This window comes from Durio zibethinus, chromosome 11, assembly GCF_047325235.1.
Source record: "Durio zibethinus cultivar Kanyao isolate XHJ-2024 chromosome 11, ASM4732523v1, whole genome shotgun sequence".
Lineage (NCBI taxonomy): Eukaryota > Viridiplantae > Streptophyta > Magnoliopsida > Malvales > Malvaceae > Durio > Durio zibethinus.
Window position 1 is genome coordinate 14,831,027 of NC_143172.1, and position 70,931 is coordinate 14,901,957.

General features: G+C 31.9%; 6 protein-coding genes, 2 long non-coding RNA genes and 1 other non-coding gene across 15 annotated transcripts; 4 read left to right on the forward strand and 5 right to left on the reverse strand.

Annotated features, from left to right (window-relative positions):
- Positions 1-482: 482 nt before the first annotated feature.
- On the forward strand, positions 483-5,573 carry LOC111289412 (UDP-Glycosyltransferase superfamily protein). Its single transcript, XM_022880438.2, has 5 exons — positions 483-873; positions 962-1,825; positions 3,140-3,248; positions 4,573-4,708; positions 5,021-5,573. Exons 1-5 carry the CDS (start codon positions 779-781, stop codon positions 5,146-5,148), a joined length of 1,332 nt encoding a protein of 443 aa, XP_022736173.2. The 5' UTR covers positions 483-778; the 3' UTR covers positions 5,149-5,573.
- Positions 5,574-6,440: 867 nt separating this feature from the next.
- On the forward strand, positions 6,441-11,736 carry LOC111289411 (uncharacterized). 5 transcript variants are annotated; one of them, XM_089768060.1, is made up of 8 exons: positions 6,451-6,986; positions 7,583-8,017; positions 8,164-8,266; positions 9,935-10,039; positions 10,151-10,321; positions 10,847-11,017; positions 11,117-11,217; positions 11,489-11,736. In XM_089768060.1, the coding sequence occupies exons 1-8, from the start codon at positions 6,639-6,641 to the stop codon at positions 11,633-11,635; spliced, it is 1,581 nt and encodes a 526-aa protein (XP_089624186.1). In that variant the 5' UTR covers positions 6,451-6,638; the 3' UTR covers positions 11,636-11,736. The 5 variants fall into 5 exon arrangements, with proteins under 5 accessions (XP_022736171.2, XP_089624186.1, XP_089624188.1 ...); XM_089768061.1 differs by having other exon boundaries at positions 6,472-6,986; positions 11,359-11,736; XM_089768063.1 differs by having other exon boundaries at positions 6,809-6,986; positions 7,642-8,017.
- A 51-nt stretch (positions 11,737-11,787) lies between these two features.
- On the reverse strand, positions 11,788-16,373 carry LOC111289413 (RING/U-box superfamily protein). 2 transcript variants are annotated; one of them, XM_022880442.2, is made up of 5 exons: positions 15,361-16,373; positions 13,621-13,773; positions 12,528-12,626; positions 12,234-12,389; positions 11,788-12,173 (listed from the first exon to the last, which is right to left on the reverse strand). In XM_022880442.2, the coding sequence occupies exons 1-5, from the start codon at positions 16,018-16,020 to the stop codon at positions 12,150-12,152; spliced, it is 1,092 nt and encodes a 363-aa protein (XP_022736177.2). In that variant the 5' UTR covers positions 16,021-16,373; the 3' UTR covers positions 11,788-12,149. The 2 variants fall into 2 exon arrangements, with proteins under 2 accessions (XP_022736177.2, XP_022736176.2); XM_022880441.2 differs by having other exon boundaries at positions 11,788-12,160; positions 15,361-16,356.
- Positions 16,374-19,079: 2,706 nt separating this feature from the next.
- Positions 19,080-23,151, forward strand: NFXL1 (NF-X-like 1). 2 transcript variants are annotated; one of them, XM_022882338.2, is made up of 2 exons: positions 19,080-19,193; positions 19,391-23,151. In XM_022882338.2, exon 2 carries the CDS (start codon positions 19,545-19,547, stop codon positions 22,791-22,793), a length of 3,249 nt encoding a protein of 1,082 aa, XP_022738073.2. In that variant the 5' UTR covers positions 19,080-19,193; positions 19,391-19,544; the 3' UTR covers positions 22,794-23,151. The 2 variants fall into 2 exon arrangements, with proteins under 2 accessions (XP_022738073.2, XP_022738072.2); XM_022882337.2 differs by having other exon boundaries at positions 19,442-23,151.
- Positions 23,152-30,836: 7,685 nt separating this feature from the next.
- Positions 30,837-33,174, reverse strand: LOC149516141 (uncharacterized). Its single transcript, XR_016346385.1, has 4 exons — positions 32,828-33,174; positions 32,428-32,731; positions 31,545-31,614; positions 30,837-31,423 (listed from the first exon to the last, which is right to left on the reverse strand). It is a non-coding gene; the product is annotated as an uncharacterized LOC149516141 (long non-coding RNA).
- Positions 33,175-58,206: 25,032 nt separating this feature from the next.
- On the forward strand, positions 58,207-59,523 carry LOC149516142 (uncharacterized). The gene is made up of 2 exons (XR_016346386.1): positions 58,207-59,017; positions 59,104-59,523. It is a non-coding gene; the product is annotated as an uncharacterized LOC149516142 (long non-coding RNA).
- A 795-nt stretch (positions 59,524-60,318) lies between these two features.
- On the reverse strand, positions 60,319-60,399 carry TRNAL-CAG (transfer RNA leucine (anticodon CAG)). The gene has a single exon. It is a non-coding gene; the product is annotated as a tRNA-Leu (tRNA).
- Positions 60,400-61,464: 1,065 nt separating this feature from the next.
- LOC111290839 (uncharacterized) lies at positions 61,465-62,124 on the reverse strand. Its single transcript, XM_089768064.1, has one exon. The coding sequence runs from the start codon at positions 62,054-62,056 to the stop codon at positions 61,736-61,738; it is 321 nt and encodes a 106-aa protein (XP_089624190.1). The 5' UTR covers positions 62,057-62,124; the 3' UTR covers positions 61,465-61,735.
- A 2,499-nt stretch (positions 62,125-64,623) lies between these two features.
- On the reverse strand, positions 64,624-66,407 carry LOC111291013 (reticulon-like protein B9). The gene is made up of 5 exons (XM_022882550.2): positions 66,255-66,407; positions 65,399-65,579; positions 65,156-65,297; positions 65,011-65,080; positions 64,624-64,936 (listed from the first exon to the last, which is right to left on the reverse strand). Exons 1-5 carry the CDS (start codon positions 66,355-66,357, stop codon positions 64,767-64,769), a joined length of 666 nt encoding a protein of 221 aa, XP_022738285.1. The 5' UTR covers positions 66,358-66,407; the 3' UTR covers positions 64,624-64,766.
- Positions 66,408-70,931: the final 4,524 nt, after the last annotated feature.

The window sequence follows — 70,931 nt, forward strand, 5'->3', positions numbered from 1 at the left end:
AAGTTAAAATGAAATTACTTTGACAAAAAAAGTCAATAAAAATAATTATTTTTAAATGAAAGAAATACAACTTTTAATTTAATATTTTTTATAATTATTTTTTATTATAATTCATTTTACCATATTATTATTTTTATATTTAAATATATAATTCATTATTAATTTTAATTTCTCAATTACGATAATCAATTTCAATTCTACTATTATTTTTCTCCTCCTCCGAACCAACTTCTCCATTGTCCAAATGAATCCTTGTTAATTTCAAAATTTTGCAGTAGATGAAGTACGTAAATCCTATTAAAAAAAAGTAAGTTTTTTCTTTTTCTTTTTTTTTTTTTTTCGTTCTTACAAGTTTGTATATACTTTGATTGGTTTGAAGTTTAAGGATTGAAATATAAATGGAATGAAATTAACTGAGGTAGTGTACCAAGAAAATTTCTGCTTTGCTCTGCTCTCTTTCTGCAAAAATAATTAAAAGATAAAAGAAAAAAAAAAAAAAAAAGAAGCAATTATAGCAAAAGGTACCCAAATCAGTCGCTTTCAAAAGTAATATATAAATATAATAGCTGGTCAGGCAGCCCAGCAGGACAACAGTTCCCTAACTTTGCTTCCTCGTCACCTGTTTGGAGCTGTCCGTTAACTGTCTACAAAAACTTCCTTGTTTCTTCGAAACTTTAAAACCCTGGAAGAAGAGAAAAGAATGCGAAGCTCTAAAATTTCCCACCTCTCAAATTAGTTTGAAACGTGGGCATCTGAAAAAAAAACAAATGCTTTAAAAATGGCTGCCAAAACCCACTTTCTCATCTCTCCCCCTCCTAAACCCTCTTTTTTACCGTTCTACCCTTCCCCCTATTCCTTCCCTTCAAAAACCAGGTAAACTCGATTTTGCTTTTTTGAATACCCACAAACTTCCATCAACTAAACTCTCTAAACATTCCTTCTTTTTGCTTTTTTTCTGCAGGTCTTTTAGCATCAGTTGCTGCTTCTCGATAAAGGAATCAAGAGATGATCAAACCACTAGCAGCACCACCACCAACAAGGCCCTGGAGAGCCTCCACGTGGCATTTGCTGCTGGTGGCACAGGGGGACACATCTATCCAGCTGTAGCGATAGCAGATGAGCTCAAACTCATCAACCCAACCTCCAAATTCCTCTTCTTAGGTTGCCCCAACAGCATGGAAAGCACAGCAATTCCGTCAGCTCATTTTGAGTTCAAATCAATCCCAGCCGTCCAATTAGCCTGGCCTTTCTTCTCTCTCCAGAATCTCGTCCTCCCTTACCGTCTGATCAAATCCATCATCAAATGCTACAGCCTTTTGTCAAAATTTGAACCCGATGTAGTCATTGGAACTGGTGGGTATGTTTCTTTTCCTGTCTGTTTAGCCGCTGTGCTGAAAAGGATCAAGCTTGTGATCCAAGAACAGAACTCTGTTCCGGGTATTGCAAATTGGCTTCTTTCTTTTTTTGCTGATTTGGTGTTTGTTGCCTTCAATTCAACGGTTGAGTGTTTCCCAAGAAAAGAAAAGTGTGTTGTTTGTGGGAATCCTGTGAGATTGACTTTGAAAGGTTTGGTTTCAAAGGCAGTGTCAAGGTTGCATTTTTTTCCTGGGTTAACGAAAATGGAGGGTTCTCCACAGGAGGTCAAAGTAATTTTGGTTCTTGGAGGGTCTTTAGGAGCTAATGCTGTTAACATTGCTTTGTTGAATGTGTACTCTCAGTTGCTGTTGGAACATAAGAATTGGTTCATTATATGGCAAACAGGCGTTGAGGCGTTTAATGAAATGGAAAGCTTGGTTAGGAGCCATCGGCAGCTAATTTTGACACCGTAAGTTGTCCTGCGTTTAATGAAACATATTTGTTGCTTGGTTCTGTCTGATGATCAATATTGTTTGTTTCACTAATTCATGACGTGAAACTAGGTTCCCTCCTAGTTCAGTGCATATATATGTTTGGCACTGTTTAAAGAGGAAATGATGATATGGCTTCAATTTCTTATGCCTCCTTTGCTGGTTAGTTTCATAATTTAAACATGTAGTACACTAAAAAGAAAGAATCATGTTCAACATTTTTGAAGAAATAATGCCTTTGATGGGAGTTTTGAATTCTATGAGGATTGCATTTATTTTCACCTTGTTATTGCTAATAATCTAGGAAAATTGACTACAAGGATGAAGTTGAGAAGATGGTGAGGGAAATAAGTGGTAATCTATGAAGTTTTATGTGTAGTTAGATTGGAACGAACTTTTCATAACCCAATATTGATAGAGAAAATGGAGAATGAATGAATTAGTCACAAAGTATATTAGTTTGATAGACGTTTGTGCATGTGTATGTATTGTTAGTTTGATAGAGACATACACAGACACTATATGTCTTCACATTGAGGATAAGACAAAGATGTAACAGCGCTGGACTTGTAGTATATTCCATGTCTGTATATCCAGGTCAAGGTGCATCTTCATTTTGTTTGCCCTTGTAAGGTTGTGATGCTTCTTATTTGATCTTAAGCTAGCTCGGCTGCTGGAATGTGCTTTTTGATCTGCAATCTGCTTTTTTTTTTTTCCTTCATGTATTGATAACTGTACGTTGTTTTGAGAGTCAACTTGCACATGGATGTGGTGATGCAGATAATACAAATCATTATCCTTTCTATAGGTTCTCCATTTTGTTACTGGAATTCAGAAGCTATAGGCATCGGTTAACATTATTATGACCTCCTCAAAAGGAAAATTTCTCATGTACAGTGCTGGCATCCATCCACTTGAATTAAGTTCTCCAAAAACTTTAAATGTTCTTTTCACATTATATATTTACACATTGGGCTTATGTTCCTCAGTGTTTGTTTGATCTAAATAACATTTCTTTAATTTTATTACTTGCATCCATCATAGCAATTGGCAGCTACAACCCAGACGCCAGAACCTTGATTATTATTCTCTGTCATTGTTCTAGAAGTCTGGCTCAAAATATGATGAGCTTATTGTTGCTAATCTTGTCTGATTTGTGGTTACTCAATGAAGCTCAGTTTTTTGAAATAATACTGTGCTTATCCAAGGTGTATATGTTTTTTTTTTTTTGGATAACTAAAGTGTCTGTGTTTTTAGTTTCCTAAGATCTGATGAATCTCTGAATTATGAAGGTTCTTGCATTCAATGGATTTGGCATATGCAGCAGCTGACCTCATCATTTCTCGAGCTGGTGCAATGACTTGTTCTGAGATCTTGGCTACTGGGAAACCTTCTATATTGGTAGATTGAAGACCATCAACCCTTTTATTTTTCTTTCTTTTTTTGTTTTTTTTTGGGTCTCTTTAGGCATCAATTAACATCAATGTCTAAGAATTAGCAAAACCATGAATGAGCTAACTAATTTACTAGTCTAACATTCTAGCTAGGATAGTATTTCTGCTATTTGACATATCTGGACAGATGATTATCTGTTCAGAGAACATATTATTCCAAATATTTGGTGAAGCAAAATCTTGAACTTTGTGCCATTCTATAATAATATTTGAATAAATGAAACATTAGGGCAGATTATATCTTGTAGCCAGAAGAACGGTTATTCCAAACTCTCAAAGACTTGGCAAATATTTTCTGCTTCCTGTTGCAGTGGTGACTGCTTTAAACATTTACACGAGGAAAGGGAGTGGAAGGGAACTAACTTTAAAGATTTATCCTCAAGGAAATTGCCTCAACCATGATGATATGAGACCACTCTGAATTTCACTATAATGAAAACAAAAGGTCATGGAAACCATGATACTGTATGTAGTAGTGATGATTTGATGAGGCACTGGTGATAATTGCTAAAATTATTCCTTATTAACTCTATCATCTTTTTTTTTTTTCCTGGATAATATTAAAACTGGTAGTCATGTGCATTTAGGATATATGGGAAGTTTTCTTTTTCAAGGCTCTGGAATCACGACTTTGGAAAATGTTCCATAATGAAGAGGTTTGACATTGTTGTTGATGATACATGTACCTGTGTAAGATCTAAAACTTTTACTTGTTTTTTTCTTGATATGGATTAGATTATTGCTAATACAGAATGTGACAAAATAAATAATCTATGAAACTAGGTTTTTGTAGCTACCTCATGTGCATTGTATAGAAACCAACACACTGCGCTTAATTATCGATAGATATCACTGCATGGTGGATGTTGATTTTGGATTAATTTATTCAAATTGCTAACACATGCAATGATATCCTGTTTGAGTCCTAAATCAAAAAGTCTAATATGTAGTTGTGGATTGATGTGTACAAGTTACGTCATTCTAGCTTGTCCAGTTTATTGCTATTTGTTGATATCCTTCTAATATAGTGTCAAAACAATTTTATTTTTATTTTTTTCTATCACGTCTAGCAGAGGCAAAGTTTCAGATTACATTAATACTTTTTTCTTTTCTGTTGTGACATTATTGCTTGATTTTGTAAAAATTAGTTTCGAATTAATTAAGTCATTTTTCTTATGAGCGTACCTACAATTCCTATCCAAAATACTACCTCTTTTGCATCATTTTTTTTACTAGTTGTCTACTACTTATTTGTCTCTTGGATGCTGTAGATACCATCACCAAATGTTGCAGAAGGACATCAATGCAGAAATGCTTCTCTAATGGCAGATGTAGCAGGTTCAAGGGTTATAACTGAGGATGAACTTGATTCAACCACCCTTGGGACTGCTATATCAGAAATATTAGGTAATTACAACTGTTGCTTGTATTTGTGATTAGTGTTTTGATTGGAAATTGGGAATCTGATAAATGTGATTGATGATGAGAACACGGATTACTAAACATGCCTAATGGACCTATGTATTGGGACATATTCATTTCATGTCATGCAAGTGTTATGGTTGAAACATTCCAAAGTCCTTTTTACAAGTATAAATAGATAATTGATTCCTGACATTCTATGAAATTCTATGAAACAGGAGACTCTGTTTTGCCCTAAAAGTTGGCACATGCTTGAATTTTGTTTTATCTTCTATTTCTTGTGTGGCCATTATGCAGGGGACGAGAGCTTGCTGGCAGAGATGTCTGAGAGGGCTCTGAAAGCAGCAAAGCCTGATGCTTCTGCAGAGATTGCAAAACACGTTCTTTCCCTAGTAAACATATCAACAGTGGAGGAGAATCAGTAAGGAAGTTGATAGATAATAAGTTTTCATGCATGATAACCTAGGCAGTTCATTGTTCTTGTGGGATGTGATATTTCTTGTTCATGGATATCAATCAATAAATTTCACAAAAAAAAGCATGATTGTAATAAAAAAAATCAAGTGCACAGAATTCTGCAGGAGAGTGAGGATCATATGATTACTCTCTTATGTAAGTCTTACCCTAGATGCCTTACAAAAAGTTGTCTCCTATGGTAGAGTTCACTCATCCTTACTAGTTAGATAAGGAGGAAAGTGTCCAATGGATAGTTAGAATTTAGAGTTAACACATTTTTTACTTGATCCTTTGGTACAAGGAGAAATGAGATGGTAGATAGAGAAAACTCGAAGGAGATGTATTTCATTCGAACTTTTCTTATCTGAAATTTAGTTGCAAACATTGACAACTACTTGATGAAGTTGTTTTTATGCATGTATTTGCATCTAAGACCGGTTTCCTGACCAATTGCATAGCAAAGAATTGATGGGTGTTATTAGGTGTTGATTATGCTTGATCCGATAGTATTGTACAATAACATTAGCATTGTTAGAAAAGAGTAAGATTAGTATAAGTTGATCCAAAAGCATGAAAGGGGAAGGTGGAAAGCAGCATGGTTAATTGGAGGCATGAAGCAGATTCAGATATTTGTAAGTTGGGATGAAAATCTGGAAGGAATGGATATAATTCAGAATGAGAAGGAAACAAAGGAGAGCTAATTTGGATGGTTCTATCCTAGCTAGCATTCACAAAGCAGCAATCATTTTCAACGGACTTGTAATTCAAATTGAATTGATTAGAAATTGCTGTTTTCAGAAAGCAAAGCCAAAGGCTCCATACATAACAGAAATGTTCCCAAATGAATTATGAAGCAGATTCTTGCACGTATCTTATCCAACAAAATCCATCAATGCCTCCCCTCATTATTAATTATCTTCAACATATCGTTGTAATGAGTGACTTACCAGAGAAGAAGTGTCTTAAGTGAAATCCCAAAATTTGCCCGAAAACAAAAACAAAATGTTTTTTTTTTTTTTTTATTATTTGCAATAATCTTAATATGTTCTTTTGAGTTAAGATAAAATGGAAAAGAAAAGTAAAAATTGGACGAATAAATTTTTTTATACGAGATTGATCACGTAAGTTATTAAAATTATAACAAATTTAACGCGAAATTCTATATAACTACATTAACGCTTCCTACTTTGCATACAAAATTATATTGACTTATTTTTTTTTTTTTTATCAAAGACAAAAGTTATTTTTAAAAAATAATATATTTTGAATTCTTGAAAAAATCATTTTTTGTACTTACCAGATAAGTTCCAAATCGGCAAAGCAACTGGTTTGGTATTAATGCAATCAAGCGCTATAAATAGTAGGTAAGGTAAGTAGCTATTTTTCCCGCAACATTCAAAAGACCAAAATAGAAACAGACAAGCAAAAAGAAAGAAAAATCAATACAACAAAACACAAAATGGTGCTTCTCCAATTCCAATCGAATCTTCATTTCCTTCCCACTTTCTATTCCTTTAATCCTTCCCGCTCCAACCCGATACGCCAATCCCCATCTTCATTTCGTCGCAGGACCTGGTCGCCCCTGACGGAAGCCGCTTTGAAGAGAAATGTAGAGAAAAAGAATGACAAGAAGAAGACAAATATCTGTACAGCTGACGAGCTTCACTACGTGCAAGTAGAGAAATCGGAATGGAGGGTGGCTCTTTGGAGGTACCTTCCTTCTCCAAAGGCGCCGTCCAGGAATCATCCGTTGATGCTTTTGTCAGGCGTTGGGACCAATGCTATTGGTTATGATCTCTCCCCTGAGGTTAGCTTTTTCTTTCTTGTGAATTGCATTGCATGCAACTAATTTAGAAGATCATGAGTTTTTTTAGGATTACGATGCCTAAAGCTTCTTGTTTTTATGGGTTTGTTTTTTGTTTCTTTCATTGAATTGTAAATTTTAAGCTTCTAGCCTTCTGGGTTTTTTTTTTTTTTTTTGCCTATTGTTTCGGTCATTAGATTCTGATTTCTAAGCGTCTAGTTTTGTGTATTTATGCTTGTTTCTGACGATGGATTAATGCAATTTCTAGGCTTCTAGCCTTCATGGGTTTGTTCTTGTTTCTGTCTTCAAATTATAGCTTTTGAAGTTTGTAGGCTCTCGCTTTTCTGAGTGTTTAATTCTGGATGCCGTTTGGATTGTAATTTTCATGGTTTCTTCATGTGATTAATTTTAAAGCTTTTAGTGTTCTCGGTTTTTTTATCCTTCATTTGATTGTGGTTTCGTAGCTTATGGCTTTTTGGGATTATGCTTTATTATTATTATTTTTTATGTAGTTTCTTCCATTGGATTGTAGTTTTTAGGCTTTTAGCTTTTATGGTTTCTTGTTTTTAAGTCGATTGATGATTTATATTCCTATTCAGTCCTCGTTTGCACGCTTCATGTCTGGTCAAGGATATGATACATGGATTCTTGAACTCAGAGGTGCTGGCTTGAGTGCACAAGGAGTGGACATTGGACAAGTTAAAGACCCTTTAGATGCTATGTCCCAGAGGAAGGATTTTTATGTTAAGGATGGAAAATGTGGTACTCATGCCTATACAAATTATAAGAGTTTTTCAATCAAAGGAAGCTTTTCAGAAACAGAAAAAGGATTTGATTTTGCTGGTCAAGTTAAGGATTTTATCCAAAAGCTTGTAAATATAATTGAAGAAGCTGAAAGATCATCTCCAGCACGGCTTTTTGATATGCAAAGCCACATTTCTACAGCACTAAAAGATGTGCAGAAACAACTTGATCTTGTTGCGAAGTATGACTGGGATTTTGATCACTACCTAGAAGAAGATGTCCCTGCTGCGGTAAGGTGCCATCCCTTATGCATAAAAGGCTTTCATTTGAGAAGTTCTGTAGCATTATCTCTAATAATCTTATATATACACCAGCTGGCTACTTATAAGTCATAAAAACTAACTTAACTATTATTGAAATAAAATTTTCATCGTAGATGGAATACATAAAGGCTAAGAGCAAACCAAAGGATGACAAGTTGCTTGCAGTTGGTCATTCGATGGGGGGTATCCTGCTTTATGCGATGCTATCACGATGTTGTAAGATTCCGTACAAACTTGCATGTGTTGTCTACATTTATGACCTATGTTTGTAGAAACCTATTATTGCATAGAGAATCTTTTTGGCATTACCTTTAGCTATTGCAAAATAATTTGCTGTTGATATTGGCTTCAATTTTAATATATAACTTGCATGTTTAATTTCTCTGTTCTCTTACCATTAGAATTTCTTTAGCAGGCTTGAAACTTTATTCTCCTACTGGATTTCGCTTATTAAGACCAGTTTGAATTTCATTTCCTTTAGAAAAATCACCAGCTAAATTAGACTTGTGAACAGTTTATATTGATTTCTTAGGCTAGTTAAAACTTTTTAACAGCAAATTTATTTAAAGAAAACTTTGTGCACAACTTATGTTGATCTAGGTACTGATAACATTGGTTAAACTCATAAAAAATTCTGAGCTTGGTTCAACATAGATCTGATGCTTGAATTTGTTGATTTTGGTTCATTGAGGCCGATGTAAGATTTCAAACTGTTGGCATTTTAATTAACATGGCTAAAGCATGTCAACCATGACGAAATCTTTTGATGAATTTTAGTCATTTATGAGGAGAGTCAATTTTTTAGATGCATTGGTTAGAGGGCTTGTAGATGCTGTAGGCTCGTTAAATATAGATGTTCACAATCTTGTTCCTTGTCCTCCTTGTGAAGAACTCCTTTGCCAGCGTTACTTAGATCCCAGTGCAAATGATTAGTAGCAAGCATGTCTCAGACTTGTAGTTAATTTCTCATCAGCACATAGTTGGTCCTTTAGTGAATGGTTGCTTCTATATTCTCCTAAAATAATTGTGACACATTCACCAAGAACAAACAAAATGGATTGTATTTAGGACTACAAAATGCTGGTTTCATTTGTAATACACATTCAATCTGCTTCTTCTCTCCAAGCAGAAATGAGAAAGAGTTTCCGTTAAGCATTGGCAGTTATTGAAAATTGCTTCATTTTTCTTTAATATATCTATGTAGAGAGAGAGAGAGAGAGAGAGAGAGAGAGAGAGGAGAGATCCACATACATCAGTGTAAGTGTTACAACCTTTTTTTTTTCCCTTCTGGATCAAAATGGTTAGGTGCAGGTGTTATGGATTTAATTTTGATCCAAAGGTCAAAAAAGCTGTAATAAAAAAAAGGTGTAACACTTACATTGGTGTAAGTGGATCCCTTTTCATATATCTATCTATATATAGATAGATATATAGATAGATTGATATTATATAGATATATATCCCTCCTCATATATCTATCTATCTATATTAGGGGTTGTTTGGTGTTAGGGTTGCTTGATAATGGATGGCAGACATTTTTAAGCAAATATAAAAGAAAAAGTTGCTTACATAGTCACAACTTCAGAAAATCATGTAATGTAGGTACTCAATTCAGGTAATGTCATGAAGAATATTTTCATAGTAAAAGTTATGTCTGGGAGCTTTTCTTTTCCTTTTTTTTATTAGCTGGGGTTTTAATAGGGATTGAACCCTAAAACTGGAACTAAGAGTCCAGCACTCTACCAATTGACCACACTGCTGTTGGCAAAAAGTGAGATCTGCTGTAGCTCTTGGCAATTCCCCCTGAGCCTGGGAGCTTTTCATTTGAGTTACATTGTTCCTTGAACAATAAATAAGAGTGCTAAAATGTGTTATTTTTATAAGGTTTTGAAGGTAAGGATTCTGGATTGGCATCGGTCACTACTTTGGCATCATCATTGGACTATATGTCTTCTAAATCATCACTCAAACTGCTTTTACCCCTGGCAAGTGTTATTAAAGTGAATTGCTTAAGCTCTTCCTTGTTTCTCGGACTTGCTTGTATACAGAATACAGATAATGACAATAAGCTGATGTTATCTCTCTGTGCTGAGTAGGCAGACCCTGCACAAGTCCTGAATGTTCCTGTCATTCCAATCGGGACATTGCTTGCTGCTGCCCATCCTTTTGCAACTCGCCCTCCCTACATCCTATCTTGGTTGAATTCTCAAATTTCTGCCCCAGACATGATGCCGCCAAAGTTGTTTGACAAACTTGTTATGGAAAACTTTGGTAAGAAAAAATGCTTCACCTTTTGCTTTCATTATAATGCATAAATGCTAAATGTAGGCTATGAAATTGATGCTTTGAAGTGTTGTTTTATATGGATGCTTCAGAATGCTTCAAAAGTACCACAAGACACAAAAAGCCTTTTCCTACCATGTTGGGTCTGTTATATGGGTCATATTGGCACTACTGCTGGTTTTAGTTGTAATAAGTTACAGGAAAAATCAGAAGGCAATATTCGAACCGTGTAGATGATTCCTATGCTGTAGTTTTCATTTGCTTGCCAGCTTGTGGTAGATCCTACTTCCCTAATTTTGTCCTGATTTCTTAGTTATTTTTTGCCTTCAACCTAGCCAAGTTGCTCTTTGATGTCTTTCTTGTTGATACATACGTCCTTGACGAGTCCAGAATCATATCAATGAGTCTCCAAATCTCCCTTCTGACACAGTTAAATTTTATTGGTGCTTATGTTAGAATAATTGTTTTATTTTTGGGCCATTTTGTTAATGACAATGAAAACATAATTTGCAGAGACAGTGCCTGCCAAGCTTCTATTGCAGCTAACAACAGCCTTTCAGGAGGGTGGATTGCGTGACAGGAGTGGAATGTTCTTCTACAAGGATCATCTCAGTAAAAGCAACGTCCCTGTCTTAGCAATTGCTGGAGACCAAGATTTGATCTGCCCGCCTGAAGCGGTATATGGTATGATGCAATTCATCCAACCTGTCTAGATTGGATCTATTTTATTGTTTAGCTTTGCTTCCTTTTCTCATTTAGTTTGTAATGATATCAATGGAGCAGAAACAGTGAAGCTCATTCCTAAGCCATTGGTTGCTTACAAAGTTTTCGGAGAACCAGGTGGTCCACATTATGCTCACTATGATATAGTGGGTGGCCGACTGGTAAGATTTAATCATAGGATTCTCTAAAGTTAATAATTTTAGTACTCTATAATATTTGATGCAACTTAACCAGTGGAATTCATTCCAAATTTCAGTAGCATAATAGCTTCTCCTAAAGGTTTACGCTTCCTTTTGATGCAGGCCATGGATCTGGTGTATCCATGTATAATAGAATTTCTCAGTCATCATGATGCGGCTTAAATTCCTTGAGACTATTTTTCTTTACCTGCATTTAAGCTTCATTACTTCATTCTTTTTTTTTCCTATGAAGAAAGGAGCTGATAGAAAGAATCTTCGAGGCAGTCTAGATCAAGTACATACATTAAGGAGGTACACGAAGCATTTATATTGTTGTATTCAAGGGTATTCCCAGTCAACAAAGGCAGCTTTTGACTCAAGGAAAGCGTGGGTTGCGTGAGGAGACTTGCAGTTGTATATTTAAGCAAAGCACAACCCACATGTACATTCAAAAATGAATTATTTTAGGTACATTTCTTCAGGATTTAACTTACTTTTCCTAACACGGCACATAACAAAATCAAGTATTGAAAGGAGATCGGGCAAGGCAAGTGCTAGCAACACAGTCACAATAGTATTTGATTTCAAGAGAGGTAGGCAAAGTTGCAACAGTTCTCATTCATATAACAATAATTGCCCATCATTTTTAAAGCAAATAGAAGTTGAACCATTAAGGCTTCACACATTTTCAGAAAAAGGAAAGAAAAAAAATGAATCCTTGCTTTTGTACTTGGAGCAAAATCTATACACCAACAAGAGGGTTAAAATGAATCCATGACTGCTGCTGCTGCTAGCATCAAGCTGTTGCTTCAGTCTTACAAACAGGGCAAGTGTTTTTCTGCACCAGCCACTGCTTTATACATTGGATGTGAAAGCTGTGTCCACAACATAGCTTCCCCATCTCTTCATCTGCTTCATATTCCTCCTATATCCAAAGACTAAATTAAATAAGGATGAGTGAAAGGGAAAGAAGAAAATAATTCACTTGAAAAGCTCACCTGACAAATGCTGCACTTCTTATCCACATGCATGGGCACGTTTGGTGGTAAATCATTCGTAATCGAGCCCTTAATTTTTCTGAGGCATCTGCTTATCTCATCTTCTTTCAATCCAGTATTTACATAACCAATTTTATCACCAAGCTCCAGTAATTGCTGTTTTACAGCAGTAAAAACAGAATGTTTATTGTTTAAACAAGGATTATTACTTTTGTACCGAATCAAGAGTTGATCAAGGATCGATTGAACCATACCAAATAACTAAGCTTCCTTTTATAAAGAAACATAACAAACCTCGTATGACATGTCGTCAATATCAAGCCTCCAGTCGCTAAATCGATCACGTGAATCTAATCTTCCCCCCATTAGAAAGTTGTTCTGTAGCATCATTATCTGCACCATCAACCACCGACAATTTGAAATGCACATTAAACAAAGATCCTACCTCAACTTAATGATGAGAAAAATGAAACTTTTCTGAAGTTTGTTCACTTCCCCAAAATGAGTATCTAACAAGAGATAATACCCACACATTAAAATGAATATTGCCATACTTTTGTTGTTATTTGATGTTCCTTTTACATTTAACTTCTAGAAAATAAAGTTCATGGTAGTAGCACAAGGCTTACATCATGTAAAAAACATAATAATCAACTCAGTTGGAGTATTTCAGAAGCAAAGTTCCAATTAAAATCTCCGATAAATCAAGTCATATGCTAACACCCCACCATTGAAAATAATATCCCAGAACCTCGGAATGTACACTATTTTGCTGAAGCCAAAGTTTCAGTTATTGCATCAGAGAGCGCTTATGATCTTACAACTAGTTCATCAGGAATCACAACTCTAATGACCAAAACAAAAATATTCTGGTTTAACCGCAATGAATCCTTTTTGAATAGTCAACATTACTACCAGAAAAAGCCTTACCCGACCCACTTTCATTTCTTTTCAGAAAAGCAGTAAAATTTAAAAAAGAAAAATAAACTGAGATTATTCAATAAAATGTCTTTTCCCCCCACCAACACAGTTTAAGACAACAAAAAGATTGAACTCTAAAAAAATAAGGAAAAAGGAATATATGTTATATTTGCATTTGATAAAAAAAAAAAAAAGAAAAAAACCTAAAACAATCAAACTCACAAAGAGCTAAATGCATTTTCTACTAGGACCATAAGGAATACATTGAACAATATTCATTGTATTGCGCTAGTGAGAATCCTCGGGATCTTATATTCTTGTAGAATGAAAAGCTGTCACTTTACATGCCAAAATTGAATCTTTAAAAGCTATAATCAGAAAGAATTTTCCAAATTAACAATGTTTGATTGCCCAAATGAGATATTACTTGAATTTTGTACAGAAGCCCACGGAAGTATAGACATACCTCAGCAAGCCCCTCAGGAGAAGGATGTCGAACATGACGATGGTATCTAGCTCCAAAGAATTCGGGTGCCGGACGTGTTGGGATGAAGGCTGAATCAGAATCAAAAAACGAGAGAGTTTCAGGATTTATAGTCCGCCTTGCTATACAAAAACGCTGTCAACATAGATGAAGCAAAATCAGCCAACATAAAAACAAAGTGTATGTGTTTTTATGTCAGAAATTATGAGATAAAGCAACAACTATCACGCTGAAAGGAGAAAACTGAATCAGTTCAACAAACTTTTGCTCAGGATGGACAATGATGGAAAAAACTCTATTTATATAGAGAGAAAAGAAGAGAGAGTCCTCATATGATTCAAACACTGAAGTGCTTATCAAAAGCTCCGTATAACTATCTCCTAATTTGATGGGGTCCATGATAGGCCTTTTATCCTAACATATTGTCTTTCTTTAGTAACCAAGCTAAATTATACGTGCACGGTTTTTCTGTTAATTATTAAAAGAAGTGAAGTGACAAAACTGCTTAACTCACCAAACACCAATGAAAATCTATATTAGAGAAAGAACTAAATAAATAAGAGTATCCAATCCAAGGAAAAGAAATTTATCAATGTAACACCATTTGATAAAAAAATAATAATAATAAATTAAAACCAAAATGACACCCCAAGAATTTAAGTGTTCTGTCACTAAAAGTTTTTATTTCTTTTTGGTGAATTAAAACATGAGTACGTGATAAAGATATTCTGAAATAGGAAAAAACACAATCAAAATTTACATGGTTCTTCCAATTACACTTAGAACAGCAGGGATATATTCTCTAGTCAAAACAAGGGGAAATAAATAAACTTTTCCACGACACTCTATTTTCAACAAATAGATTACACATAAAAATAAATTAACAGGGATGGTTAATGACAAGGCCAATGCTTCGGAATTGGGTTTGAAAGAAATACTGTTAGATGCACCCTTTAAAAGAAAAGGCCAAAAAAAATATAAAAACAAAAACAAAGCAAATTCAGACATAAAAGCATGAAACATGATATAATTATGTAAATATCCTATCAAAAGGAGGACTATTAAATACTTGATTACCGATATGCTTGCTTCAAATGCAAAGAATAACCAACTTAAGGCACTAAAAACTTTAAGTGAAATTTGTTCATTCAAAAAGAGCAAATATGGGGGTCAGTCTAAACTATTGAAAACTTAAAGTGTTTCCTAAAGAAGTTTTATTGACTGTTTTTTTTCCTGGAAAATGAACAAAGAAATGAGATTTGCTAAGGAAAAAAATTTAGGCACGGATTAATTAACCATTTCATAATGAATTTATCAATGCCCAAAAAGTCATGAATATCAAATGGTAAATGAAAAGTCATCTAATTAAGCATTGTCATAAATAAATACATTGGCATGCCAAAGATGAGTGCATCCACCAAACAAAAAATCAAATCGACTAAGCAAGAAAAATGGGAAAAAGATAAGAATAAAAGAGTGCCTAAGCCTGGTTTCAAATCAATATCAAAGTACAAAACTGAAAGAGATTAACATGAAAAAGTACAGCACTATAATGCAACATTAACTCACAACACTAATAAAAAAAAAATCCAAATTGTACCAAAAAAACAAATTTACCCCACCCCACCTCTCAAAGCTCATAGAACTCATCCGATGACCTGGAATTTAAACCCCAAAAGAAATACATATAACATGAAAAGATGATAGGAAATAAAAATATACCTCCCTATGGTTGACCTTTTCAACATCAATCTTGCCTCTGGCAGGCACATTTCTCCTTGCCACAACGCAATCCACAGAGCCAACAGCATCAGCTGAAAACCCAATTCCAGGTCCACACCAAACATCCTGAATTACCCCACAACTTATGTTATTGCCACTCCCTTCATTCAAAACCACACCTTGCTGATGATGCACCTTATTACTGTTATTATTATCATTGCCAACAAGTTTAATGCTTTTCTTCTTTTTCTTCTTCTTTTCTTGTTCTTGTGTTTTCTTTTTCTTCTTCACTTTCTTAGCTTCCCAATCAGCTGATGTACGTATCATGGCAGGCACCGACACCTGCTGTGATGCAGATGCTGTGCAGCCAAGTCCTCTGAGAGTGGACTGGCTAAAAGGGTTAGGTTTTTTTTTGGTGTTTGTTGTTGTTGTTGTTGTTGTTGTTTCATAATTGGTGGAGGCGAAAGTGGAGAGGAAAAGAGAGGAAATGCTGGATTTACAACGAGTGGATTGGATTACAGATGGGATTTCTGGCACTGGGTTTGGATCTGTTTCTGTTATGTTGATTTGGTTTCTGGTTGGTCTTCTTAGTTTTAGATGTTCTGCTATTGTTGAAGACGAAGAAGAAGCTGAAGCCGAGGTTTCTGTAACAAATGGCATGGCTTTTTTTGTTTTTGGTTTGGTCCGGTTGTTTTACAAGAGAGAAAGAAAGAGAAATGTTAATGAAGAATAACAGAACGTGGAATTGATTAAAGGTTAGAGAGAGAGAGGGAAGATGGAGTGACTCTGAGTTTTTTACTGGGGAGAATTTTGATTGGTTTTGAACTTTTGATGAGGAACATTTCTGTGCAGTTCCATGTTTACTTATTTAATTTTTTCCAAAAAAATTATTAATAATTTTCTTTTCTTTAATACTAAGAGCTTGTTAGGTGGACTAAACTTTGTCTTGTTGTTGGAATTTGTGGGGATTTTGCTTTCAAACAGCTGACTTACCGTGTCCTCTGAAACTGTAAAATATGAATACACTTTTGCTTTTCCTCTTTGAAATTGCAACTGATGCTTTCTTTTCTTTTTCATTAAGCTTAAAATTGATGCTCACTTACCAAATGTGCAAAAAAGAAAAGGACAAAAAAAAAGGGAAATGGGTCTTAAATCTCACCCTATTTGGTCTTTTTCTATACCAAAGTTTCTCGAGGGCTGAGAATTTTGTGGGTATTTTCTTTTGGGCAGCATCGGCCGGAATAGAGGCTTCAAAAAGTCAGATTTGTGGGTTAGTGTGGATGCCATTTCAAAGGGCCCTACAAAAGAAAATCACATTCACAAGGTCAACAAAATCAAAGGAGTATTGAAAATTGAGGATTACATAAATTTCAGGCTAATGGCTACCATTAATTTTTGCTGGAATTTCTGTATTAGGCCAAATAGTAGCAATCATGTGAGAAGGTCTTATTTTGACTCAAGTGATGTCTTAAGTGGAAAGCATCCAATTCTGTGGTGTGGGGGTCCATTCTGGGTCACATTTTTGTTTTTTCTACACACCCTAAGCATTATTTTTAGCAGAATCCTGGATGCTGTTCTGTATCATACTTTATTTTAAATTCTAACCCTGAATACAACGCTTGTTTATTACAATAATTTGAAGGAGAATACACCGAGTCAATGAGACTTTGGCCTGACAGCCAAGCAATTTGACCAACAAGCCAACATAAAAAAAAGAAAGGGCAAATTCCATTTTCACACATCTTAGGTTCCATGGCATAGGTTTACCATATTGGTGAGAAAAGAACTCGTGAACTTGTTTCTGAATAGGATTCTCCAACCAAATGTTGTGTTTTGAAAATGGGTTTTATCTTTTTTTTTTTTTTTTTTTTTTTCTTGAAAAGTAAAAAGAAATCTATAGGGCATTTCTCATTTTATGTCAAATCCTTTGAAATCTAGTTCTGACTGTGCACCTGTGCCGATGCTCGCTGATTATCCATGGGCCATCAAAAAGGAACAAACATGCAAGGACAAAGAAAAAAAAGAGTTTTTCAATAATTCATTCTGACTAAATTGCTCATGTTATCAAAAGCCAGAAAAGTAAAGTGAGTTTACCGACCTATTTTTACTTTTTTTTTTCTTATTTTCTCGATTGTTGGCCCATTATACTGTATTATTTTGTTATTCAATGTTCGCTTATCCTTTTTTATGTACTTTTTTAGAGTATTATTTAGGGGCTTCAATTACCTTTTCCACACCAACTGACCAGAAGAAAAGTGCACTCACCTTTAATGGAGTGGTTAAGAGTAGTTGTAAAGGTTGTTGTATATCATCAAAAATCACTTCACAAGAACAAATTCCCAAAAACATAGCTGCAGAAAATACAAGTTTATACCTACTGTTAACTTACAACTATGTATGTAATCAATAAATAAACAGGAAAAACAAAGAGTTAGAGGACTACTTCAAGAAATTAGAAGTCATTGTGTAATTTTGGCAGCCAACAACTTATTGATATTAGATGCCATGCCATCAATCCAAAAATATTTACATCATCTAGTGGGAGAGATTCTAAGTGATTTTGTATTTGAATTTTATAAATCATAATTTATATTAACACTAATTTCGAATACTGAAAAACAAAAAGAAATATTAGTTCAATTGGTAAGTCAGATAATAAGTGATTTTGTGTCTGAACAAAAAAAAGGAAAAATTATTTATCCAAATTTCGTTATTTTTTTTTATTTTCAAAAGAAAGTAAAATTTTATTAAAAAAAAATTAATTCGAAACTAAATTTTTACTTTTTTTTTTTAAATTTTTATGATAACTAGATTAAGAAGTAAAAGACTTCAAATTTCGTTATTGAAAAAAGGTGAGGGGAGACCCAAAATTTAATCGTAAATGTTTCATTGTCGAGACATAAGATGAATACTTATTTATCAATTGCTGTAACATTTGGAGTAAATTGCAAGCTAGATCGTAGGAGGTAGAAGAGCACAACAGCCTACCAAATTGGAGTTGAAAGTAACAGGGGAGTGGTCATGGACAAGGAATGGCTGCAAAAGAGGTAACTGTCATAGACAGGTTTTTTTGCATGGAATCGAGTGACAAAGGGACAACTAGGGGTAGCTCTGATACAGTTGTCGGGACAAGCTAGAGGATTCAACAAACTTATCTTGGAGACAGGAGACTGATCTCGACCACATAGATGTCAGCCAATTTAATTCCAAAGTCCAAACTAACCACTCCTCCGAGTCTACGATTTGGACTGCAAATTCCAAAAGCCTGTTTGGGCCATTGAAAAATTTTCAACAACAGTGATTTGTTGGACAATTTTGGGTTAAGTTCTATTTTTATCACATAAACTGAAACAACTTAGTACATATTGGGCCTATTTTTTATCATTATGTGAAATTAGGTCTTCCCTCGTCCAATATACTCAATAGACCAGAAGTGATGGTCAGGCCTCAGGCCCACTTCATGCCCAACAGCCCTGGATTCTGCTTAGTTAAGGGGGTTGAGTTGAGACTTGTCATTTTGCACTTGAGTGGGCAGCAAGGACGCATGTGCACCGTATGCTTGCTTGATTGAGAAAAAAGTGTGGGCCTGAGACTTGGGAGTCATCTGGTCATGAGCACGGTTGTCGTAACGTTTATGGTGACGAGTTAATCTTCGTTTTCTTTAGCCCCAAGCCAATCTCTCCCCTATATATACGCTCCCTATCTCTGCCATCACCTCTGTCGGGTCGCTTTGGTTTTTCTCCCGAGAAAGGAAGAACCCCACTTATTAAACAATACTTTTACCCGCAGGAGAAAGAAAAGCTTTTGTTTTATTTTGTTGATCAGGTATTCAGGTGCGTTCTATTTCTGTCTTTTCTTTCTTCTCTTCCGCTTTCTTTTCGTTATTCCGGATCTGTGTTTTCTTTGTTTTGGATTTTCTAGTTGGCTTTGAGGTAAGTGACTGATGTTTCTCTGTTAATTGAAAATCAATTTTTGATTTTCATTTGATTCTCTTGTGTGTTTGTTTATCTGTCTGTCATTTGGAACCTAGGGATTGCTAGGATTATTGATAAATATTTTTGACTTGGTGGGGTCATCCCAGTTTTAGGAGGAGGATCAAAGCTAAAGCTAGTATTTGAATCTTTTGTTTCATCAAAAAAATTCAAGAGGATTTACAAAGTTTGTGGACTTCCAAGAACAAAAACATGAGCTTTCAGGGCCGAAATAGATCAAGAAACCCTTCTCAAAGCACTCGTCAAGAATGGGTTCCTAGAGGATCTTCGTCTATGACCACCACCGTTATAAGCAGCTCACCAACCGCCTCTAATTCAACCCCTGATGTTAACCACACCTCAACTCGAAATGATAATAGGTATGGACAAATTGGTCGGTCCACCAACCATAGAAGAGATAGGGAAAAGGAAAGGAATGAGAATCATGTGGTGGTGAGGAAGGAGATTGATCCAAATTTGCCACAGCTTGTGCAAGAAATTCAGGACAAGCTTATAAAGAGCACCATTGAGTGTATGATTTGTTATGATATGGTACGGAGGTCTGCCCCCATATGGTCATGCTCCAGTTGTTACTCCATTTTTCACCTCAATTGTATTAAGAAGTGGGCGAGGGCACCCACTTCTGTTGATTTAGTGGCAGAGAAGAATCAGGGTTTTAATTGGCGTTGTCCGGGCTGTCAATCTGTGCAATTGACATCCTCTAAGGAGATACGATATGTTTGCTTTTGTGGGAAGAGGACAGACCCGCCTTCAGATTTGTACTTGACACCACATTCATGTGGGGAGCTGTGTGGAAAACCACTTGAGAAGGAGCATGGAATAGGTGCTGGGGTGATGAAGGATGAACTTTGTCCTCATGTTTGTGTTTTGCAGTGTCACCCTGGTCCATGCCCTCCTTGTAAGGCCTTTGCTCCACCACGGTTGTGTCCTTGTGGGAAGAAAGTTATTACGACCAGATGCTCTGATAGAAAGTCGGTTCTTAGTTGTGGTCAGCGCTGTGATAAACTTCTTGAGTGTGGGCGTCATCTGTGTGAGCAGATTTGCCATGTGGGACCTTGTGATCCTTGCCAGGTTCTAATTAATGCCCCCTGTTTCTGCAAGAAAAGGGTTGAAGTTGTCATATGTGGAGACATGGTTGTGAAGGGAAAAGTGAAAGCAGAAGAAGGTATCTTTTCTTGTAATTCAACGTGTGGAAAGAAGCTTAGATGTTGTAATCATTACTGTGCTGAGATTTGCCATCCTGGACCTTGTGGGGATTGTGAGTTTATGCCAAGCAAGATCAAGTCTTGTTACTGTGGGAAAACAAGCTTGCAAGAGCAAAGGCAAAGTTGTTTGGACCCTATTCCAACTTGTTCAGAGATGTGTGCCAAGTTCCTTCCTTGTCAAGTGCACCAATGTGACCAAGTGTGTCATGCTGGGGATTGTCCGCCTTGTTCAGTTCTTGTCACCCAAAAATGCCGATGTGGATCAACTTCTAGGAAGGTGGAATGCTGCAGAACAACACTTGAAAATGAGAGATTTACATGTGACAAGCCTTGTGGGCATAAGAAGAATTGCGGTAGACATCGATGTAGTGAACGTTGTTGTCCTCTCTCAAACTCAAATAATCTTCCCTCTGGCGATTGGGATCCACACTTTTGCCAAATGGCATGTGGGAAAAAGCTGAGATGTGGGCAGCATTACTGTGAATCTCTTTGTCATAGTGGCCACTGCCCTCCATGCTTGGAAACAATCTTCACTGATTTGACATGTGCTTGTGGAAGAACTTCAATCCCTCCTCCATTGCCTTGTGGTACGCCACCTCCTTCATGTCAACTTCCATGCCCAGTTCCGCAGGCTTGTGGTCATTCGTCTTCTCACAGCTGCCATTTTGGAGATTGTCCACCTTGTTCTGTACCTGTGGCAAAGGAGTGCATTGGAGGACATGTTGTTCTCAGGAACGTTCCTTGTGGATCAAAAGATATCAGATGCAACAAGCTCTGCGGCAAGACCAGGCGGTGTGGGTTGCATGCATGTGGAAGAACATGTCACCCAGAGCCATGTGATGCCTCTTCTGGAGCTGAACCAGGTTTGAGGACCTCCTGTGGGCAGACATGCGGTGCCCCTCGGAGAGACTGCAGGCACACTTGTACTGCACCTTGTCATCCCTCTGCACCATGTCCTGATGTTAGGTGTGATTTTCGAGTCACAATCACGTGTTCTTGTGGCCGGATAACTGCTACTGTTCCTTGTGATGCTGGGGGCTGCACAGGTGGGTTCAATGCTGATACAGTTTTTGAAGCTTCTATTATCCAAAAATTGCCAGTGCCCCTTCAACCAGTGGAATCAACTGGCAAGAAGATTCCTCTTGGCCAAAGGAAGCTTATGTGTGATGATGAATGTGCCAAGTTGGAGCGCAAACGGGTTCTTGCAGATGCGTTTGACATTACTCCACCCAACTTGGATGGTCTTCATTTTGGTGAGAATTCAGTTACGTCTGAGTTACTTTCCGACCTATATAGGCGTGATCCGAAGTGGGTTCTAGCTATAGAGGAGAGATGCAAGGTTTTGGTACTTGGCAAGAACAGAGGAACAACAACTGGTCTGAAGGTTCATGTGTTCTGCCCAATGCTGAAGGATAAGAGAGATGCAGTCAGGATAATAGCTGAAAGATGGAAGCTTGCTATTAGTGCTGCTGGTTGGGAGCCCAAGCGTTTTATCGTGGTTCATGTTACTCCCAAATCCAAACCACCACCTCGTATCATTGGGTTTAAGGGGTCAACTGGTATTGGGGCACTACACCCTCTCATTTTTGATCCTCTGGTAGACATGGATCCAAGGCTTGTTGTTTCTTTCCTAGATTTGCCCCGAGAAGCAGATATAAGTGCATTGGTGTTGAGGTTTGGTGGGGAGTGTGAACTTGTTTGGTTGAATGACAAGAATGCATTGGCTGTATTTAGTGATCCTGCACGAGCTGCAACGGCAATGAGGAGATTGGATCATGGATCAGTTTATGTTGGGGCTGTTACTTTTGTTCAGAGTGGTGGAGCATCAGGTGCATCACCTGCTAGTAATGCATGGGGAGGAACAGGACCAAGTCCTGCTTTAAAGTCGAATCCATGGAAGAAGGCTGTAGTGCCGGAGCTTGGTTGGAGGGAAGATTCATGGGGTGGTGAAGAGTCTTTTGGTGGCAGTTCAGACCCAGGTTCTGTATGGAAAGGCAAGGAAGCTCCAATTGCTGCTTCAATTAACCGCTGGAGTGTTCTTCATTCTGAAACAGGTGTAGGCTCATCTTCTGGAGCAGTTCAAACTGAAGATCTTTCAAAGCAGGCTGGGGTGCTACCAAATTCAGGAATAGATTCAAATGCTGCCAATTCAAATTCAGCTGGGGTGTCTGGTGGGGATTTTAATGAAACAGAGCCATTGGAGGTTGTAGATGATTGGGAAAAGGCTTATGAATGAAAGAGAAAACAGAGAAATATTCCTATAACCTTTTGGTCAGGGAGATTGGGCTGCCCAATTTCATTTACAAATGGTTGGAAAAATTGTGGTTTCGTTTTGCTTGTCTAGTTTGCACCCAATATTCATGGGGTTTTAGTATGATCTTTCGTATTATTATTTTTTTTTCTCGCCACGGCCGTGCCTCTTTGGCTGTAAAGGTGAATTTTTGTTGCATTGGATAAGTAGCTAAATATACAACCTGCTTGCTACAAGCTGCTGTTATGCCAATTTTTTTTTTTAATTTCATAAAATAGTAGTTGCCACCTACAAAAGACAGTTTTTAGGCATATTTATTATCATGTCTTCTGGAATTGTTGCATGTGCTTCCGCTAGATGGATGATTGCATTAAATTGATAGCAGATGGAGAGATCCTTTTACAGAGTTTGTGTTATTTGGGTACCTACAAATGGCAATAATTTTCTGCAGACATGAGGGGTGCTAAATACTTGTGGGACAAATTGAAAAGGGGGCATCTGAAACTGGGTAGGTAAGCTTTCATCTTTATTCTAACCGTAAAGCACCAATTGCCTTTTGCCAACTGCCCTGTTGCTTTCATTCTCGCGTGTGCACTACTTATATGAAGGCTTCCTCATCCTTCCTATTACTGTTACTGATAGATGTTCCTTCTTCTGTATTACATCGTGTATGCACTTTGGTTGGTTGGTTTTGCTTGTAAAGATGACCGTGTTTTTTTTTTTTTTTTGATCAAAAGAGGACCTGTTAGATATTATGGATATACCTGTTATTTGTATACCAACTTGTTTATAGTGTACTTTTTTCAAAATAATCTAAAAATTTTAGAAAAAAAAAAGTTTTAAGGTAAAAATATATTTACAAAATAATTCGTAAATGTTGTCTTAGTTTAATTTTTCTGGTCAAAATTATTTAAATTTAACTTTAATTATTTAAAATATTAAATTAAATTTTGAAATATATAATTTAGTATCTACATTAAATTAACTTAACTTGGACGATGTCAAAATACTTTCCAATTTAATTAATCTTTCAACTCTATTTGTATTATATTTATATAATTTTTATCTTAGTAATTATTCAAAAATATTTTATGTATCTAGGCAAAAAAGAAAAAAGCAAAAATGTTTGTTTAGATTTCTAGAAATTTTAGGTTTTATACTAATTGAAGTAAAATTAATCATGACATGGATGAATTAAAGTTTAAAATAATAGTACTAAAAACATGGTATATTCTAGAAGATTAACCACTTAACTATGTTTCTAAACTAGTGTGTATGTTTGGGAAAAAAATTGAAGGTATTCAACCTTTGCCAAAGTTCTTTGGCGACGGACGGGAGTCAAAGCTAACAACTTCTGCTATTGCCAACTAAAGGAGTTTACCAGGAGCTCAGCTGCTCAGGTGATGGATTTGGGATTTAATCTGTGAGATGACGCGGGCCTCTGACTTAGTGGAGTGTTTCAAAAGGACTGTCAAGAGACGAATTCAGAAATATTAATTTTATTTGTATTTAATAGTGAATTTGATTTTTTTTGAATGAAAATAAAGATGAATATTATATTATAAAAATGAATAAGTAAATGAATATAATTTTAAATTTTTTATTAAAAACATAAATATGAACAGTTAATATATCATTAGTTTTGTATTCATATTTATATTATTTATATTTATATATATTTAATAAATAAAATTTTATTAAATAATATAAATTATTATTTTAAATTAATTAAAATTAATATATTTCATCAGGACCTCCATAATCAGAATAAAGAAACAAATTGTTGAGATCAGTGGTAACACGTGATGCACCAAATTCCATTACCTAGTTTTGATTGTTAGTTATGCCTGAAACTTGAGCAATGTTTGCAACTAATTTCTGCATTGATGAGACTTTGCAATTCCTGCAAAACCTTGGCATTGTGACCGAATTTCCCGCATGGTTGACATGTTGGTCTGTTGTTGCTTGTACTGACATTGAATTGGTTAAATTTTTTCCGAGCAGAACTGTAATTGTTGTGTGAATAGGAGTTGTTATTGTCATTACCTCGAAGGTTATTACCTTTCTGCTTCAGTTGTTCAAAACTTTCTCCTTTCTTTGCCATCTTGACTGTCACTGTTGGTGCTATTAGGAGTTCTTCTTGTTTGATCACTGCTTCAAAGTCGGTGAGTTTATCATGCAATTCCTCAAGGGATGTTGCACACTCTCTTGCCCTTACTGCTGTTGAAATTTCTCTGAACTCCAACCCAGATCCATTGAGAACGAAGATATCAGGTCATCTTCTGCTATTGGTGCTTGTGCCAGAGACAGCTGATCTGCAATATTTTTCATTGCTTGCATATATTCGACCACTGATTTGTCTCCTTGTGTATACAAGGACAGTTTTTTCTTGAGTGACGTGATTCTCAATTTGGTCTTGCTAGCAAATAGATTGGTCGGCTTTGTCATTGCTTCATATGAAGTCTTGGAAGTTGCTATCATTGGTGTCACTGATTCGGTGATTGATATCAGTTTATCCTGTCTGATCCATTTTGAGTATTCTGGATTGGAAACAATAGTGTCTTTGATGGTGGTGGTTGATGCAAGGCAAGGATGAGTACCATTAACGCAGCCTATCAAGTCTAGACCAATTAAAAATGTATCAAACTGAAGATACCAGAAGGGAAAGTTGCTACTGTTTGGTTCAAGTGGGAGTTGAGTGGCTGAGTTAATATGAATGACTTCAAGTAGGGCTAGTGTAGCACTATTTGCTGCAGTAGTAGTTGATGCCATTTGATTGGAAGTGTTGTTAGGCTCACCAGGCTCTGATACCATATAAAGACAAAAGGCTTTTAGAAGAATTCAGCTTGTATCTATTCGGTATGTGTAGTACATATATATATATATATATATATAAAGTTTAGATGATAAGTTACATACATATATATATACACAGAGGAAGGTTTAGATGATAAGTTACTTGATGTAATCTTATCTCTTGTACAACATAGTCAATGCTAATCTATAGCCTTTACCATCTCTTTAGATAAGAATTACATCCTGATAATTCAAGTGTGACTAGGTCGGTCAGTTGGTTTAGCTGAGATGCTATCAAGTGTAACTAGGTTAGTCATTTGGTTTAGCTGAGATGCTACTGGTGTTGGTGTGTGCTGATTTGGTCTGTCTTAATAGCTTGTAACTTTTTGCATGCATCATATGATGTTAGAAGATGCACTTATTATTATGGCAACCATTGGTGCGGCTGGCTACCTTCACATGATTCATCAGATGAAGGAACTGGTCATGGTTGATGGGAAAAGGACCTACACTCTTGTCATGGAAAGACCAAACCCTGCCAAACTTGCTAACTTTCCTGAAGTAACCTCTGAGACATGCTCATAGATTCCCTTTATGTTAGAAAGTCAAAGACTTTGGGTTGATAACAAAAATATTGCATTTTTACATTGTGATGTTTTCATCCTTGTCTCCTGTGTGCAAACTGCACTTTTAGATAGCAAAGAGTTCTTAGCACCAGTATTACTGCATTTGAAGCCATGCTAGCTTTCAACAGGCGCATAACCATAAACTTTTCTTAATATATGTTTTATTCATCTAGTTGTTAAATTAATTTTCTTTAAGCTATCTTGACTGTTATGTTTCTCTGCCGGTCCCCTCCTTCTCTAATTTTTCTGCATTGTATCTTCTTGTTTATTTATCTATATATTTCATTTTTTTGATTGCTCAGTTCAAGAAACTATACTTTATGGTGTAATGGGAATGGCCATATGAATGCTTCTCCCGCAACTTTCAGTTTAATGCAATACCTCTTTCTGAATAAACATATTAAAATTGAACAGCTTTATATGCTTTGTGAAACCAAACAGCTTTAAATTATTTTGTCCTAGAGTTAGTCTATTTTTCTGAACTTAAATAAAAATAAAATAGATAATAAGAATAGATAAATAAAGATATAACAAAAATTTTTGCTATTTTTGGAGCGTGCCCGCTGAGTCTCTTACTTACATGGATTGTTCTAAATTGTTAATTTGTCCTCTGTATGTTTAATATTTGTCAATTTTGTGAAATTTTTCATGGTCAGATGATACGTGCAGCAATGCTGCTCTGCTGAACTTGCTATATAATTGTCCGTTTGTCTTCTTTCAACTGAAAAAAGGGAGAAAAATCAAGAAATACTCTGGAAAGGTTGTCTATGGATTTAGATGCTTGTTGGCTTTATTTGCCATATATGCATATTTGAGATCTTCTGAACATTAACTCCACTATTATAGATGGTTGCTCCCTCAGTTGGAAATTATATTTACTATTTCACATCCCTTGCTATGGACTTCTACTGAATGGTTTTCTTATGTGTATTCTACAAATGCATACTGATATGTAAAAATAGAGTAAATTTGAGGAGACATGATATGGTTTGAAATTTTGTAGGAGAAACTCTCTAGTCATATATACAAGTACCTGTAGTTAAATCTCTAGAATTTCTATGCTTCCATTTTGGATATCTAACAGCATGTTTAGATTGAGGCAAGGGGAGAGAAAGGAAAGGAATGGAAAGGAAACAAAAGCAAATAGGGGAGAGAAAGGAAAGGAATGGAAAGTAAACAAAAGGAAATAAGGAATCTTTTTCTTTGTTTGTATTTGATATAAATAAAAATAAAAAAAAAAAGAAATGTATGTTTAGCTCCCCTTAATTTCCCGCAACTTTTTTTATTTTTTAATTACCCCAAATTGGGGGAAAGGAAGGAAAAGGAAAAAAAATAAAAATTTTAAAATACAAAATGATTATTATATCTTTATTAATTTTTTAAAATTAAAAGTGTATGATTTTAAATTTTAAAATTAGATTGAGAATACAAAATATCATTTATCAATAAATTATTGTTTCTAATTTTTTATTTTTATTTTTATGAATTCCATAAATTTCATTGATGATTATTTTTATAAAGAAATAAAAGAAAATTAAAAACATGGAATACATTAACATAAACATGAAAATGTTATAATAATAACAAAGATTATCAAAGATTATAATGGGAAAAAACTAATATAATAAATCATTTTTTTTTCTTTTTCATTATTTAATCAAACAATGAGTGTTAGGATTCTTTTACCTCTTTTTTTTTATATTAATTTTAACTATCCAAAAAAAAAGTACATGTATAAATTTTTTTACTTTAAGCACGGTTTTCCTTTCTTAAAGTTGGATATGTCGAAGATTTTGAACTGCAAGGTACATTTCCCTAACTTTTGATTCCGTTATTGGTGGAATTTGAATTGCTACTCTTTTTGTTAAAAGAATAAATAAATAAAAGCTACTGTGTTTGTGCTTTATAAAAAAGAATGTCAAAAAGTACATTGATGGATTATATATATTTCCTTATGATCAACTCCAAAAGCCAAAAACAATATAATCCCTATTTTAAATTGGCAGCTTCAGATCGAGAAAACCATCGGAAATTTTTTGTTTAGCCTTCATATTCCATGCATATGAATGTTAGTTTTATGGCATGCATTATCTCTTCATTGTATAGAGCTGTTTCCTGCCAAATTTGTAATAGTTTTGAGTTTTTTTTTTTTCTCTCTTCATACTGAATGTTATAATGAAACTAGATTTGCATAATACTTCTCTTGTTTGTTTCCTTTTTGCTTATAAAATTATAGGCGCACCAGTATTACCCGTAGAGCTATGTTATATAGTTTTTTTTTTTTTTTTTGCAATTGTTTTAACGAAATGGATCTATTTTGACTAGTTATTGAGCAATGCCTTTCTACTTTGTATCTATTTTGTTGTTTCTCCTTAATTAAAAGAAAAAAAATGGAGGTCTTCCAATTGGGAGAGTGTACTTACAAAATGTAAAAAGACTCTTTTCTACTGCAGTTTTTGTTTGATAACAGCATTACAGGCATAAAGGGATAATTTATTTTATTGTAATGTCATGCAGAGAATGGAGATTAGAATAATGAAGTCAGTCTTGCATTAGCTAATGCAACAGAGAAGGCTCTGCAATTGCGTGACAGAGACCCTGATTCTCTTGTCAAAGGAGTAGCTAAATCTGGAGCAGAATTTTTTTTTACTCGGTCTTATCATGTTCTTGAAATGCATGCCAACAGTTCCTCACCTGAGCCATATTTAATTGGAAGAACTGGAGAGGCATCAGGCTACACAGATGAGAAAAGTGAGCATGTAACGTAGTTAAGGAAAAATAATGGATTGAGGAGCCAAATTGACATTCAACGTACTGATATCTTTGGACCAAGCTTGGCCAGGCGGAAATCATGAAGCCATTAGACTTGTCTTGGTGGGTTGACTTTTAAGGAGTGGCATGAAATCTACCATGTCCTGACTTCATCTTATTCGATCAGAATTCCAAGCTCTTCCCTGGAGTTCTTGCACTGATATAAGCACCTTTGGTCTGAAATAGAATAATTTTCCTCCAAGGACATGTCCAGTTGATTGATGTTTTGATTCATAAATCTATTGGTGCATGTACTTGTCAAGTTTATTTTATGGTACAGCAATGCAAGGACCGGTTGGTGTTCAGCAACAACTGCATTGTTCTTATTGTAACATAAAATATGTCAACCAAAATGTTTGATACCAGAATTGAAAATTTGCCAATCTATCTGTCTTCTTTGCTATAACTTTGAAGTCATACAGATCTGGTGAGTGCAAGGCAATGAAGTGCTAGTGTTGCTTTGGGAACATAGTGTATTTCTCTTTACCACCTTCAAGAGTTGACTGAGGTATTTCTCTACTTCCTCCTTTTCACTTTCTATTCTTCCGACTGCATGAATTCTAGTCATCTCCTGTGAGAGAGTTGGGGTTGAATGCATTTGATATTTATCTGAATTCTAAACTATTCCAAACTATTTGAGACCAAATCTTTATTCGGATTAATTAGAAAAAGTCTGAATTAAAAAAAAAAAAAAAACTTGAAGTAGCAGTTGATTCGAATCAGATCAAACTGAAAAAAAAAAAAAATCTGAATCTCAATTAATAAGGACTAATTCAGAACGTCTTTAACTCTAAATTCTAAATTGTTTGAAGCGGAGGTGTACCCAACTTAGAATAAAAACAAAAAAATACAAAGCGAAACGAGAACCTCCCCGAACCCACCAATTGCCACCTCAATCCACATCTTCTGTAATGCAAGAGGATGGCTTTAGAGGTTACCAACAACAGAGACCCAAGGATTTTTGAAAAAATTTTTTTATACTCCACAAGTGATTGATTATAGAATTGTCATGTATTCATTTCATTACAGACTAATAATCCTTACATTTTAGTCTTAATTTATACTATCTGATTTTCGTTAATGAGAATTTATACTTGGTTTTATATATATAAAGATTATTTTTTTTTTTTTCAAAATTTTACTAGCTAAAAATAGAAAATAAATAATAACAAAATTAACTACCAAACATCGATATAAAACTCATTTCTTTTTGAATTTAAACCCTAAACCCCTAAAGTAGAAGAAGAAATGAAAAAAGCTCTGCTTAGAAACATGTCTTTTTGGCCTTCCATATTTCTTCTTCGTTCTGTTAAATCTAATACCTTCAATTCACTTCCAACTAGAGGTGAACCAGAAATTTTATTTGGTAGTGATTTAGTTCAAATATATTAAATTATAAAAAAAAAAAAAAATTTAATAATTAAAATAAAAACTAAAACTTTTATATCGAGTTATAATTGTTAAAAATCTCACAATTGCTCTTAATATGGTTTTATATTTTAAAAACGCTATACAATAATTTTTTTATCAATATTTTTGAACGCATCTTTTTCAATATAAGTAATTAAACTATCATTTAAGCATTGATCTTCCATTCTATTAAGCAAACCTATCTTCAAAATATTTATTGCTAAAAATACTCTCTTTATTGTTATAGTGACAATCCATATAATCAATATTAATCTCAACAGCAAATAAACCAAATCAATGGAAGCTCTTTGAGCTTTATCTAGAACACATATAATTTCATAATTTTTATTTGTTTGTCTCAATGCTTTCTTCAAAATGTTTATCTCTGAAAATATTCTTATAATGACAATCAATTGATATAATTAATGATATTCTCAATAACAAATAAACTAAATCAATAAAGTCTCTTTGGGTTTTATTTAAAACACATATATAATTTCAGAATTTCTTTTGAATGGAGCCATTTAGCTCCGCCCTTTTACCAACCACCCCTCACTCTTATCAAACAAAATTATAAATGCAAATGCAAAATAATGAGGAGCAAAGATACTGACAAACCTAAACCTTTGTTAGGGCAAAATACGCAACAAATACTACTTGCTGCGTGTAAAGTAAGAATTTCACTCAAAACTTGTACACCTTGTTATGCTATTTTGTTAATGTAAACCATCAAACCAATTCAATTGTAGGATTAATTAGTAACTTATAAGAATTTATTTATTCCCAAATTCATATAGGAGTAAGATACATATAATGAGTATCATTAGAAAGACCTTGTCTATATACCATTGTAGATTATTGAAAATATTGTCTGTGTTTGCTTTGATTCTTCACAGGCTCACTGGAGCTCTCTGCTTCCTATAGTAATTCAGAACATGATGCATATTGGCAGAGTGGCAAGGGACAGATATCCTACAATGATACAAGAACAATGGCAGAATACATAAAATTGCTGAAGGAAAACACAAATGGAGCCTCAAAAAAATGGAGAAAATAGAAAAGGACAAGCTTAATATCTTGATACTAGTCTTACCTATATAGAGGACCAAATTGGGGCCAAAAATAACAGGCACAAATGCGAGTATCTCGAGAGAGGCAAGAACCTGAAAATTACAGATAATATGATAATAAGTAAAAATGAAGTTTAATTTACAGCAGAAAAGCCAATGGTCATGTAGTCCATTGATAGAATACTGGAGGATTAATTCCAGAGATTAAGGTTTGATCCCTAGTAATTTTAAGCATAAAAAGAAATTTAGAATAAAGAAGGTGTTGGGCATGCTACAATGGCGTACCACACAGAAAGTTTTGAGGTGATCCTCTATAACAAAGATTGGTATTAGCTGCAACTCTTGGCATATGGTTGAATTGATTTTGGGGAAACATCCTTCCATCCGTTCTTCCAAATTTTTTCTCCTTGTTGCATAAACATTCCAGATTTTCTCATCCACAAAACATTTTACTTTTTCTTGCATCGAATCAATGCAATTATTGATAATTTCTTGTACCGGATCAAGAAAATCAGTTACAAGTTCTGAGACTTTGAAACCGATTAATGGAATATTTGAGAGTTTTCTGGTGATATATAGTCATTAGAGAATAGTATATAGAATGTGTTAAATGGTTACAACATTCAACACTTCTGACAAATTTCCAGGCTACGTAGTATGATGATTGATGCCAAAAAAGTATAAATCCTAAGTGACATTTTAATTTTCAAATTATAAACAATGAAAGCTAAAACTGAACTTTAAAATTAAACAAATAGCTTGGGAATGTTTTAATATTAGTTCAGGGCCATCCATGACATTTAAAATTTGCAAAGAAGTTAAAACATTTCATTATAATTCAAAGGCACTAATAAAAGAAAAAAAAAAGTAGATTGATGAAATTTATTAAGAAAAAAAAGTACTTACTGTTCAAAACATTTCAAGTGAGTATCAATGGCAGTTCTGAAGCCATGCAAGGGAGTATTAATGTCATTTTGGAGGGCTTGGGAGAGACTATTGATGCGAGTGTAGACAAGTTTGTCGAGTTCAAAGAAAACGAGGATGACCAGCAGAAGCAGATTAAATAAATAAACAAGCATCAAAGCCATGACACATAGCAGCGATGTAGAAATCCGGTCCGTCGTTAGTATGGAGAAAACCAAGATTTCAGTAGCCATCACCATTGTTAAGGTAAACAATAGCACGCTTCTCCATTGCGATGTATCTGCGACTGCAAACAAACAAAAATAACAAATAAAAAACACGAGTTGGGAATTGAGAATTGGGAATCCTTCTGATAAAGTGCAAAATTAATAAATTAATTAACCTTAATCACTAATTGTTTCACTGGAACTCCTGTAATCAGACATTGAATTTTCTCCCTCCCTCAAATATTTGTCAGATGAAGGGTGTGAGAAATTATTTAGAAGTATCCCAACAGCTATTCATAATGAAATAAAAAAAAAAATGATGTTAAAACCTACGGCTTTATAGGCCTAAAATCAACCCAACTTATTTGCCAAGGGAACCGAAACAGTGAAACACTAATCAAAGAAGAAAAGAATGCCTTCCACATTTAAAAAATAGAATATGCTATTTAAATTGTTCCATTTTAAATCAGACGAGAAAAGTATAGAACAATTATATATGAATTTAAACTTTAAGAGACATTTAACAAGTTTGAGATTTAGAATCTAACACTTACGATTGTTATAACGGTTTTGAGATTGCTAGAAGAATTTAAAAACAAATAGAATCATCACCAATCTTTTTTTGATTAAGTATAATTAGTTACCTATTAAAACTTTATTTTTTTAATAAAATCTTAAATTAATTAAAATTTATTAAAAAAATAACTTTTTTATCTGTAAAAACAGTCTGGATTTGAAAATTAATTACGTGTGAGGAATTATTAGTACCTTACAATACCCATTAAAAAAACAGTATCAATTAATTATACATTATTCTTTAATTTTGACAAAAAGATCTTAATTTTGGTATTTAAAAATAATTCTCTTAACTATTTTTATTTTCACTTTTGTTACTTCAACCATGTTTCTTTTTTTAAAAAAATTTATGATATTTTAGAAGATTAATGTAGTTTGTTAAAGAAAAATAAATTAATAACCTTGTTATCAAAAAAATTGTTACAATGTTTCAATATGTTGATAACATTGAAAGAGTTTTTCTCACTTAAACATTTCTTAGTAATCATTATTAGGATTTCCATGAAATTTTGTATTCAAAGGCTCGTATTTATTTTTTATAAAATCAATATCATGCATACAATGAAAATAACAATATATTGATATACACATTTTATTTTATTTTTTTTAATTTATTAGTGGTTTATTATTATTATTATTATTATTTTTTTTGAAGAAAAGAAGAATTTTTATCAATGTCTTAAAAATTTTTAAGTATGAATTTTTGTTGGTAATATTTTCGTTAGGTGTTATTTATTATATTATTTTACAAGGTTTTATTTTAAAATTTTTAACAAAATTATCAAGAATTGAAACTTTATTATTCATTGTTTATCTTCACTTATATTTTGTTTTTACTATTATTATTATTATTATTATTAAAAATAAATAAATATTTATGTTAATGAATTTAAAATTTTAAACTTGCATAAGCAATAATAATAGAAAAAACTCAAAATAATAAAAATAATATTTAAAAAAATATATCTGAAAATTAAAAAGAAAAAACCCTAACTGGATTGGTTAATGGTCTGGGATAGTTAGCAGGTGATTTTGCAATCTGAATGGTTTTTATGTGATTCAAGCCATTCAAGTTTGGTTCAATACTGATTCGGTCAGACTGGTCAATGCTAGTAAACTCTAACGTTATCAGGTCATGCAGATCTTTAGGTCGGGTCTTAGGTTCGCACAAATCTTCTCACTCCTAAAACGATGTCATTTCGATTCTAGTCCTTTTTTTAAAAAACTATAAAACCCAACCTTTTTTTTTTCAAACTATTTCAACTTCCTTTTCAAAAAAAAAAAATTTCAAGCACAACTAAAAAACATTTGAGTTGTCTCACCAGCGAGTGTGAAAACCAAGGGAAATGACTAGTAGCCATTGTGGTCCACTATTGTAACCGATCATTGGCTGCCATGTTAGTCCCCAGAAAACTTCCAAAGCCACTTACAAACTCTTTTCAACCTTTTGATTCTCGTTCCAACCTTCTTTTTCCTTGAAATCACTAATAAGCTCCTAAATTAGCCTATAAACTTTCAACCAAAAACCTTTTTTTATTATTTTTTGATTTTTTTTATGGTTCATTTCTTTTTTTGGCACTAGTTTCTCACTTCAGGGGATGTGGATTTTGGGTTTTTTTTTTTTTTTTTTGGTTTTGTTTAGCAAGTTAGAAGAAAGTTTTTTTTTTATAAAGTTTTTTTTTTATTTCTCTTTGGGCTTATTTTGGCAGAGATGGTTCTCTCTTCCTTTTCTTTTTTTTCTTTCTAGTGTGTTAGAGCTCTAAATTTTTAAAGCTGGGAAAGGGTGTCAGATCCCATGGTTTTTAAGATTTTGAGGGGTTTTCAAAGGGATTGTCTGTGACTTCCCCACTGCCAAGGTAGCTACCGTGTCTAAAGGTTTTATTTTTTTCCCTTTTTGGCCTTTAGCCAACTTTCTTGAAAGTTTGGTGTTGTCTGCCATGGCCAGAAAGGGAAGGGTGAGTGGGTAGAGAGTAGGGTGGTTGTCAAAGATATGACTCATGGGTGCCAGAGAGACTTGGTGCTATGCATGGCACCACAATCACGGGTTCTTTTCTCTTTTTTTAAATCAATTTTAATTTTAATTTTAATTTTAATTTATTTTTTATTTTAATAAATTAAACAAACAAAAGTAAACTAAAAGCTAAATAAGTACGTAAACTAAAAAATATGGGCCTTTACATGGGTTTTTATTTGGGCTTCAATTTTGGGCCCACTATCCATTCAATTGAAATCAAGCCTTATTTTCGATAATTCGAATAAAATCGAGTGTTTATAGTAGTCTTTCTTTGCACATTATTGAGAAACAAGAATAGGACAAAGACAAAGATAACGATTTTATCTAAAGTGAAAAGAAAAAAATTTTATTTTGCTTTGTTTTTTGCTCTTTATTTTTTTTTTTTTGGTACTCCTATCATTAGATGCTTAACAACTTTAAAAATGAAATATTGAAAGGCTCTTCTTATCAAAGGCTTGACAACTTTAAAAAAAAAAATAATGAAAGGTTCCTTTCATAAGAGTTTGACAGCAATTGGGCATTTTGATTCATGTGAAAATTTTGTTTTAGGAGTAGTTTTGAGTTTAATTTAAAGAAAATAATGAGTCAAATTTATTTAAAAGACTGAAGTTTGTAATAAAGGAATTTTATGGAAAATTTCTAATTGAAAAGCTCTTTTCATTAAAACCTTGACAACTTAGGAAAAAAATCTGTTTAAAAAGCTCATCTCATTGAGGCTTGACAATTTTAAAAAATCTTTTCTGAAAAAAATTTAGAGATTATGCTCAGAGATCTTAGAAACCATATCTAACAAGTTTCTTTAAATCAAAGGTCCACGTCTTTTGGAAAAAAATTCAATTGAAGGCTTAGACACTTTTAACTTTGAAATTTAGTCTAGACTTTACATTTATTATTTATAAAGCAGTACTATGCATTTTTTATTATGGTAATAAGGTTTTGAAGATCATCTTTTTTTTTATTTTTTTTTCCTTTTCAACTTTCCAACATTCAACTTTGGAATTGGCCTATCAAAATCTTAACAACTGAACAATAAAAAATTCATTCTTTCAAACCTATAAAGAATCAATTCTTTCTTCAATTATCTTTTATTCTCATTTTGTTCATTCTTTCATGTTTCCCTTGAATTCTTTTTCAATGCAATGCAAGTATTGTCAAGTCAAACCTTTCTTGATTTCAATTTTAAATGCGATGCATTAATGTTTCCTTTATTTGTTTGAAAAAGAAACACAATAGAGAATAAGGCTAGCCAAAGAAAAAAGATATTCATTATTAAAGGATATACAAGTAGTTTTTTGTGAAGGGGATAATTAATTTTGAAATAGCAAACATTTAAAACTTTAGACATGTATCCAAAATTTCTATTTTGAAAATCTTGCCATTTGACATTCTTGATTTTTAAAACACATCAAATCAAACTTTGCCCCAGTGTGACATGATCTTAGATTGATGCTGACACTTTCTTGTGCCTAAGTCACATTTTCATGTTTTTAACTTAGATATCCCTATTAAACCTAAACTGCCATTTTTTTTGTTTTCAATTTAAGTTCTCCCTTTTTCTCTTTCATTTTTTTATGCAAAATACTTCTTTATAGCATATGAGTTGATTTGGTTTGGCAATTTGTCACCATCCATTTCTGTTAAAATTAACGCTTCACCGAAGAAAACTTTCTTTACTACATATGGAACCTCTCAATTGGGTATCCATTTTCTCCAATTTTCATGCTGGATCAGAAGGATTTTCTTTAAAACCAACTCTCCTTCATGGAATCACCTAGGTTGAACTATTTTATCATGAATTTGCATAATCTTTTTTTGGTATATTTAATCATGGTGAAGAGCTGTTAATCTCTTCTTCTCGATAAGATTTAATTATTCATAGTGACTTCGAACCTAGTTAGCTTCTTCTAATTCTACCTCCATCAAGATTCTTAATGAAATAATTTCTACCTCAATTGGTGGCACGACTTCTATTCCAAATACTAGTGAAAATGGGGTGGCTCCAATAGAAGTGCAAACTGAAGTTCTATAAGCATGCAGTGCAAATGTCAACTTCTTATGCCAATCATTATAGGGGCTAATCATTTTTTTTATTATCTTCTTGATGTTCTTATTTACAGCTTGTATTAGCTTATTCATCTTTAGGCAATATGGTGCTGAGTTGTGAAATTTAATTCTAAACTAAGCACAAACCTCTTTCAATATCTTATTGTTCAAGTTGTGAGCATTATAAGAAATGATCTATTCTAGAAGTCCATAATGGCACATTATCTTTTTTTTTATAAACTTGCATACCACTATTCGTGCCACATTAGCATAAAAGGTTGCCTCAACCCACTTTGTAAAGCAATCGATCATTATGAAAATGAATCAATGCCCATTAGAAGCTTTTGGGGTGATGGCCTAATTACATCCATTCCCCACATAGAAAATGACCATGGTGGTGCTAAAACATATAAAAGAATTAGAGGGGTGTGTATCTTATCTACATAAATTTGGCATTTATGGCACTTTCTGGCATAACTAATACAATTATTCTCCATTGTCAACTAATAATAGCTTGCCTTCATGATTTGTCTGACCATTATGTAACCATTTGCATAAGCCCTACAAATCCCTTCATGTACTTCTGTTAATATTCTTTTCACCCGCATAACATCTATAGATCTTAATAGCATTTGATCTCGACTCTTCTTATATAGAATCTATCCGTCAAGGAAAAATCTCCTTGCCAATCTTCAAATGATTCTTTTATTATTCTCTAATGCATGCTCTGAGTATTGTCAATGTTTGACATATTGCATAATGTCATAATATGAAGGTCATCCATCCACCTCTTTTTTAACTTTTGAGCAATGTGTCGGTGATTTATATATGTTCAATTTCATGGGTCGAATCTTTGTATTTGCATTTAGCTTAAACATTGCAGCCAGTGTTGCTAATGCATTAGCAATTTGGTTTTCTTCTTTAGGGACATATTGGAACTAAACATCCTTAAACTACTTGATTAATTCGGTAATATACCTCTGGTATCGAATCAACTTTAAGTCTTTAGTTTCTCATTCACCCTGTAACTAAAAAATTACTAGGGTTGAGTCTTCATAGACTTCTAATATGCCAATCTTTTTTTTCAATTGCCATTTGTAAACCTATGACGCATGCTTTATATTCTACCACATTAATAGTATAGTTAAAATTTAGCCTTGGATAGCAGTTTCCTTTTGGAAAAATTAAAACTACCCCAATTTCATTCCCTAAGGCATTTGAAGCTCCATAAAAAACATTCTCCATGGTTTCCTATGGTCTCCACCTTTTCCACTTAAAAGATAGTCATCAAGTCTTCATCAAGCAAGTCAAACTTTATAGGGGCATAGTTATCAGTAGCACGATCTGTGAGAAATTTTGTTATTACACTCCATTTGATTGACTTTTATGCTATGTACATAATGTTGTATTCGGAAAGCATGACCTGTCTTATTTTATTCTTTTTAACAAAGATGATTTTTCAAAGATGTATTTAAGAGGATCTAGTTTTGTTATCAGCCAAATTTTGTGATACAACATATACTGCCTAAGTCTGTGGGTCATCCAAGCTAATGCACAACACATTCTTTCAACTGAGAATACTTAGATTTGCAATTAGTGAACTTCTTGCTTAGGTAGTAAATGGCTTGTTCTTTCTTACCTGTTTCATCTCTTTTTCTTAATACGAATCCCATAGAATTATCATGCACCGTTAGATGCAAAATCAAAGGTCTTCTTATGATATATAGCAGCAAAATTGGTGGATTCGATAAATATTCCTTGATTTTATCAAAAACACACTAACATTCTTCATTCTATTTACTAGGATATTTTTTAAGCATCTTAAAAATAGGATCACACTTGAAAGTGAGTTGAGAGATAAAGCCAAAAATGTAGTTTAATTTTCTTAAAAACCCTCTTACTTTTTTTTTACATCCGTAAAGGGGACAAATTTTGGATGGCATGTATTTTGTTAGGATCCACCTCAATTCCTCTTTTATTAACCATGAAACCTAACAATTTTCTTAATTTGGCCTCGAATGTGCATTTGGCCAGGTTCAATTTGAGTTGAAATTTTTGCAACATTTCAAATATCTTTCTAAGATTGACTATATGGTCGTCCTCTTCATGAGACATCACGATCATATCATCCATGTATACTTCTATCTCTTTATACATCATATCATGAAAAAGGGTTACCATTGCTCTTTGGTAAGTGGTTCTTGTATTTTTTAGTTCAAAGGGGTATAACTTTGTGGCAAAATGTGTCCCATATCATCACAAATGTAGTTTTCTCCATATCAATAGAAGCTATTTTAATTTGACTGTATCCCGAAAAACCATCTATGAATGGGAATATGGAATGCTTTGTTGTATTGTCTACCAGAGTGCCAGTATAAGCTAATAGAAAGTTATCATTTAGGCTTACCTTGTTCAAGTCTCAGTAATTGATACACATTCAAACTTTTTCATCTTTTTAAGGGACTGAAACTATATTAACCACCCACTCTAGGTATTTAGCTACTTTCAAAAAACCCTCTCATCGAACCATTTCTTCATTTTTTTTTTGTTATTTTTAACAACATTTTTGGTTCCATGTGTCTCAATTTTTGCTGCACTAACTTGCATTCTAGTTTCAAAGACAATCGATGTTCTACAATATCTGTATTTAGCCCCGACATATCTGGGTATAACCAAGTGAACACGTCAATATACTTATGAAGCAGTTCTTCCAACTTTTGCCTTTCGGTACATAAGAGTGCTGTACCCACTTTAACTTTTTTTTTGTTCTCTTTATTCCTTAAATTTACTACATTTAGAGCTTTTTCATGTGGTTTAATTGGTTTTCTTTCTTGCTTTACTAGTTTTAACAAGTTAGGGGATAAAGTGTAATCATTTGAATTTTTTTCATTATCAAGGTCATCAACATTAATAAGATTTTCGAAGTCAAATTTTGGATTATTGTCATGGTCATCTTCATGTTCATTATTTGGATACTTGAAAAATGTATATTAAAGAAATATAGGTGGGTACAAGGGTGTGGAAAATTTAAATGAAAGAAAAAAAAATGAAAAAGCACTGATTTTATTAAAAAAAAAAGATAAGCCTATACACAGAAACCTTCAAATGCTCTTGGGCAGAAGCATTAGGGAATTAAACTCACTATATTACTTTGAAAGAGATTTAAAGACAACTAGCAACTTTTATCATTTTTCAATTATTTAACTCAGTTTCAAGTGGGCATCCATATACAAACACCTTTTTTTCCTTAGTTGCCATCCCTTTCTCACTCACTATGCTAACCTCTAGCTTGAAAATAGCCTTTTTTATGTCTAATGTGGGTTTTCCCCTCACAATATCAAATGACTTAGGAAAGATACATCTACTTGAGTGAAAGGTATCATAAAGGTAAGGGAAAACCATTTTCTCACTCTTCAATTCACGTCCATTGAGGTGAGCCATTCTTATCTCTCTTTTTTCAACCATAAGTCTTTTTTTTTTTGTTGCATTAGCTTTATATCCTAACCTAAATCTTTCTTGGTTTTCAACTATCCTCAATGGCTTCTTGATTCTTTGTAATCTTACTTCTAAACTTTTTTCATAACACCATATTTTCCTAATTGTTTGCTTGACCACCATCTCTGTAACCTTTGATAAGCATGGAATTAGTACCTTTGATCCTTCTCCAATGTAAGCTATATTGGCAAATTCAAAAGACTTGAAAGAGCATTTTAATGCCTCTTCGATAGCTTCCATGTATAGAGTATTTAAAGGCTTTTTCACTGGTTGATCTTTCTTTCTAAAGATACAAACATGTTTATTTCCAACAATGAACTTAATATTTTAATGCAAAAAAGATGGGATAGCATCGTTAATGTGAACCTATGGCCTTCCAAGTAAACAACTATATGATGGTGAGATGTACATGACCTGAAATTCTACAATAAATGTACATGACCCGATTTCTAATGTTATCTTAATATCTTCAAGTACTTCATGTCGAGACTCATTAAACACTGTACTTGTTATGTTTAATCAACTTCAATAGCTTGCAAGCTTCTTCTTCGAAAATTGACTTCTTATACTGTATTTTTTGGGTGTTGTTAAATGAATCTTTTTTTCTTCTTCTAACACTTCTTCTTCTTATTTTGGTTTTTTTTTTTTGAATCTTTTCTAAGGTTTTCGATGTATAACACCATCCACTCCTAGTCATACTGCCCATTTTGATAATATTAATAGTATCTGGATTGCTTAAACTTGAACCATAATTTATTCTTTAGACTATAACTCTGCAGTCATATTTTCATGGCACTGCTCTACTATTTTGATAAGGATAAAGATACGGGACATTGATAGTCACAATTGACTTTGGAACAAAAAGACATTCTTCTTTTTCCTAAGCTAGTTTTTCATCATAAAATATAGTCACTGGCTTGAGCATGACCTTTAAAGGTGCATTCCTTAAACTTCATGTGGCATTCACTGAATATTCATCACTCTTAATGAAAAACTCAATCAAAGATAAATCCATCATATTTTACAGCAATTGATATAATACATCAAAATTCTAAATGAAGTGTCCTATTTCTCCCATATGATATTTGTAACTTTGATTTAAATTATGTTCTGTCTAGCCATCACCTTAGTTTGAGGTATAAGATGGAGGGCACTAGCTTTTACCAAAACATCAAATACTTTTTCAAGAAGAGTTTTGATTTCATTCACAAATTTCTTGATGCGTCACACTTCACTATCATCCACGATATTGCTTGTTTATTCACACTTAGCATTGGTATTGTACCACTTCGGATATAGAGGTTTTAACAGTTCCTGATGGTTAGGTGTAATAAGCTATTTCTTGAGAAATAGGGGATACAGGTCAATATATAACATATGATTTAATCAATGGGGTTTTTTTTTTTCTTGACTATTTTTTTACCCTTTTGGAAAACTATTTGGATTATTTGGTTGAGTGGGAGTGGTTTGTGGATGGATGAATGGGCACTTAAAGTTGAAAACTTTGTTGGAACCCTTGCTGTGGCATTGGTTAATAAGTGTAGGGGTTTGAAAAACATGGTTTATGGTCAAATAGTAAGGATGGTAAGTTGGTTGGGGATAGTATGGGAAAAAATTACCATTTTGGTATCCCCATGAGTTATGACTTGGACATCCTCTTTCTTTTTAGATGCATTGCTCCTCTTTGCATCTCTTCCTTCAAGTTTTCCACTTTTAATGGCATTCTTGAATATCTCTCCTTATATCACCATGTATATAAAGTTTTTTATGGCATTTCCCACCATCTTTTCATAGTATGGCATTCGAAGAATATTAACAAACAAAATGGTTGTTTCTTTTTCAATGAATAGTGGTTGAATCTAGGTGGTAGCTTTTTTCTATCTCTATGCATACTCTTTGAAGCTTTCAGTAACTTTTTTTCCATACTTTGTAAAGATAAACGATCTAGAGCCAAATCTATAATGTATCTATAATGGGTAATGAAAGCCTTAGCTAACTCTTTTCATGAATAGATGTGACTTTTATCTAGTTGGACATACCATTCGGTAGCTAATCTTAAAATATATGTTTTAGTAATTTTTCATTATGAGTGTAAACAGCTATTTTTTTATGGTACATGATAATGTGGGTCATAAAACACTTAACTTATCATACTTTTCAAATTCTGAAACTTTGAATTTAGGTAGGATGACTACAACCCGCATGAAGCACAATCTAGTTGCATCTATGTAGCTGTAAATATCTATTCCCTCAATGGCTCATAGTCATTCTTCTATGAGGCTCATCTTATATAACGACTATGGGTCTTCCCTTACTATTGAAGCAATTATTTTGAGTTTTTCCTATTCTCATTGATCATCTAGATCAAGAACATGGATTAGATCTGATGATTTCATTCCTACCATTGAGTGGTGTGCCTTTAAAATTGGGCAGGTCTCTATGTTGTTGGCATAGAAGTGCAAGCGAATGGATATCATTTCAAAAAAGATATAGGTTGTGGTTGCGTTCTTTGCGAAGCTTGGGCTTGATGTGGCATAAAACCTAAAGGATATGAGGGATCATCATCCTCTTATTGTAAGTGCCTTTCTTGGGGACTAACCTATCTCGCCACTTCATTCTCTTTGTCCATCTTAGCTATCATGGCCTTTATTGCATCCAACTATTCCTTTATCTCTTCTTATGCTTTCTCAATCTTTTCTATTTAGTTGTTTTGATCTTCTTTCATGGCTTTTGCTCATGATCGAGTATTATATGAATGATGGATAAGTTGATTCGAAGACTTTACTGGCTGATTTATCCTTGAACTTTTATTACCAAATTTTTTTAAAAAAAAATCAGAATGTTGTGTATTGAAAATTTTAGGTCAACCCTTTTTTTTTTATTATTTTGTGAAAATTAATGATTATTAAAAAAAATGCTGTGCATGACAAAATAAAGCAAGTATGAAATATTTGCTCTTTGATAAATTTCAACACTAGAATTTTTTCATTAATTTTGAACAACTTTGATTACATAAAGCTTATCATTCTAAAATTGTATCCATAAAAACATTTAACTTGCTTGTAATGATCCTTAGCTTCATCTACAAAGTTCACTAGGCATTGTCTATATTCTCTAGTAGGATTGACTTCTCACCTTAATACCTTCACCTTTTCAACCATTTTTCTTGCCTTTTTCATTGTCTTGTAAATTTGGCTAGTTAGATGCTCGATGTACTATTGCCTACCCAAGCTTTTCGTCTTCTACTTTATGCTAGCATCTATTCCAAGTCATAATTGAAGCTTTAGTCCTTTTTCTTTCTCTGCCACTCATCCATAATTATTGAAATGTGATTCTTGTGATCTTGCAATTAATGTTCTAATCGTTGGATCACTTGGCAAAATGACTTTTTTTCATTCAACATTTTGAGGTGTTTTCTTTTCTCATTTTCAAGCTTGATTTGTGACCTATTTTTTTCTTTTTGACATCCACTAATCTTGCTGAAGCGGTTGAGTACAATTCTTTCCAATTTTGGCATTTTTAGGAAATTCTGATAGCTACTTTTTGCTTTTCTTAAGCCTTGCCCTTCCAATGATTCACTTCTTACCGGAGTTCATCCATTTCATGTTACCGACTAAGGTAAGATTTGGTTACTTTTTTGGTTTTGAGTTGCATTCATAGTTTGTTGTTTTCTTGGTGCAACTTTTTCAAATCATCATTAGCCACATCCTTTTTTTTTCGTGACCTTTTCTAATCTACTACCTCTTATTTTTGTTTTGAATCTCAATTTTCCTATTTTCTCACGAAGCTTTAAATTTTCCCTCCTTATTTCCTCTTTTTCAACTTTTAATTCCTTCCAACAAGCTTAACTTTTGATAACTATGGTTTTACCTAAATATTAGTTGATTGACGTGAGTTATTATTGAGAGAAAGTACTACATCTCTAAGTCATTTTACCCTTCAAATCTGGTAATTGAGGGTGACCATGTCAAAGAAAGGCACTAGTTTTAACCTTCGTGTCTTCTTCCACACTTGGATTAATTATTTCGTTGTTCTTATTACATTTGGGTCCCCATAATTGAACTCCACTTGAGCAAGGCTATGACTAATAGGAACATGCTATTTTTCACCTATTTGTTTTAGCACCATTAATGAAGCATAGTTCACTATGCCCCATAGTCCAAATAGCTGTATCCACAGTTCATTTCCTCTTCAATATAATATAGGCATGTGAGGCATTCAAAGCATCATCCATTTTATTTCATCCTGGGTAAGCCTTTATAAGAACGTGATCCATTATTCTTTGGTCTTTAATGTTGGCCATTGGCTTTATAAAATTCTTTAATTGGTGCCTTGTTTTAGAGATATGGCTTTGAGAATGCACGCTTCCTACACTTGAAGTGACTTCTTACCCACACATACAACAATGGTGCACATTTTATAAAATGACCTTTCTCGTTTCGTTGACAAAAATTTAATGACCTAATGGTTTCAGCTAAGATTGTTGGTAAAAGATTGATTGTTTGAGTTTTCATTTGCTTAAAAAATTTCACCACAGTTATCTCAATATAGCTTAAAGTTTTCGAGAAAATCACTATGCCTTATATTGCCAAAGCAAAGATAGTTATCCCTCGATCATCATCTAAATGCCCTTGAACAAAATTACGAAGAAAATCCTAATGGATACCAATATATTCATCATTGTGTTTCATGAAAGAATCTATATTTTAATCTTAACCCCATAAACTTTGCCATCTTTTTGTGATAACCCAATTTCAACTTTCGAGTAAACACCTTGTTTGGACATTGTAATTCTATTTTGAGCAAAATCGAATATTCCTCAATAGTCGGTATCAAATCCTCTTAGTTAAAAATGAAGCATTTGTAAGATGGATCCCAAAACTATATAGCCATTCGGATCAATTATTCGTTAATCACCATTGAAATGAAGGATACAATCTACCTATACTTTTCACCAAATATTTTCTTTCTCTTTTCACTTAATTGACCCTAAATGACGAACAAATCTTTTAGATTATTCTGTGTAAGATCCAAATGCATTTTTTAGGGTAACCTTGACACATAACTAGTAAGCAAACAATCTCCACTCTTTTGCTCAGCTTCTTTTAACCAAATATGCACCTCATTATAAGACTCACATGGGATACTTATGGAGGATAAACAAATCCGTAGTTCTATGAGATCCATGAAAAGAGATTTTTCAAAGAAAAGTGTCTTGGAGCAAATATCTCAATGAAAAACTGCATAATGCGGTTTATATAAAAGAGAAAGAAAAAAAAAAAAAAAAGGAAACAAAATTGAGTTAGTACAAAAATGTGATTTGAGATTAGCAAAAAGAAAACTAATTTTCCCTTAGTCATAAACATTTAGGGTGCTACATAACCAAACGAAATAATAGCCTTTTTTGCTAATCATTTGTTATTGTTGTGTTAAAAAAATGCTCCTCTTTTGTGATTTTTTTTTGTAACAAAAATATTTTTTTTGTTTTTTTTTTTTTTTTTGATTTGTTCGAAACACATGACTTTTTATTCTATATGTTTTGGAATTGTCATAAAGTGTTCCCCATTTGCCCCAAACTTTGGTGCCTTTTACAACTGAGTTGGCAAGGCTCTATCTAAGGTTGGTTTCCTATGGCGTATTTTATGCTTGTTTTGGATCGACACCTATCTAAATGTTTTCAAATTGTTCCTCACTATTGTCCACATTGAACTAGTAAGGTATCACGATCCTCATCTATTATAGGCTACAAATAAAAAGGGTTCAATTTGAGTGGAAATATTTTGCTTGCCATTGCAAGGTTATCACCTCACAAGCATAGATACTTTACTTCCTCCTATAAGGGACAAAGCCTGGGTATAAAGTTCATGTATGAGATGCAAAGTGTTATCAAGTGTAAAAGGGAAATTAACACAAATGCCTTATAATTTATTGAAAATAGTATACACAAAAGAATAATTAAAAAGAGATGCGAATAATTTTCTTTTATTTGTTATTATTATCATCATTATTGTCATTGTTTTTCATTTTTTTAGTTTTCTTCTTCTTTTTTTAGACAAATTCAAAATCAAGGGAGTTAATGTTAAATACTAATTAAGCTCGTTAAATCAAGATTAAAGATAGCTCATAACTAATTTTTGGCTTGACTATCAATAAACATTCCCAGTGGAGTCTCCAAACTGTTGTAATAGTTTTGGGACCATTAGACAAATGTAAAAACAAATGGAGTCGCCACAAATCCTTTTTTTGACTAGATGTGATTGGTCACCTATTAAAACTTTACCTTTTAATAAAATCTTAAAATTAATTAAAATTTATTAAAAAGATAATTTTTTGGTATGTAAAAACAATATATGTTCAAAAATCAATTACGCGTGAGAAATGATTAGCACCCTCATAACACCCATTAAAAAAATAGTACCAATTAATTATGCGTTATCCTTTAATTTTGACAAAAATGTCTTAAATTTGGTATTTAAAAATAAGTCCTTTGACTATTTTATTTCCATTTTTGTTACTTCACCATTTTTTCTTTTTAAAATTTTTTTATTTTTTATTTTTTAAAAGATTAATCTAGTTTATTTAAGAAAAATAAATTAGAACCTTGTTATTGAAAAAACTCTTAAAATGTTATAGTATGTTAGTAACATTGAAAAAAAAATTTTCACCTAAGGTTTCTTAGGAATCACTACTCAAATTTTTATAAAATCCTATCTTCAAAGACTCATATTTATTTTTCATAAAAAGAATATCATGCATGCAATGGGAATGACAATATATTGATGCACAAATTTTATTTTATTTTTTAAAATTTATTATTTGTTTATTATTGTTATTATTACCATTATTATTTTTTGAAGGAAAGAAGAATTTTTATCATATTGAAAATTTTTTTATAAATACTTCGATAGTTAGTAATATTTTTAAAAAAATTTTCTCACATAGAAAATTTTAAGACATGATTACTCGAAATACTTTAAAATCCCATTATCGGGCATAAATTTTCTTTTCCATCATTTTTTATTTTAATTAGTTTTTATTTTATTTAATAATTTTTTGGTTAATTTTTATTTTATTTAACAGAAAAAAAATTTTTATTGCATTGAAAATTTTTTTATAAATACTTAAATACGTTGGTAGTATTTAAAAATAATTTTTTTTACTTAGAGATTTTGTAGGTATTGCTACTCAAAGTACCTTAGAATTTTTTCATCAGATAAAAAAAATTTTTTCTTACATTTTTTCATTATTATTATTTATTTATTGGTTATTTTTCTTATTTTCCAAATTTAAAAAAATCAAAAGTTTAGAAACCATTTTCCTTTTTTTATTATTTTTATTGGTAGTATTTTCTTTAGGCGTTATTTATTATATTATTTTACAAGGTTTATTTTAAATTTTTTAACAAAATTATCAAGAATTGAGACTTTATTATTCATTGTTTATCTTTGCTTATTTTTTTTCTTACTTTTATTATTATCATTATTAAAAATATATAAATATTTATTCTAGTGAATTTAAAATTTTAAACATGCATAAGTAATAATAATAGAAAAAACTCAAAATAATAAAAATAATATTTAAAGCATTAAATATGAAAATTAAAAAAAAATCTAAATCAGACTGGTCAAAGGTCTAGAATTTTTCTACGATTTGAATGATTTTTCTGCGATTGAAGCCGATTCAAGTCCAATTCAATACTGATTCGGTCAGACTTGTTAATGCTGGTCAACTGCAGCATCACCAAGTCAGGTTGTGCAAATCTTTGGGTTAAGTTTTAGGTTTGCATGGATCTTCCCATTCTTAAAATGATATCGTTTCGATTTTGGCCCCCCATTTTTTTTAAATTATAAAACCCAATTTTTTTTTTCAAACCATTGTAGCTCTTCATTTCAAAAAGAAAAAAAAATTCAGGCTTAACCAAAAAACCTTATGAGATGTTTTACCGGCAAGTGTGAAAACCCAGGGAAATGGTTGGTAGTCGCCATGGACTGCCACTATAACCGGTCATCGGTTGCCATGTTGATCACAAAAAAACTTCAAAAGCCACCTACAAACTCCTTTCGACCTTTTAATTATTGTTCCTAACTTTTTTTTTTTCCTTGGAATCACCTAGAAGCTCCTAAATCGGCTTGTAAACTTTCAACCAAAAACCTTTTTTATTATTTTTTAATTTTTTTTTTTTGTAGTTCATTTCTTTCTCTGGTGCTGGTTCCACGCTCTAGGGGATATGGATTTTGAATTTTTTTTTGGCAAGTTAGGGGACAGGTTTTTTTTTTTTTTGACAGTTTTTTTTTTCATTTCTCTTTGGGCTTTTTTTGGCAAAGATGGTTTTCTTTTCCTTTTCATATATTTTTTTTCTAATGTGTTAGAGCTCTAAATTTATAAAATTGGGAAAGGGGGTTAGATCCCATGGTTTCTAGGATTTTGAGGGGCTTTCAAAATGAATGCTGGTGGCCTCCCTACTGCCAAGGTGGCTACTATGTCTAAGGGTTCTATTTTTTTTTTTTTCCATTTTTGGCACTTAGCCAAGTTTCTTAAAAGATTGGTGTTGTCTGCTACGGTCAGAAAGGGAAAAGTGAGTAGTGGGTAGAAGGTAGGACGGTTATCAGGGATAGGGCTCGTGGGTGCCCAAGTGACTTGGTGTCGTGCACAGCACTACAGTCACGAGGTCTTCTCTCTTTTTTTTTTTAATCAATTTTAATTTAATAAATTAAACAAATAAAATTAAACTAAAAACTAAATAAATAGACAAATTGAAAAAGACAAGCCTTTACATGGGCTCTAATTTGAGCTTTGATTTTGGGCCCACTATCCATTCAATTGAAATCGAGTCCCGTTTTCGATAATCCGAATAAATGCAGATGCTACAATCACCCTTTTCTTTATCCCTAAACTACAATTTTTTTGTGAGAAGAAATTATACATCCTTTAAAATCTCTTATAGCGAAATTAGTTTATCTTTTTGCTTCAAGATGCAATATATATATATATATGTATATACAGATATTGTACTTTGCAATTGTAGCTTGTTACACTTTTGTCTTTTAATTGTTATCCTAGGAAATGCTATACGAAGTTGTAAAAAATACGTTCATTGACAACTTAGTGTTGAAATTTGGCTAGGTTTGAACTTATTTATTTACAGACAAGCTTGATATTGGAACATTTGAACTTGTTTAATCAATGAGCCACAGTTAAGCTCATGGATATTGCAAAGCTAGTGAATTGCCGGTGAATAAAGTTCGTCTATGAATTTTCAATACGAAACCAATTTCATGTTTTTATAGGACTGATTTTTATAATTGTGATAATTTTCTAGGAATTTTTTTTTAATTTCTGATGATAAATTATGTTTTTGGTGTTGAAATCAAAATAATTATAAAGTATATGATTTAAAATTTTACCACATAAGGTTTTAATTTATCACTATTTTTTTTTTTTAACATTTGAAGACTTCGGATCACTAAAGATTAAACGAAATTCACTTGACTTATAATTCCAATACACTATTAACATAACAGATCTAAAAGTTTATTACATACCCTATTAATAAAACAAGACTTTTTAATTTATCCGTTTGAATTTTTGTATTTTAATTTTTTGAATTGTTTTTAGAATAAATTTCACAAATTTTAATTAAAAAATTTTCATTCAAGTTTTTCCTCCACTCTTTAGCCTTCGAAAACCCACTCATCATCTCATTATAAACTCACTTGGGGCTTATTTTAAGTTTTGGTACAGACATAGATGTATTACTATTTTTAAATCGGCTTGAGTAAAGAAACAAGCTTTTTTTAAAAAAAAAAATAAATGCATAGGCTTATAATTAAATTATTTATTAGTTCGTCCATATAGGAACTTTTTAAACAAGTTAAACTACTTGAGCATTTAAATAAACGAGTTCAAGCTCCATTTTTGAACTTGATTGTATGAGTTTTGCATTATGTTTGATAAGAGGTCCGGAACTTTTTCAACCATATAGAGCTTTGATAAATAGTTTAAATACCTATTTATTTGTTTACAAATTAAACCTAAAACATTACTTAAAATATATAAAGAAAATGATGATGATGATATATATGTGTGTGTATGTATATATATATATATACATATATATACATATATATAGGAAACCTAAAATTATGTTAGGTGACATATAAAATACGCGAAAAAACAATGCTATGTGTAAGTAGAAGACAATTAATTATTATCTAATTTCTATTATGCATGTACCATCCATCAAACATATGAGAGTGGGATAGAATGATTCAACGTAGGAGAGATTAAATGTAAAAATGTGTTGATTGAAAGCATATCATCTATATTCATTGTATAACAATTAATTAATTATAATTTAAAATTATTTGGAGTCCATCAAAATTTTATATAAAACTCATATTTAAAAATAATGGACTCTTAAATAATTTTTTATTGTGATTGGACAATTGAATGATTAATGTAGTTAAAAAAATTTTTAAGTGAAATACTCTGGTGTAAAAAAATTGTTAAAGAAAGTGTTTATTGGCATCAAACTATGTTTAAAATACCTCTTAATATTAATCATGCCCCATATGAACAATCATCATGTTTAAAATGAAGTAACATGTCTAATGAACATAAATTTTGAATTTCCAAGACAATCGATTATTGAGGAAATTTTCAACCAGAGAGTAAATGGAGTTGGGGTATTTGATTGCCATGTCTGTTTTCATTCGAAAGGTCGGTTTCATGAAAGCAAACAATTGCCTTCAAGGGTAATCGATTGTATGCTTTATTTTGATTTTAAAGTCTAAGTTTCTCATTCCAAAATTTTACTTTCAACACTCATGCAAATTTTCATGATTTATGATCTTTGTTTTGTATAAAACACCTAAGAATAATTAGAAATATTTTATAATTAGGAAATATATACAACATATCCATCTATATATTATCAATGTATTTAGGTTAGATGTCTTTCTTTTAAAAAAAAATTAAGACTTTTAGTGAAATTATCCTTCCTAATAAGTTTTGAACTTGTAGGATGGATACTTGCCCTAAGAATTTATGCTTTATGAAGCCAAAGTCACGTATTATAGAGATTATTGTTTTCATTTATATTTTTATTACATTTTCAAGAAGTGTCGTAATTAAATATAAGCCAATGTCGAGATCTTCATGACATGCCGGCGGTGAGGGCTCTCCACTTCCTATAGGAGCTCATAGCTTCGTTCCATACTAGCAGAGTTGAAAAGAATAGATATCCTAAATTGATACCAAAAAAAATGGAAAATACAAAAAACTATTGGAGAAATTTAAAACAAAAATAATATATACATATGAAAAATTAAAGAAAAAAGAGTTTAATATCTTGAATAGTACCTTTATATATGATCCTACCATTATTGAAAAATACACAGATGAACGCTAGTATTTCAAGCTAGGTAACAACCTGAAACATGTGTTGAAAATATGTTAAGAAATACATAACATTGAATTTAGAATCGAGAAAGTGTTAGGCATTCCATATATATTGACTTACCATAGAGAAAGTTTTGAGGTGATTTGCATAAATGGTGTTAAAGAATTGTTGCAATCCTTTGCATATGGTCGAATATGTTTCAGGGGAAAATCCTTGGAGACGATTTTTCAAAAGTTTTTCATTTTCCCCAAAATATTTTCAAACTTTTTCAGCCATAAAATTGCTTACAAGTTCTTCGTGTTTTGCCAATTCAACGATGATGTTACACATTTTAATGCGTTTCAGGATGCTTCTTCTGATAATAATAATAATCATTAAAGGGAGGAATCGAATGTCTTAAACTGTTATATATTCTCCAAAATTTCAAGCTATTGAGACTAATTTGACCCCATGACCCTAGCTAGAGAGTAATTAAAAGTATTAAATTGGAGGATTTTCCTGCATATGAGTCCTCAACTTGCAAATCATCTCAAGAGAAAAAATCATCAGAAACCGTAACTCCACTTGAGTATTTGTCCATTTCATTTAAATTGTCACATAATCTTAATTTTTAAAAAAATAAACTATTTATCACATCTCATATGTGATTATTAAATGATAAATATTTATTTCAAAAGTAATGATTTTAATTATAAAAATATTTTATTTTTAAAAATTAAAATTACTTGGCATAATTTAAATGAAAATATATGCTGATTTAAAACAACTTTCGTACAATCAATTCTCATCCTTTCAATTAAAACATTTTATATACGTTTTATGAAGGAAATAGGTGGTCAAAAAGTAGGTTAAGAGAAAGAGCACTTTATATTTGTCTATAGAAGAACAAGATCAAACCAACGAAACCTCGAGGATTTAAATGGATCCTTTCTCCCACTTGAAAAGAATTAGAAATAGAAGGAAATAAAAAATAGTGATATTTGAAAACTGATCAAGTCTTTTTTTTTTTTTTTTCTTTTGGAACGGAGAGTTATAAGCATACAAATTATTTATAAAAAGATTAATATCATGAATTATTCCTAAATTATAATAAAACATTCAATATGTACTTGAATTTCAAAAATCTATACTATAATACTTAAATTATGAATTTGTTATCTAATGTAATACTTAAAAAATTATTTATCATCCACATATCATCATTGAAGATAGTCACATTATAAATAAATATGACATTGGTTATAAATTTATAATTTAAGTACTATATTAAATATTTTATTATAATTTAGGGACTATTTATGATATTTACCCTTTGTAAAAATAAAAAACGTAAAAAAAAAACTGTTTTTATATATCAGCATGCATATTCAGTCAAATATATTATAACTTAGAGCTTACCTTTCTTATTTATTTAAACAAGATATAATACTTTAGAACTATTTTCATATGTATATAATTAAAAAAACCATTTACACAAAATACTGAAATTTGATTGAAAATTATTATATGTATTAGTTATATGTATTTAATTTAATTGCTTAACATTTTAAATACTTTTTCATTGAAAATATTATTTTAAATGGTTTTGTAAAATGAATTATCAAATACATTGAAAATTGAATTATCAAAACAATTAAATTTTAAACAAATTGAAAATTTGCAATGATTTACTAAAACCATCAAAATCGTTTTAATTTTAATAATTAATTTAAACAAGGATAAAAAGCGAGAAAAGAATAAAAAGACAATTCCTCTGTAAAATTTTCTTTGGCAATTTCCGGTTACTCTTGATCAAGGTCCTTGAGAAGATTGTTAATGTGATTTCGGAGAAATTGTTGGAGGAATTCATCAAGTTGGGAGAAGCCGAATATGTTGAGCTGAAGCAAATTAAAACGATGAAGAAGCATAAAAGCAATAATGCAAAGCAATGCCTTAGCCATACGGCTCTTGGTAATTAACAAAAGGAAAACCAAGATTTCTACAGCTGCAAACATCGTCATGGTAAACAATAGAACGTTCCTTCTTAGCAATGTATTTACAACTGCAACTGTAACTGCAATAAAAAAAAAAAAAAAAAAAAAAAAAACTACTATGATTCATCAGATAATAGTCAAATTTGTAATTTGGTCCAATTCTGTATTTGATCCCTTTGACAACACAGGTTCTTCAATCCTCTTATAATTTGTGTTATTCTAACTGTTATTTCATGTCCAACAATATGTTTATGGATCAAAACAAACCGTATCAAGCTTGAAAATTCATGTCCAGGATAACCTTTAAACAGATTTACTTTCAAGTTTAAACTTTTTTTTTTTTTTTTTTAGTTTTCAAACAGAAATATTGTGATAAGAAGGTATTAATTATCTATAGTATATTTAATTATTTATAGTTAAAAGTTTTAATAATTACAAAGTAGTTTAGAGATAATTATAAAATGATTTTTTTTTTTTTTTTGTTTTGAATTGGCGAATGAATTTGAATCCAAAGCAGAAGAATATAGAGGTAACTGTCCAAGCTTTAGCTTACCCACCAACCGACCTTTATTGATGGTTGAGTGACTTCATGAGTGATCTATGGTTCCATTTTTTATATTCGATATTTCTAAGGTGGAGGGACGAAATCAAGAATTTTTTTAAAGGGGAGGGGGTGGAATTTCATATAAATGAATGAATAATAGGATATTTTCAAATCTCTTTCTAACTAGACAATATCAATATCTTTATATTCAATTTTTTAACCTTCTTAGAATGAACTTCGAGATTTGCATTTTTTTAAGGGGTAAATGTTGATGGTTCATGTTCAACGCATTTGTTTTTAAAAAATACGCATCAACGGATTATTTCGGCATATTGATTACAATTCATAAATACAATTAAAACTTAAATTGGAAAATACATTGACGACACAATATTCAATTATACTAAAAAAACATAATGCATAAATATAAACCAATAAAGATTATTAAATACATGAATCAAAAATAAGATATATAATAAATATAAATAATAAATATATAAAGCCCTCCAATCCTTTAAAATCGATCCCAAATAATATATATATATATATATATATATATATATATATATATCTGACCTGATTGAACTTGTAATTAATAATTATAAGTAGTGAAAAGATTAATGAAAAGAATATCCTTTTATAAAGGTGGATGTAGAGTAAGGGAAAAACTAAAATGAGAAAAAAGAAGGGGTAAAAAGTTGATAAATGAGAAATTGGAATCATGTGACAAAGTATTTTATAATTAATAAAATAAAAATTATTTAAACGTTCTACCTGATCCATCTTTCTCACTCTGTTTGTCAGCCATGGATTTCTTGTTCTTAGCCCCGTTTTCCATTTTCTGTATATGCCTATCGCCAATTATATTAGGAGGAGGAACAGAATTAATTTATTGGTCACGACAATTATTAATTAAAAAGTTGTAAATGTCCGTAGCTTTATATATATATATAGGCTGAAAATCTACCAACTTAGCTGCCAAGGGAACCTAAAATAGTGAAATATATTACTAATCAAAGAAGAAAAGAATGATTTTTCAAAGACAAGAATGACTTTAATTATAAATTTATACCAACAAAATATCAAACCACATCCATACTCTTGATTTCTCTTCGGTAATATTTTTTTTTATTATTGTGGGGATTAATTGGAAATGAGCTAGGGGTTTGGAAAAAGATATCAAGTGTTGGATTTGAATTGAATTAAGGGTGAGAATGGATTGATTTTAATTTGTTTTAAAGGAAAACCACACCAAACCAAAACTTTTTAATGATACATAAATTAGACTCAATTTATGTTCGAAAATAAAATTAAAAATGTCATCATATAAGAAAAAAAAAAAAAAACTTATCAAGTTTGTTGATAATCGATATATATACATATATATAGTGTGTTTTCTGAACGTAAACAAACAAGATTGTCCATGCATTTGACTTACTCTTACTTTAATAGAAGCCGGGTTGGGACATTTGTAAAAGTAGGGAACAACGAAGAATAGCATCAGCATAGTTACGAAACCATAGCTAATATCATGTTATATATAATATAGATTGCATGTGGAATTGGTGCTTTTCATATCTATTGACAGTGAATATTGTTGAACATAAAAGATAATATTCAATATCTATGTAATTGTTAGAGATGATGAAATGCTTATATCTATTTGTTACAGACTAATTAAATAATAATTGTTGTTATATCATCTTTCTAATCAATTATTGATTCGTTATATTTTACCTTTTTGTTGTTACCTTTTAGTAACTCTTTTGAGAAATAGAAAACTTATCAATCAAAGCAAATCTTTACATCAAGATATATATATATATATATATATATATATATATATGGAAATGGCGAATTATTTTGTGAATAATTAATGATCAATTAGTTAGGCAGTGAGGTAGCAACTTTGATTCTTAAGGTTTTTACTTGAGTTAGATAAATGAAAACAAGAAAATTTTAGGGAGAGAATGAGTGAAAGGATGAAAAATATGTTTGTTATTTAATTGGCGTGCTTGGTATAAATCCATTGTTACATGCTCAAGTTGAAAAATGAAAGGAAAGCAAATGAAAATTTCATTATTTTATCTTTTCAATTTAAAGAAAGCAAATGATAAAATTTAAAATATAGATAATTTTATAAATTTGTAACACTTTACACTCACAAAATTTCTTTCATTATCTTTTTAAACTTGGAATGATTTTGTTTTTATTAATAAGAATGAAGAATAAAAAAAACATATCAATCATTCCTATTTGTCTTTTTCTTTCATTTTTTCTTTATTATCAAGCAAGAGTGAAATTGGTTTTTTTTTTTTTTTTAAGTTTTTAATCTATATTTGATCTTTTAATTATTATTTGATTAAAAAAATATTATATACATAAATTTTTTTAAACTCGTAATATTTAAATAATTATTTTAATAATATATCATTTGATCCAAATATCAGGTAACAGTGAAATTTGTTTTACTTTCTCTTTTCTAGTGCTAAAACTATTAATAGGACCAGATAACGCACGCTTGCCCAACTTGGATTGGGTTTTAGGAAGAATTTTTAGACCTGAGTCCGCCTTGGCCAAATATACTATTTAATTAAAAAATGGTTTTTTATTTAATTTTAAAATAATTTAAAATATTATATAAAAAATAGTGTTTTAATGTATTAATCATAATTTTTAAATTAAAAGTGACCCTACACAAGCAAATTTGTTATAAAAGTATCAATCGGGTTTGGACAAGTCAAAGTCTAAACTTGATATTTATAGGTGCTAACTAAACCTAGCTCGACCCGCAACGGTAGCTAGTGCCATCTTCCCCATCTTACAAGCAAAGCCGTTTCAATTAAGCTCACTAGAAATGGGTACACGCACTTTGTGGGTTCAAAAAATGTTTTGAAATAAAAAAAGAGAAGTTGTGTTTTAAAAAATTAATTTTTTAAGAAGATAGTTTTTATAGTGGAATACTTATTTTTTTTTTAAAAAAAAGTACTGATAATTTAGTATACTGTATATCCCATAATACTACAAAAACTTTCCGTAAGTGTTATACGTAAGACTACTTATGTGTCTTTGGTTATTGGATTAAGTAATGAAAGTGGCCCAAGTCATTGGGCTTGCTAGAAATTATCCTAGTGATCACAGGAAATTAAAAGTAAAAAAAAAAAAAAAAAAGCATTTGGGCTTATTTTTTAAATAAATTTAATTTTTATTAAATTTTTATAAATAAACTCATTTGGATAAAAAAAATTATTTCTAAATAGATATATAATAAATAATTATAATTATTTAAACAGAAAAATTGACTGTTTATTTATTATAAAAAACCTTTTATATAACCATTTTTATTAATTTTTATTTGAAAATTTTCAAGTTTTGTTGTATTCTAATTGTTTTTAAGATGTTTCACGGCTCAACTTCAAATTCATTTATGTTCTTTATTTATTTATTTTAACTAAAAAAAAAGCATGTTCATTCTCATTTTTATAATAATTTTATTTATTTATTTATTTATTTGTAATTATCTGTTATTGAGTTACTATCATTGAACTTGTAATATCAAGGGGTTTTATAATAGAGTAGATGATCAAGGAGCGATAAATAATAATATGATATACGTATACGCATAGAGAAATGAAAGGACTTCAAAACAGCTTATTTCATTTCCTGTTAAAGAAAAAAAGACAGCTTGTTTCGTTTAAAAAACATTAGCTTTTTTTTTTTTTTAAGTTTTTAATATACTCTTAAACTTTTTATCAAATTACATATTTGATTGAAAAAAATATTATACGTCTAAATTTTTTAAAATTCATAATCTTTAAGTGCTAATTTTAATATCATGCTAATTAATGTAAGGAATAATCAATTTTAAAAACTTAGATCCAGTCGACTTTAAAATAATATATTTGTTTAATTAATTTTCAAGCTTATCCTATTATGGAACTTATTATATAAATAAACTTAGATCCAGTCAAGCTTTAATTGGAGCAACTTGCGGTTGCGGAAATTCAATCGAATTATGAATATTATGAGACCCAAATATATCTAGCATGTGAGAAGTAATTTGTAGTTATAAATGTAGTTTCCATCTTGGCTCAGAGTTTGCTCTTGTTCATCATCATCCTTGCAAAATTAAGACTCGTTGTTTGACCCTTTGCTTCTGTTTTTTGAGCCATTGAGGCCCATAACTACGCGGTTGATAACTTGATATGGAAGCTGCAACTTGGGCACTGAATGCTGATTAACAAAATGGAAAGCCAGTTTGTCCTTAGAGATAAAGAAAAGGTAAAATACCTAGATTGCAAACATAATCACGTGACCAAGGCAAGTCCTTATGCTTTTTCTTCTGGTGTTTCATCCAAGTAACAAGATTCCAAATGCTGTGACAATTTAATAGAGTTTGCTTGCAGTGCTTGTTTTCTGTATATTTTGCCCTCTTTCAATTGCTTGGTTTTGTGCCAAGTTACCCACGTTGCAAGAATGGATGGCGCACTGCACGGTATGCAATCAAGTGGGCTTGCTGCAGATCAGATAAGAGGGTTTTTGCAGAATAATCTTCGTTTTCAGACATTGATTTGGATGATCTGCCATGTAAATCACGTAATATTTCCTCTTATCCTTTCAATCGTGCAAGGAGTAGGACTAGGCATAGGACGAATTAATCGACCCATGGCGTAATAGGAGCATAAAGTTTTGCCTGTTTTGCAGCCTTTTGTTAAGTGTAAAATTTGTGTGGCATAAAAATGGTTGTTTTTTTTACTTAAAATGTATATATGTGAGGAAATTTTTATGCTTCTCAGATAATAAATTAAGAAACTAACGTTTTGAGACGAGTAGGATTTTACAAATTGATTGTTAAAACTTTACCAAAAACTGGAAGAAAATTCAAGTTTCTTAGCATATCCATAAAACCCGGTGAAGTGCGACTTCCCCCTGTTTTCATTAACCCAGCCTTTCAGTTCCAATAAAATTGAAGTCTGCATTCCTAGATTGTGTCCCTGGTAGTTGCAGATTTCTAGGTCAAGCACTTGATATCAGATCATGCATGCATCTTGTAGAGAACTTCTAGATGAGTCTTGAACCTGGTTCATCAAGACACTCGTTTTCCTGTGGGTCCTCCTTAGTCATAGTAATTTTGCTAATCAAATTCTTGATGTAATAATGTAGTTGTTATCATAAGGAATAAGAATATCAACAATGCATTTGAGTGAAAGAAGCATTTATCTTCAGATGACAGATACTCCAACTGTCATTGCCACCATTGATAAAAGGCAAAAAAATAAATAGAGATTCACCATTACCAATCAGTAATACCAATTGTTTAGCCCGATAACTATATCACACTCTTTAAAGGTGGATTTCAAGTTACAACATGCACAAGAAAAATACAAGAGGAGAAAAGGCAAGCAACTTAATTGAGAATGCTTAGCTTAGTAGTTTCAAATATTTAATGAGTTATTGAAGAAGATGAAATAGTTGGTTGTTGACTGTTGTTATATTGCTTTCCTGGTCATTTTCTTTCTGTACTATAAGCTGGCGGATTCATTTGTTTAGCAGAAAAAAAAAAATCATATTTGCTTCTCGAATCATAATGACAGTGCCTCAGAAACAAAAATTAAATCCAGTGTCAAGAATGGGATTCGAACCCATGCCCTTTCGGACCAGTACCTGAAACTGGCGCCTTAGACCAACTCGGCCATCTTGACTTACATTTGCAATTAGCAAATATCTAATATAATTATAGATTAAATTTTTGTATAACTTCTTTTCTTCCTTCTTTTCCTTAGTTTTGTCCGACGCATATCGAATCAGTCCAAACAAGAGGAAATCGAGAAAGGGAAGAGATTACATATAAAGAAATTTTAACTCCAAATCTATTAAATTATTTATTAAATAGGTCATATGGTGCTTCCCAACTTATAAATTGAATATAATAAAATTTTTATAAGTACTTAAGTTATTTCAAATATCATTTGTCATAGTCCTAATTTCGATTCAACTGAAATGAAATTATATTTAAGCACATCACAAATTGTAAATATCATACTCCAAAATTTCTCCGTAGGAACAAATTCTTTAGAAATTTAATAGCAGTTAATTACAAAGGGACAAGCGTTTTACACAATTAAAGGGATGCTTTCTTTGCCATCATATTTTTTTGAAAAGCTTCTTTGTATATTTATTTAGTTGATTTTAATCCATACAAATATTTATTTAGTTGACCTTTGCAAAAAATGCAAGTGATGAGGTGACTTTATGGCTTGTCCGTCAATCATAAGTTCTAAACGCAAATATTTTTATGGATTAAAATCAACTCATTCTTGGGGATAACACCATCTGTAAATTGTATTTCAAGGAAAACTTCAGTCTCTTAATTGTTGTCTTTAAACATATGCTTGGAGTAGACAGTAGAACTTTCCCATATCTTGTGAGGTTGAAATGTGCCTAAAATGGAAATATAAGAAACATAGAATCAATGCATATGCTTAATTTGTTGATTTGCAGGAGTGTAGTGAAAGAAAGAGTCAACTCAAGCTTGGTCTGAGCATCTAGGGATAATTGTTCATATTAATTATAATTAATTAGAGAGGTGAAGAAGTAGCATGCAGCTTTGTTTTCCCTGAGAACATGATTATCTTCTGTCTGCAACTCTAGGAAATTAATGACAAGACCAACTATCCAACTCATATTAACTATAGTGAATGAGATCATTTTGTCAGTACACTCAAAATGATCCCAAGAAATTGGAGAGAGGATCAATGAAAACGTGGTAAATTAAATGAGTCATGACATTCTCTCGGACAATAAAAGGCATATTATGGGAAGTTGCAGCTTTATGGTACAGTGTTTCTTATCAGAAGCCAGCTGCCTCATTCCGTAATTGCATAAACCTTGATAGTTAGTACTTACAAATTAGTACATCATCTTGCAATTCTACCTTTCAAAGTAGCAAGCACAGCAGCCTTAAGACAGTATGTCTAAGCTAAATATTGGAATTTGTCCAAGATTTGTTGCTGTAAAAGTAATGAGGAACTTAAGGATTTATCCGCCGCAAGCAGCACCACATTCGGCACCGCCACAACCAGCAGCACATCCTCCACCATAAAAGTTTGTTTCACCTGAAGTTGTTTTATCCTTTGATACACCATCTGCACAAGAGAAAATTATGGCTGAAATCAAAGAAAGGGTGATCAGAGCAGCCCAAAAGACTAGGAAAAGACCACCAATCCCTCCTGCATCCTGATGAGTGCTTACTCTCAGTTCCCTAATCATGTTCTTTCTCTCTGTCTCTCTATGCTCTTCCCCAAGTCTTGAGTAGTGGTACTGGTGGACGGTGTGGTTCTCCGTGAGTGAAATGAGCATTCCAAACTGAGCTGGAGAGTCTTCTTATATATTTGCTATTAGGTCACTGACTTAGCAAAACCATAATTATGATAACAATAAAATTAGTTATAATAATATTTGCTCCAAGGTCCAAAAGCCTTAGTAAGATATCTCCTTTTCACTCCCTCCCCTGCTTTAAGGCTTCAACTTTTAGTGATTAGTCTTGCTTGCACTAGAATTGGCAGGCAAAACTAGTTGACATGAAAATAGTGGGTAAACATGCACCACTACAATGTACTGTGTGCTATGGTTGGTTTTACATGTACTTCCACTCTGTCTTGTCACACAAAAATTGATTAGAGACAAGCTGTGTTGACTGCCAAAATGTCATTGTAACCCATGACAGTCAAATTCTAAAAAAATGTGTGATCAGCACTACTTAGTTAGTTGGCCACCATCTTGAAATATAATTCAATTTTTTAAGAACTTTTCCTTAATAGTAACTTGGGCAGGCTGGAACTAGTCCAATCTTATCCTCAAGTTACTATGGAAAAGAAGGGTTTAAAATGCAATTATTTGCCCAAGTGGACACTTACTCACAGACAGCTTTAATAATAGAAACTTTTAAGAGTTTCTACATACATTAAGTAGTTTGTGGAGGCCAATTAGAAATTGGGTTTTGCCTTAATCATTTGAAAACAACAAAAACATTTTGGATCTTGCTATAGATAGTGTTGGTTGGCAAACTTCCAATCTCTCTCCATGTGCTCGATGTGTGTTTTGTGACTCTTGCTTCTGTTTACAAACAGCATAACAAAACATATGTACCACTCACTCTGTTTTAGTAAATCTGGTGAAGTTTTTGAATTCTGACAAAAGTATGGAACCCCACTATTAGTTCCAAACAAATGGAGAAGAACTGCATTGCGGCAATTTCAGTCAATGTCTATATTAACCTATGCAAAGCTCTCATTTTCATCTGCTAACTATTTAAGATGGCTTGAAATTATACATTCGGAAGCTTTAGTAAGGAAGGGCTGGGAAAATTACAAATCAAATCTCTATAATGGAACGAAGTCAACAACTGCTCAGTTCAGTTGTCATTGATCTAAAGAGGAGTCCTGAATTCTACATCGAACATAATAGGAGGGTCACTGGAGTATAAAAGGATTCATATCATCTCTTCATTGTAAGGCGTCTTCTGTAGAACAAAATTGTGAGGTCAGGGTACTAGAGCGGACAATATCTCACAAGGGTGTGAACCGTGATGGTTAGGTTGATCTAGGACGTCGGATGAGTGGATGCCCGAGTCCCAGAGCCGTGCGGGTTCGGAGCTTAAGTCTCAAACAAAACCGTGAGGTCAGGGGGACTAGAACGGACAATACCTCACAAGGGTATGAATCGTGGCAGTTAGGCTGATCTAAGACGTCGGATGAATGGATGCCCGGGTCCCATAGCCGCGCGGATTCGGAGCTTAAGTCTCAACCCGTGACAAGTGGTATCAGAGCCAGCCCTAAACCGTTTGATCCACACCAAGCACCTCGAGGGAGGTAGGCAGGGTGGTCAACCTCCGTGACAAGGACGTCACGAAGTTGGATAGTGGAGAATGTCACGGACTTAAGGAGGAGTCCTGAATCCCACATCGAACATAATAGGAGAGTCACTGAGGTATAAAAGGGTTCACACCATCTCTGCCTTGTGAAACGTCTTTTGTAAGATAAAATCCTGAGATCAGGAGGCCAAAATAGATAATACCTCACGAGAATATAAATCGTGACAGGAAAGCTGATCTAGGATACCAGATGATTGCATGAGTGCATGCCCGAGTCCCGAAATCGCGACAGTTCAGAACTTAAATTTTGACCCGTGATACAGCAGCTTGGTGGAGTGTGCAAATGGAGTAACATCTTCAATATTTCCTTAGAATGGATTTTAGAACAAGATTTATTATTCCAAACCTGTTAAACAATCGGTTAAAACTGATGAAGAACAATTTGAGCCGTTCAATTTATAAAGTTTGGCTGCATGTAACCATATATCTTGATCCATAGTTGTATATATTCCGAAAATCTATGTTCTGTGGACCTTGGTAGGCTACAATTAATCAAAGTTTTCCTTTACGAGAGGCGAATCTATTTAGGATACAAAGAAGGTGGGAAATGAAGTGGAGAGAGAGAGAGAGAGACGTACTTGTGGCATATCCCTGGTCAACCCAGAACCCAAAAGTAGTGGTGTGAAAATGGACAGCAAATTGATAGTATAAAGGAGAGCAAATGGAGCTTTCAGCTGCTTTCATCTAGATTCATTAATCAGAAAAAGGTTCATTCTTGATCTCAACTGATTCCAATTTTTTTATATAGAAGATGGCAATATGGGATAAGAGCAGACGTTGTAAGGATTGGAATTTAAATTTCAGATTTGTTGAATATTAATTTTTAAAAGTTATTGCATGAATTAATTTAGCTAAAATTTAGAGTTTGAGTCCCCATTTACTTTACGTTGGTTAAATGATACCAGACAAATTTTTATTGGTGTTACAAGGTGCCAAACTTCCTCAACTTATCCGTCATTATTGTCAATGTAAATCTGTTTGATTAGATCACCCATCAAGCATATTTCATTAGCTTCTGTTATATGGTAAGAATTTTAACAATACAACATGGACTTTGTAGGTTTTTACACGTGTATGAAAATGTACATCCGCAATGGAAACAAAGCGGGAATCCAATTTTGCACGCTATTAACTTTTTTACGTGTGCTTCTTTTCCTTTACTGGTCCTCTGGGTATTTTGTTAAGAACTCTTGAATCAAAGCTTCTGTACATTTTGCTCACCTTTCGGGTCATTTGCCCAGCATGATAATCAACTTCACTCTCGTAATGTGTGTACAGATATGGCAGCGTTTCCATGCAGAGAAAACCTTGATTCAATAAAGAAAACAAATTACTTCGATGCTCAATGCCTTAAAAATTATGATTTGATGATAAATCTTACCAATGAATAGGAGATTCACGAAGTCGAAATAAGATCCGATCACAGATATAATGTACAGAGAAATAATTACCTGTAGAAAATAGCATAAGTGAATTTTTTGAGGACTAAATCAAATATATGCGAGGGGGGATTTTGATGGTGATACCAAAAAGAAGTTCACAGGTTCATTTCCACCAGCAATGTGGAGGAACTTTTGCAAGAACTGATTGAACCTCCAATGGAAGCTGGAAACAACTTCTCTGAAGGCATGTTCATTCGATAACAACTCAGGGATCTTTGGACGATTCCTGGAGATGAATTATGAATCAATACAGATCGACGTGACCACAATAAAAAACAAGGTTTGCACTTAATAGGAAATTAATTTTCGGTGGTGAAGAAAACCTACCATCCAAGATATTCTGCAGACATGCTCCACATGAAGATCATAAGCATCGTGGTGATGGAGATGTGACAGAAGAGGGTCACGAAATTGTACTCAGCCACCTCGAAAAGAAACCATATCGCTGTTACTCCAATTAATAATGCGGCTGATACCTTTTTGTTCCTCCACAGTAATACATCAGCAACTGAAATTTCAATTTCTTAATGGTCAAAATGATGCCTTGGATTGGATGGTAATTAATCAAAGTTATTACCGCTATAACTTTATCAGGAAGATTTTGCAAATGGTCTGTGCCCTGCCAACTGATTTGATTTGTTAAAAGAATAAATTTTGTATTCATTAGTTTGAAAAATAATATACAAAAATGTTTTATTTATATATGAACGGATTTTACTAATTAAAAATAAATCACATACAATATCATAATTATATTGTAATTTTAAATTTTATTTTAATTTTAATATCATAATCTTTAATATTATGTTTGACTAAATAATTTTAGAATCTTAGGTTAATCTTAAAATTGTTCAATAAAATCCGATTATTGATTCATTTGACACCTAACCAAATGAAATTTAAATCAAGTGATTGCTAAATCTGCAGCCAAAAAGATCATGTTTAATTAAATGCAAGCATTTTTGGTATGGTAACAAGTTCTATCCTGCCTGCAAAACCTAACATGTTTAAAGCCAGGCCTAGTGAGGAAGGAAAGGTAGAAGAAGGGAAAATTGTCGCATATCAACCAAAAGTATAGTAAACGAGCTGATGCATCCTAACCATTGGATCAAAAACATTTCCCTTCATTCCAACCTTTTTCCATCCTACCAAACACAAAAGTGAATGTATAGAGAGAGAATACCTTTTCCTCCTCCAAGAATGGCATGCATGGGCCTTTCATGTCCAAAGAGCTTTACCCGTGGGGTGGTCTCATTGTCAGACTCTGAGGATTCATATATCGGCATGGTTGAATATAGTATTTGTTGTTGATGTAAAAAACAATGTCTCTATCACCATTTGCATTGAACCAATCTTATATACGAAAATGCAGGAGGGTTCTAAGCTTGGTAAGAAAGTAAGTAATAATCACAATAAAGAAGAAAGGTATGGCTTGGGGGAGCTTTTCCTTCGCAAAGGTTATTCCTTTGCATGCCAGCCATTGATAAAAGTAGTGAATCTTCAATCCCGGCTTAGGAAGTAGGAAACCCAATAGATTGCATCAAGTTTACATATACTCTTATTGTGTCAAACAGCAACTTGTGACTGTCGGGAATAAAGTTCAGGTAGCTTCTGGTTAATTAACAACCTTTTTCATTTGCTTTAATTTGAGACAACTTCATGCACATATATGATACATAGCGTTTAAATTCAAAAAGTCAAAGAGTTTATGCTAAAAAAATCTTCAACTTGGGGACTCTTGGTGGGTATTTGCTCCAGCTTATAAAAAAATTTCTCTACTATAAAAGCATAATTCAGGTTTTTATTTCTCAAAATTTTAAGAATTTTAGTTTGTGGAAAGTAGATCTAAGCTTTTCGAGGATACTATAAATTAAAACTTTTTAAAGAAATGTTCATTTTAATAATAAGTTTTTAATGAAAATTTTTTACATCATCACTCTACCTTCAATAATTTGCGAAATTACAGAGAGGATTATATTATATTATTTTTTATTTTGCCCTTTTTTATTAAATTTATTTGTTTTTTTATTATAATTAACAAAAATATTTTTTATTTTAGAAATGTTTCACCTAAAAATTCTGATTTAATTTAATAAAATTGACTATTTTATTTTTTATTTATTAAAAGTTAAAAAAATACTATCAAATAGTTTTTTTAATATTCTATTGCAACTTTGTATTAAGTTTATTAAATGCTATTTTAACCTTTCTTCGTAACATTCTTAAAACAGCTATATTCCAACAACACTTCTCCAGCGGAGCCACCCTAAAGAGCATTAATAGTTGGCCTCTCCAATGTCTTTCGTTCTTGTCATTTTTACTAGTATTCTTCACATGTGGTATGCACATGATTATGAGTGAGATTGTGGTTGTGATTATGATTATTTTATTCAAGTGATAATATGATAAAATAATTTTAGTGTTTTTATAATAATAAAATTGATATATTCTTCATAATCTAAATTAAATTAAAAATATAAATTCAAGTTTAGAAAGCAAATAAATATAACAAAACTTTTAAAGTGAAGTTTCAAAAGAAAATAATAATTTAATTTTTCTTTATTTTAATTTTTTATCAATAAAATTAAAATAATAATTTAATTTTTCTTTTAAAGTGTATTTCCTCGTGATAATGCAATAGTTTATCTTTCTTCTCTCATGTGTTGAAGTATTTGGCCTTCTATTTTGACCAAACTTTTCCAAAACATGGTCGGGTTTCATCCTATAATTATATATAGAAAATTATCTTTCATTATTTAGGTTTTCAGTGAGGAAAATATATAAAAAATTAATATAGGATAATGAATACTTTAATTCATTATTGTTATTTGAGGTTAACAGTGGACCCTTAATGCAAGGTTTGACATAACAATAAAGCTTAATGTGTTTGCAATTAACATATGTCAATGTTAATTATAAATAAATTAAACCTATATATGTTTTAATAAAATTCATCTAAAATAAAGAAACATATAAAAGATTTTTGCTTCTGGAATTTCTATCACTTTTTTCACCTAATGATAGTGAAGCAACATTTTTCCAAACTTATAGGTTCTTTTTGTTTCTTGTATGTTGATGTGGGATATAATAGTTAGCTCAATATCTTTGTTAATATTAAGAAAATATTTTTTAATAGTTTAGACAAAAATATTTGATTTGATGTATGATTTGTTTTTTATCAAAGAGCATTTGAATCTTTATTGTTTCATTAAACATCAAAGCCAAAATTTTTGCTTCCTAAAATTATAAATAAGACTTAAATTCATAATTTATACTAAAATATTGAACATTGAAATTTTATACCAAAATTTCACTGGAAAAAGGTTTAAATTGTTTTTACCTCTTCATCCATCAACATCAATTGCAAAAAACTTTAAAAGTAGCAACTTTTGTCGTCCAATTTTTTTATTCACATTAAATTGGTTTAATTTTTATTATCCTTAACTGTAAAGTCACAACAATAAATTCACATTTTATTCTTTTAGTGCTTTTTACATTTGGTCCCTTTCTTGTGCCCTTCACAATTCTCACAAGATTTTTTTCCAACATAAACTTAATTAGCAACCAAGGCTGATAAAGTTGATGAACATAGCTAGAATAAGTAAGTTGTTATCTTAGTTTTATATTTATATTCAACTCTTAAGATGTGTTTGGTATACAAAATTATGATAGGATAAGATAAGATTATATTATAAACAAATTAAGATTAAATAATGACATCCTATCTTGTGTTTGATATATGTAAAAATTAGGATAGAATAATTTATATATTGGTTAAAATTATATTTCCTCAAAGTTTATAGAATTTAAATTATTAATATAATTTTTAATAGTGTAATAAGACATATAAATTCAATCTAATAGATTAAAAATAATCCTCTCTATTTTAGGATGATTGAATCATCTTATACTGAGAGGATTGTCAATCCTCCTTATAATTCTATCCATTTCTTTAAATACAAACCAATATAAAAATATGATCATCTTTTGATTATATCTATCATCTTATATACCAAACATGACTTTAATGTATATTGCTTATATATGAATTGATTTTTATAAGTTCAATACAACTTTCGTTAAAAGATTAATTAATAGAAAAGAATAAGAATAGAAAATTTGTTAATTCAAGCTTCATTTAGATGGATGATGAGATTTACTCTAGTAAAATTGAAAATAGAGATGATAGTAAGATAAGTTATTATAGTGGTCAAATTAGGTACTGTAGCAATGAGATTAAAATTAATAGTGAGATATGTTGAATACAAATGTAGTGGTGACGATGAAGTGAAGTGTAATGAAAAGAGAAAATAATTGTTAAGAATATTATATTAAAATTGATATATAATGAATTTTATAATATATTTTATAATTATAAAATTAACAAATAATTGAAAATTAATACAATTGTTTTATATCAAATAATTATCAATTAACTTATTAAATAATTATATAAATTAATTTTTAAATAATTATGACAAATTAATTTTAAAAACTTTAAATTAGAAAAAATAAAAATTAAATAACAAAAAAATTAAATAAATAATGAAAAATGTCAAAACAAAATCCATAAGAACAAGGACTATTTAATAGGTAAAATAACCTCTATATTATACATTTTCTATTAATTTGATATTTAAAAAAATAAAACTTTTATTTTGATATTTCAACTTTGATTCTGTTAAGCATTTTGGCACCTTACATTGTTAATGTCAATTAAATGATTGACTTAACATAAATACTCAAAAAAATTATGTCATGTGTCATAAATGTTCAATTATCGTCATATCAACTATTGCCACATCAGCAAAAAATTTTAAAATATAAAAATATTTTTTGATTTATTTAAAATAAAAAGTTTTAAAAAAATAATGTGATAGCAACTAGATATTTATGTTACATGTCATAATTTTATTGGGTATTAATATTATGCAAGTAACTTGACTAACCATATTAGTCTAGAATACCAAGGTGTTTGACAGGATAAAAGTTCGGGTACTAAAATGAAAATTTTATTTCTTTATATATTAAACTAATAGAAAATATATAATATATAGATCATTTTAATATTTAATCCAAAAAAATAAAAAAAGAAAGAAAGAAAGAATTAAAGATAAAGACAAAATGGGAAAAAAAGTGTGGTGGAAACTTAAATTTTATACATATGGGTCATGGCCAATGAAAAAATAAGCTCCAATATAGTTAGAATCAAATGGATTTCTAACACAGTCAAGAACCTTAATTGTACCTTGCTAGAAGTAAATGGGTATCTAAAATGAGATTTCAATAGTTAAGTTACAAAATAAAAAAATTATTATAAAACCCTAAACCATTTAATTAATTAAATTTTCATCTTTACCATTTTCATTCTTCTTTACAAGTAAAGCTAAGTGAGAATTCATTATCAATTATTGTTCCAACAAATTACATTTTGGAGAAATAAAGTACATCCAATATATATTTGAATCCTAAATAAAATCCACTTAAACTAGCACTAATCATTCCTCTCTTTTTCCATCTCTTTTCCCTTGAGACTTTTTTTTTTTTTTTTAGGTTTAAAAGAGGGCATAGACTTTACAAAAGTGAAAGGGAGGAGATCTTGATTCGAAACTAAGACCTCTATATTCTCATAAAACCTCCTTAGTCACTAAATCAAGAGGTGGATGACTCTTCTTTTATGAATTTTTTTAGGGTTTGCCTTGAATTTTGTAATCCCATATTGAAAGTTAAATAAAGTTATAAGAGTTGAGACTTTGTCTTGTATCCCATATTGGAAGTTTAGTACAGTTATAAAGGTTTTCACCTTTATAAATAAGATGCTTTAATTGTAGTTTAGTAATCTCAAATAGGTAGACATTAA

Excerpts from the sequence above, each read along its gene's own strand:
- LOC111289411 (XM_089768060.1), top strand. The coding sequence starts at position 6,639 with ATGGTGCTTCTCCAATTCCAATCGAATCTTCATTTCCTTCCCACTTTC. Across the intron at positions 10,040-10,150 it reads ACTGCTTTTACCCCTGGCAA|ACCCTGCACAAGTCCTGAAT; the intron begins GTGTTATTAAAG and ends CTGAGTAGGCAG. Across the intron at positions 10,322-10,846 it reads ACTTGTTATGGAAAACTTTG|AGACAGTGCCTGCCAAGCTT; the intron begins GTAAGAAAAAAT and ends CATAATTTGCAG.
- LOC111289413 (XM_022880441.2), bottom strand. The coding sequence starts at position 16,020 with ATGCCATTTGTTACAGAAACCTCGGCTTCAGCTTCTTCTTCGTCTTCA. Across the intron at positions 12,627-13,620 it reads CTCCTGAGGGGCTTGCTGAG|ATAATGATGCTACAGAACAA; the intron begins GTATGTCTATAC and ends TTGATGGTGCAG. Across the intron at positions 12,390-12,527 it reads TTGACGACATGTCATACGAG|CAATTACTGGAGCTTGGTGA; the intron begins GTTTGTTATGTT and ends GCTGTAAAACAG.
- NFXL1 (XM_022882338.2), top strand. The coding sequence starts at position 19,545 with ATGAGCTTTCAGGGCCGAAATAGATCAAGAAACCCTTCTCAAAGCACT.
- LOC111289412 (XM_022880438.2), top strand. The coding sequence starts at position 779 with ATGGCTGCCAAAACCCACTTTCTCATCTCTCCCCCTCCTAAACCCTCT. Across the intron at positions 1,826-3,139 it reads CGGCAGCTAATTTTGACACC|GTTCTTGCATTCAATGGATT; the intron begins GTAAGTTGTCCT and ends TGAATTATGAAG. Across the intron at positions 4,709-5,020 it reads TGCTATATCAGAAATATTAG|GGGACGAGAGCTTGCTGGCA; the intron begins GTAATTACAACT and ends GCCATTATGCAG.
- LOC111290839 (XM_089768064.1), bottom strand. The coding sequence starts at position 62,056 with ATGCTCATTTCACTCACGGAGAACCACACCGTCCACCAGTACCACTAC.
- LOC111291013 (XM_022882550.2), bottom strand. The coding sequence starts at position 66,357 with ATGCCGATATATGAATCCTCAGAGTCTGACAATGAGACCACCCCACGG. Across the intron at positions 65,580-66,254 it reads CATTCTTGGAGGAGGAAAAG|TTGCTGATGTATTACTGTGG; the intron begins GTATTCTCTCTC and ends TTGAAATTTCAG. Across the intron at positions 65,298-65,398 it reads TCTGCAGAATATCTTGGATG|GAATCGTCCAAAGATCCCTG; the intron begins GTAGGTTTTCTT and ends ATTCATCTCCAG.